Source organism: Pseudopipra pipra, chromosome 22 (genome assembly GCF_036250125.1).
Source record: "Pseudopipra pipra isolate bDixPip1 chromosome 22, bDixPip1.hap1, whole genome shotgun sequence".
NCBI lineage: Eukaryota > Metazoa > Chordata > Aves > Passeriformes > Pipridae > Pseudopipra > Pseudopipra pipra.
This window is the reverse complement of record NC_087570.1, coordinates 39,427-100,036: the sequence shown is the minus strand read 5'-3', so window position 1 is coordinate 100,036 and position 60,610 is coordinate 39,427. Positions and strand designations below refer to the sequence as shown.

The 60,610-nt window shown below is 55.9% G+C and overlaps 14 long non-coding RNA genes across 24 annotated transcripts; all 14 read left to right on the top strand.

Annotated features, from left to right (window-relative positions):
* The first annotated feature begins 2,232 nt into the window (after positions 1-2,232).
* LOC135425751 (uncharacterized) lies at positions 2,233-3,726 on the top strand. Its single transcript, XR_010435738.1, has 2 exons — positions 2,233-2,368; positions 3,194-3,726. It is a non-coding gene; the product is annotated as an uncharacterized LOC135425751 (long non-coding RNA).
* A 3,977-nt stretch (positions 3,727-7,703) lies between these two features.
* Positions 7,704-9,204, top strand: LOC135425724 (uncharacterized). Of its 2 annotated transcripts, none has more exons than XR_010435729.1 (2): positions 7,704-7,846; positions 8,672-9,204. It is a non-coding gene; the product is annotated as an uncharacterized LOC135425724 (long non-coding RNA). The 2 variants fall into 2 exon arrangements; XR_010435730.1 differs by lacking the exon at positions 7,704-7,846 and adding an exon at positions 7,896-8,140.
* A 1,244-nt stretch (positions 9,205-10,448) lies between these two features.
* On the top strand, positions 10,449-13,318 carry LOC135425723 (uncharacterized). 4 transcript variants are annotated; one of them, XR_010435726.1, is made up of 3 exons: positions 10,449-10,653; positions 11,396-12,044; positions 13,228-13,318. It is a non-coding gene; the product is annotated as an uncharacterized LOC135425723 (long non-coding RNA). The 4 variants fall into 4 exon arrangements; XR_010435725.1 differs by having other exon boundaries at positions 11,396-12,048; XR_010435727.1 differs by lacking the exon at positions 13,228-13,318 and adding an exon at positions 12,153-12,371.
* Positions 13,319-14,083: 765 nt separating this feature from the next.
* On the top strand, positions 14,084-19,438 carry LOC135425752 (uncharacterized). The gene is made up of 3 exons (XR_010435739.1): positions 14,084-14,198; positions 14,280-14,404; positions 19,265-19,438. It is a non-coding gene; the product is annotated as an uncharacterized LOC135425752 (long non-coding RNA).
* Positions 14,454-15,762, top strand: LOC135425753 (uncharacterized). The gene is made up of 2 exons (XR_010435740.1): positions 14,454-14,698; positions 15,230-15,762. It is a non-coding gene; the product is annotated as an uncharacterized LOC135425753 (long non-coding RNA).
* Positions 19,439-20,639: 1,201 nt separating the features above from the next.
* LOC135425779 (uncharacterized) lies at positions 20,640-26,004 on the top strand. Its single transcript, XR_010435754.1, has 3 exons — positions 20,640-20,745; positions 20,827-20,951; positions 25,821-26,004. It is a non-coding gene; the product is annotated as an uncharacterized LOC135425779 (long non-coding RNA).
* On the top strand, positions 21,145-22,309 carry LOC135425780 (uncharacterized). The gene is made up of 2 exons (XR_010435755.1): positions 21,145-21,245; positions 21,777-22,309. It is a non-coding gene; the product is annotated as an uncharacterized LOC135425780 (long non-coding RNA).
* Positions 26,005-26,289: 285 nt separating the features above from the next.
* On the top strand, positions 26,290-27,790 carry LOC135425722 (uncharacterized). 2 transcript variants are annotated; one of them, XR_010435723.1, is made up of 2 exons: positions 26,290-26,432; positions 27,258-27,790. It is a non-coding gene; the product is annotated as an uncharacterized LOC135425722 (long non-coding RNA). The 2 variants fall into 2 exon arrangements; XR_010435724.1 differs by lacking the exon at positions 26,290-26,432 and adding an exon at positions 26,482-26,726.
* A 1,246-nt stretch (positions 27,791-29,036) lies between these two features.
* On the top strand, positions 29,037-31,906 carry LOC135425721 (uncharacterized). 4 transcript variants are annotated; one of them, XR_010435720.1, is made up of 3 exons: positions 29,037-29,241; positions 29,984-30,632; positions 31,816-31,906. It is a non-coding gene; the product is annotated as an uncharacterized LOC135425721 (long non-coding RNA). The 4 variants fall into 4 exon arrangements; XR_010435719.1 differs by having other exon boundaries at positions 29,984-30,636; XR_010435721.1 differs by lacking the exon at positions 31,816-31,906 and adding an exon at positions 30,741-30,959.
* A 765-nt stretch (positions 31,907-32,671) lies between these two features.
* On the top strand, positions 32,672-38,050 carry LOC135425708 (uncharacterized). Its single transcript, XR_010435712.1, has 3 exons — positions 32,672-32,786; positions 32,868-32,992; positions 37,864-38,050. It is a non-coding gene; the product is annotated as an uncharacterized LOC135425708 (long non-coding RNA).
* Positions 33,042-34,350, top strand: LOC135425710 (uncharacterized). The gene is made up of 2 exons (XR_010435714.1): positions 33,042-33,286; positions 33,818-34,350. It is a non-coding gene; the product is annotated as an uncharacterized LOC135425710 (long non-coding RNA).
* Positions 38,051-38,332: 282 nt separating the features above from the next.
* Positions 38,333-39,637, top strand: LOC135425709 (uncharacterized). The gene is made up of 2 exons (XR_010435713.1): positions 38,333-38,475; positions 39,311-39,637. It is a non-coding gene; the product is annotated as an uncharacterized LOC135425709 (long non-coding RNA).
* A 3,236-nt stretch (positions 39,638-42,873) lies between these two features.
* LOC135425977 (uncharacterized) lies at positions 42,874-44,574 on the top strand. 2 transcript variants are annotated; one of them, XR_010435813.1, is made up of 6 exons: positions 42,874-43,065; positions 43,556-43,627; positions 43,717-43,790; positions 43,875-43,942; positions 44,128-44,205; positions 44,281-44,574. It is a non-coding gene; the product is annotated as an uncharacterized LOC135425977 (long non-coding RNA). The 2 variants fall into 2 exon arrangements; XR_010435814.1 differs by lacking the exon at positions 42,874-43,065 and adding an exon at positions 43,374-43,450.
* Positions 44,575-45,603: 1,029 nt separating this feature from the next.
* On the top strand, positions 45,604-45,995 carry LOC135425978 (uncharacterized). Of its 2 annotated transcripts, none has more exons than XR_010435816.1 (3): positions 45,604-45,668; positions 45,762-45,811; positions 45,916-45,995. It is a non-coding gene; the product is annotated as an uncharacterized LOC135425978 (long non-coding RNA). The 2 variants fall into 2 exon arrangements; XR_010435815.1 differs by having other exon boundaries at positions 45,762-45,818.
* The last annotated feature ends 14,615 nt before the right edge of the window (positions 45,996-60,610 follow it).

Below are 60,610 nucleotides of genomic sequence, written 5' to 3'. Positions count from 1 at the left end.
CTAACTGAGGCCCTGGTAGGTAAGTGCTTTTTGTGTGACTGGACAGTGAAGCTGTCTGTGTGAATGACCTGGCTGTTGCTCAGTGTACTCCTAATTAAAGTGTCTTTTACTCCGTGTTCCCAGGCTCCCTCTTTCCCTTCGGTTGCCGTGGATGTGCCGGACACCTCTGGCAGGACTAACCCTGTGGCTTTTATGTCCAACGTGCTGTGTGCCTGCAGGTAAGAAAAGCTGGGAGTGCAGTCCCTCTGCTTTGCTTGCTGTGTCTCTTGGGTAGTGATTTTGGAGGGGAATCCCAGAGCGATTTGGTTTGAAGGGGACCTTCAAAGGCCACCCTGCCTTCCGTGGGCAGGGACGCCTTCCACTCTCATCCCCGGTTGGATGCTCCAAGTCCCATCCAGCCCGGCCTGGAACACTTGCAGGGATCCAGGGGCAGCCTCAGGTTCCCTGTGCAGTGTGCATTTAATAGCTCTCCACTGTCATCATGAAAAATTTTGTCAGCACGTTTTGTTGGACGATGGCAAGCAGGACCTGGGTGAAAATTTGGGTTCTCTGAGGTGCAGAGGGAAATAATTCTCCTTTGAAGTCCAGTGTAATTCAGTTTTGCACGAGTCTTGTCTGCCTTATGTTTGAATTGCTTTCTCTTCCAGGAAGTTTTAAATTAAACTTTTATTTTGTGTCTCCCCCCCAGTATCCTGTCCAAGACCAAGCTACCTTTCCTTGTGGGAATGGACTGGCCGGGCTTTGGCAGTCTGGCCCCTCGAAAGACTAAAGTGACCTCTTCCAGCAGGGGAAGACTTTCTGGCAAGCGGTGCCAGAAAGAACTGGAGTTTCTGGAGAATGAAAGCTGGAGGCGTGCCCCCGATAATCCTCGCCCCGGGTGGTGAGTGGTCTGACTTGCAGGGACCGGTGGCCTTGGCCAGGAGCGGTCCTGCCGGACTGTAATTTTAATTTCCTGCCCAGGCTGTAATTTTAATTTCCCTTGGACGCTTGGCAAAGCCCCTCTGGGGGAGCCCCGGTGCCTGGCAGGAGCAGAGCGGGCTTCCAGGGAGGCATTCACCCGGTCAGCGTCAGGAACCATCCTAACTGAGGCCTCGGTGAGTGCTTTTTGTATGACTGGACAGTGAAGCTGTCTGTGTGAATGACCTGGCTGTTGCTCAGTGTACTCCTAATTAAAGTGTCTTTTACTCCGTGTTCCCAGGCTCCCTCTTTCCCTTCGGTCGACGTGGGTGTGCCGGACGCCTCTGGCAGGACTAACCCTGTGGCTTTTATGTCCAACGTGCTGTGTGCCTGCAGGTAAGAAAAGCTGGGAGTGCAGTCCCTCTGCTTTGCTTGCTGTGTCTCTTGGGTAGTGATTTTGGAGGGGAATCCCAGAGCGATTTGGTTTGAAGGGGACCTTCAAAGGCCACCCTGCCTTCCGTGGGCAGGGGCACCTTCCACTCTCATCCCCGGTTGGATGCTCCAAGTCCCATCCAGCCCGGCCTGGAACACTTGCAGGGATCCAGGGGCAGCCTCAGGTTCCCTGTGCAGTGTGCATTTAATAGCTCTCCACTGTCATCATGAAAAATTTTGTCAGCACGTTTTGTTGGACGATGGCAAGCAGGACCTGGGTGAAAATTGGGGTTCTCTGAGGTGCAGAGGGAAATAATTCTCCTTTGAAGTCCAGTGTAATTCAGTTTTGCACGAGTCTTGTCTGCCTTATGTTTGAATTGCTTTCTCTTCCAGGAAGTTTTAAATTAAACTTTTATTTTGTGTCTCCCCCCCAGTATCCTGTCCAAGACCAAGCTACCTTTCCTTGTGGGAATGGACTGGCCGGGCTTTGGCAGTCTGGCCCCTCGAAAGACTAAAGTGACCTCTTCCAGCAGGGGAAGACTTTCTGGCAAGCGGTGCCAGAAAGAACTGGAGTTTCTGGAGAATGAAAGCTGGAGGCGTGCCCCCGATAATCCTCGCCCCGGGTGGTGAGTGGTCTGACTTGCAGGGACCGGTGGCCTTGGCCAGGAGCGGTCCTGCCGGACTGTAATTTTAATTTCCTGCCCAGGCTGTAATTTTAATTTCCCTTGGACGCTTGGCAAAGCCCTTCTGGGGGAGCCCTAGTGCCTGGCATGAGCGGAGCGGGCTTCCAGGGAGGCATTCACCCGGTCAGCGTCAGGAACCATCCTAACTGAGGCCTCGGTGAGTGCTTTTTGTATGACTGGACAGTGAAGCTGTCTGTGTGAATGACCTGGCTGTTGCTCAGTGTACTCCTAATTAAAGTGTCTTTTACTCCGTGTTCCCAGGCTCCCTCTTTCCCTTCGGTCGACGTGGGTGTGCCGGACGCCTCTGGCAGGACTAACCCCGTGGCTTTTATGTCCAACGTGCTGTGTGCCTGCAGGTAAGAAAAGCTGGGAGTGCGGTCCCTCTGCTTTGATTACTGTGTCTCTTTGGTAGTGATTTTGGAGGGGAATCCCAGAGCGATTTGGTTTGAAGGGGACCTTCAAAGGCCACCCTGTCTTCCGTGGGCAGGGGCACCTTCCCCTCTCATCCCCGGTTGCTCCAAGTCCCGTCCAGCCTGGCCTGGAACACTTGCAGGGATCCAGGGGCAGGCTCAGCTTCCCTGTGCAGTGTGCTCTAATATCTCTCCCCTGGCATCCTGAAAAATGTTGTCAGCGTGTTTTGTTGGACGCCGGTAAGCGGGACCCGGGTGAAAAGGACATTCTCTGAGGTGCTGGGAGAAGGAGGACTCGTGCGGAGACAGCGGGAACGGGAGCGTGCTGCGGAGAAGGAAAATTCCAGGGGGTGGGTGCCGAGAAATTTGTCCTTCCCTTGCCCTGTGCTCTGCACTCAGCAATGGGTCAAGTGCAGAAGTTTCCTGGGGACCCTGGAAAATGAGGCCGGGTCTGCCAAGAAAAGTGGGGCCAAAGGAGCAGGACCTGGGTCTGCGAGCGTGGGAGAAACAAGGGCCGGGTCATCCTCTGCCTCCGGGAGGGAGGGCAGCAGGAAAGGCCACGGACTAAAGCACTGAAGTGCCGTTCCCCAGGGAGCCCCTGCCCAGCACTGAACTTGCTTGTGCACTTGCTGTCCCTTTGCCAGCGGAGCCGAAGCGTCGGGTGCGGGTGCCGGGGGGATGGAGCAGCCAAGGACAAACTGGGAGGGTGTTTGCGAAGGAAGGGGGTAGAAGGAGCTCTTGACGTGCTTTTTTTACTTCTTCATCCCACAGAATTGCCACGAGAGGAAATACTTCAGAGGGGCTTCCCTCCAGATAAGCCCTGAATGTGCCAGGAGGTTTCAGCTGGGAGAAAGGAGCTGTGGAAGAAAAGCAGCCTAAAAATAGCCAGCGGGGATCATCAGGTTTTCCAGCCAAGAAAAACCAGGAGGGAGATGAGGGAATCGGGTTCCAATTCCTAAAGATTTGGTGGGTGTAGGAATGATTTCTGTGTGTTTTCCAGTCCCTTTTGATTCCTGGGATGATTTTAAAATGATGGCTAAATTGGAGATGTTGTTTTTGAGAGGAAATGATGCCAAATAAATGCAGAGTTTGGGGTCAGTTTTTTGGATGATTTGGGTCAGGTTTTGGGGTCAGTTTTGGGTCATTGTTTGGGGTGATTTGGGTCAGTTTTGGGTCAGGTTTTGGGGTCAGTTTTGGGTCAGCTTTTGGGGTGATTTGGGTCGGTTTTGGGTCAATTTTTGGGGAGCACTGGGTGTTACTGGGGGTTGTTGGGGAGCACTGGGTGTTTACTGGGGAGCACTGGGTGTTACTGGGGGTTGTTGGGGAGCACTGGGTGTTACTGGGGAGCACTGGGAGAGAAAATGAAAAATAAAGAGAATAAAAACTAAACGAAATAAAAAAGGAAATATAAAAAACAAAAGAAAATTAAAAAAAAAAAAAAAAGGCAAAAAACCTAAAAAGGAAATAAAATGAAAATGAAATAAAAGAGAAAAAGAAAAAAAAAAAAAAGAAACCCCTTCTTGGGCACCCCGTTTCCTCTCCTCCCCCCCCCCCCGAACCGTAAATTGCGGGGTCATCACCCCAAAAATGTGAGAAGGGGACCCCAAAATGTGGGTGAGGGAAGCCCAGGGAGCCGAAAAAGTGGAGGGGGAGCCGCAGTAAGAAAGCGAAGCCGGGCGGTCGGGCGGCGGGGTGGGGGGGGGAGCCGAGGTGGCGACGCCGGCGCATGCGCAGTCGTTGGCAAGACGCCGGCGATCACGTGGTAAGCAAGGGCAGGCAGGAGCGGGACCGGCGACGCATGCGCAGTGGCTCTCGTGCCGGCGCAGCGCTCCCTGCTCGAGTTAAGGGCCGGTTCCGGCGGCAGGGCGGGACTGGCGGTCTCCCGTCTCTCCCGGGGTGTGTGTGGGGGGAATAACATGAAGATTTTTTGGGGTGAAAGCGCAGAAATTAGCCAGGAGGGACGCTAATTTGGGTAAACTCGGTCACCGGAAGTAGAGAGCGACCGGAAGTCCTCCAGGCCCCGGCGCGGAAGTCCGCCAAGCCCACAGTAAAGATGGCGCCGCCAGGACCGGAACGACCACACTAAAGATGGCGGCCCCGGCCCGGAAGTCCGCCAAGCCCACAGTAAAGATGGCGCCGCCAGGACCGGAACGACCACACTAAAGATGGCGGCCCCGGCCCGGAAGTTCGCCCGGACGCCACACTCAAGATGGCGCCTCCAGGACCGGAACTTAGCCGACGCCACACTCAAGACGGCGGTGAGAGGCCCCCCCCCCCGCCCCCCCTTCCCGCCTCAGAGAGGCGTTTAACCTGGTGCCTGACCTCCGCCCCGACCCGGACCCCCGCCCCGCGCCAGCAGCGCCGTCTCGCCGCGCCGCTTCCCGCTGTGGGGACAGGGCGGGGCGCTCGGCGGCGCCGGGCGCGGGCGGCAGGTTCGTGGGCGGCGGCGGGCACCGGCGCGGGCAGCCCCCCTCGGCGCCGCGCGCGCGGCGCTCCGCCCGCCCGCCTCGTTCCGCTCCGCTCCCCTCCTCTCCCGTCCCCGCTCCCCCCCCCCCCGCTCCCCTCCGCTCCCGCTCCCGCCGTGCCCTGGAGATGCTGTCGGAGCTGCGCCGCCGCCTTCCCCCCCCCTCCCCAGGAAGCGACCCACGGCGCCAGATCCCACGGAGATCGTCCCCGGGGTAAGCTGGGCGCGGCCGCTCTTCTGCCTCTCCCGCGGCCATCGGCGACTGCAGGCAGGGGAAGCGACAGGCAAGTTTCTCGCCTCTGCGGAGAAACTTGCACCTGCGTGCCGCCGCAGGGCTGGGTTCGGATGTGCCCTGGCATTGCGCCCCCCCACCCCCCCCGCGGGGAGGGTCTGCGCTGCCTCGGGGACCCTGTCTGCGCTGCCGGGAGAGAGAAATCCTTTGGGAAGCTGGGATAGAAACAGCAACTCTGTGAATTGCTCAGCTTTTCCTAGGCAAGGGCAGGTTTTCGGGAACAAAGGCCCGTACGCGCGAAAGGCGCCGCGGGTCTCGCCAAGGTGGGGGGGGGGGGGGGGGCGGCTGCAGTGCCGCGCGCGGCTGCAGTGCCGCTCCCGGCCGTGTCCGCCAGGCGGCGACTGTGAGGCAGGGCCCGGCGCTCGGGGGCGCTCTCGCAAGCGACGCCCCCGGGAAAGCGGCGGGGTTTGGGCACTGCCGGCCTTCCCCCGCAGTGCCCGGGCTGGCCCGGCGCCTGGCAAAACCTCTGAGGGAAAAGGCAAGCAACAACTGCGCTTCTTCTGCCGTTTCTTTAGCCAGGGACTGGAACACAGACAAAATCGAGGGGCTCTTTGACCTGGGCAGGCTCCGAGCATTTTTCAGCCTTCCTTAGCAGGGCATTCTCACCCTCTGAAAAGCTGAAAGACTTTAACGTCTGGATACACGCCTGCAGCTGTGCAAATTGATGTAGCTTCTTTTAGGAAATGAAGATGACGTTTTCCTGTTGTGAGCCTCTACTCTGCTTTTTCAATCAGGTGATGAAGCTTATGGAAAAAAGACAAAATGCCTCGGGGTGAGTACATTCTACCGAGTTTTGCTTCTCTGGGATCGGTTTGGGAAAATCCTGTGAAATTCTAAAAAGCTTCTCTCCGTGTTTTCTAGTTGTTTTTTCAGCCTTGGTCTAAGTTTCATGTAGAAAAGGGCACAGAATTAGAACAGGTAAACTAGACTTTCTCAGGAGAGATGGAAGAAAAGTCTGCTGATTCCGGTTCTGCTTTTCTTGTCTTCTATTAGACTGTCATTTTCTCTCCCCTGCTGTTCAAATAGGCAGCAATTAATTGCTCTGCTGAAGAGTTTGCTGTACTAAGTGTCTGTCAAATCGATGCCTTCAACTCAAGGTAGCACCTGCTCCTTAGTTACAAAACGTTCCTCACAGGAGATTTTCAGGCGTGCCCATAAATCTCCTCGCTGTTTGTTTGGGAGAACAGGGTTTTCTCGTCTGTAACAGAATAGTCATGGCATTTGCTATGGAATGCTGGTGGCAATCTAGTCAGAAGAGGACCCCGTGCTTCACTAATTTTCCCTTTTTGTTGTTCGGGGTGACTTCTTCCCAGGGATGTTATTCTTGACCCCCCGGGGCAAACGGAGGTGTCAGCGTCAGGAGCCATCCTAACTGAGGCCCTGGTAGGTAAGTGCTTTTTGTGTGACTGGACAGTGAAGCTGTCTGTGTGAATGACCTGGCTGTTGCTCAGTGTACTCCTAATTAAAGTGTCTTTTACTCCGTGTTCCCAGGCTCCCTCTTTCCCTTCGGTTGCCGTGGATGTGCCGGACACCTCTGGCAGGACTAACCCTGTGGCTTTTATGTCCAACGTGCTGTGTGCCTGCAGGTAAGAAAAGCTGGGAGTGCAGTCCCTCTGCTTTGCTTGCTGTGTCTCTTGGGTAGTGATTTTGGAGGGGAATCCCAGAGCGATTTGGTTTGAAGGGGACCTTCAAAGGCCACCCTGCCTTCCGTGGGCAGGGACGCCTTCCACTCTCATCCCCGGTTGGATGCTCCAAGTCCCATCCAGCCCGGCCTGGAACACTTGCAGGGATCCAGGGGCAGCCTCAGGTTCCCTGTGCAGTGTGCATTTAATAGCTCTCCACTGTCATCATGAAAAATTTTGTCAGCACGTTTTGTTGGACGATGGCAAGCAGGACCTGGGTGAAAATTTGGGTTCTCTGAGGTGCAGAGGGAAATAATTCTCCTTTGAAGTCCAGTGTAATTCAGTTTTGCACGAGTCTTGTCTGCCTTATGTTTGAATTGCTTTCTCTTCCAGGAAGTTTTAAATTAAACTTTTATTTTGTGTCTCCCCCCCAGTATCCTGTCCAAGACCAAGCTACCTTTCCTTGTGGGAATGGACTGGCCGGGCTTTGGCAGTCTGGCCCCTCGAAAGACTAAAGTGACCTCTTCCAGCAGGGGAAGACTTTCTGGCAAGCGGTGCCAGAAAGAACTGGAGTTTCTGGAGAATGAAAGCTGGAGGCGTGCCCCCGATAATCCTCGCCCCGGGTGGTGAGTGGTCTGACTTGCAGGGACCGGTGGCCTTGGCCAGGAGCGGTCCTGCCGGACTGTAATTTTAATTTCCTGCCCAGGCTGTAATTTTAATTTCCCTTGGACGCTTGGCAAAGCCCTTCTGGGGGAGCCCTAGTGCCTGGCATGAGCGGAGCGGGCTTCCAGGGAGGCATTCACCCGGTCAGCGTCAGGAACCATCCTAACTGAGGCCTCGGTGAGTGCTTTTTGTATGACTGGACAGTGAAGCTGTCTGTGTGAATGACCTGGCTGTTGCTCAGTGTACTCCTAATTAAAGTGTCTTTTACTCCGTGTTCCCAGGCTCCCTCTTTCCCTTCGGTCGACGTGGGTGTGCCGGACGCCTCTGGCAGGACTAACCCCGTGGCTTTTATGTCCAACGTGCTGTGCTGCGTGTGCCTGCAGGTAAGAAAAGCTGGGAGTGCGGTCCCTCTGCTTTGATTACTGTGTCTCTTTGGTAGTGATTTTGGAGGGGAATCCCAGAGCGATTTGGTTTGAAGGGGACCTTCAAAGGCCACCCTGTCTTCCGTGGGCAGGGACACCTTCCCCTCTCATCCCCGGTTGCTCCAAGTCCCGTCCAGCCTGGCCTGGAACACTTGCAGGGATCCAGGGGCAGGCTCAGCTTCCCTGTGCAGTGTGCTCTAATATCTCTCCCCTGGCATCCTGAAAAATGTTGTCAGCGTGTTTTGTTGGACGCCGGTAAGCGGGACCCGGGTGAAAAGGACATTCTCTGAGGTGCTGGGAGAAGGAGGACTCGTGCGGAGACAGCGGGAACGGGAGCGTGCTGCGGAGAAGGAAAATTCCAGGGGGTGGGTGCCGAGAAATTTGTCCTTCCCTTGCCCTGTGCTCTGCACTCAGCAATGGGTCAAGTGCAGAAGTTTCCTGGGGACCCTGGAAAATGAGGCCGGGTCTGCCAAGAAAAGTGGGGCCAAAGGAGCAGGACCTGGGTCTGCGAGCGTGGGAGAAACAAGGGCCGGGTCATCCTCTGCCTCCGGGAGGGAGGGCAGCAGGAAAGGCCACGGACTAAAGCACTGAAGTGCCGTTCCCCAGGGAGCCCCTGCCCAGCACTGAACTTGCTTGTGCACTTGCTGTCCCTTTGCCAGCGGAGCCGAAGCGTCGGGTGCGGGTGCCGGGGGGATGGAGCAGCCAAGGACAAACTGGGAGGGTGTTTGCGAAGGAAGGGGGTAGAAGGAGCTCTTGACGTGCTTTTTTTACTTCTTCATCCCACAGAATTGCCACGAGAGGAAATACTTCAGAGGGGCTTCCCTCCAGATAAGCCCTGAATGTGCCAGGAGGTTTCAGCTGGGAGAAAGGAGCTGTGGAAGAAAAGCAGCCTAAAAATAGCCAGCGGGGATCATCAGGTTTTCCAGCCAAGAAAAACCAGGAGGGAGATGAGGGAATCGGGTTCCAATTCCTAAAGATTTGGTGGGTGTAGGAATGATTTCTGTGTGTTTTCCAGTCCCTTTTGATTCCTGGGATGATTTTAAAATGATGGCTAAATTGGAGATGTTGTTTTTGAGAGGAAATGATGCCAAATAAATGCAGAGTTTGGGGTCAGTTTTTTGGATGATTTGGGTCAGGTTTTGGGGTCAGTTTTGGGTCATTGTTTGGGGTGATTTGGGTCAGTTTTGGGTCAGGTTTTGGGGTCAGTTTTGGGTCAGCTTTTGGGGTGATTTGGGTCGGTTTTGGGTCAATTTTTGGGGAGCACTGGGTGTTACTGGGGGTTGTTGGGGAGCACTGGGTGTTTACTGGGGAGCACTGGGTGTTACTGGGGGTTGTTGGGGAGCACTGGGTGTTACTGGGGAGCACTGGGAGAGAAAATGAAAAATAAAGAGAATAAAAACTAAACGAAATAAAAAAGGAAATATAAAAAACAAAAGAAAATTTAAAAAAAAAAAGGCAAAAAACCTAAAAAGGAAATAAAATGAAAATGAAATAAAAGAGAAAAAGAAAAAAAAAAAAAAGAAACCCCTTCTTGGGCACCCCGTTTCCTCTCCTCCCCCCCCCCCCGAACCGTAAATTGCGGGGTCATCACCCCAAAAATGTGAGAAGGGGACCCCAAAATGTGGGTGAGGGAAGCCCAGGGAGCCGAAAAAGTGGAGGGGGAGCCGCAGTAAGAAAGCGAAGCCGGGCGGTCGGGCGGCGGGGTAGGGGGGGGGAGCCGAGGTGGCGACGCCGGCGCATGCGCAGTCGTTGGCAAGACGCCGGCGATCACGTGGTAAGCAAGGGCAGGCAGGAGCGGGACCGGCGACGCATGCGCAGTGGCTCTCGTGCCGGCGCAGCGCTCCCTGCTCGAGTTAAGGGCCGGTTCCGGCGGCAGGGCGGGACTGGCGGTCTCCCGTCTCTCCCGGGGTGTGTGTGGGGGGAATAACATGAAGATTTTTTGGGGTGAAAGCGCAGAAATTAGCCAGGAGGGACGCTAATTTGGGTAAACTCGGTCACCGGAAGTAGAGAGCGACCGGAAGTCCTCCAGGCCCCGGCGCGGAAGTCCGCCAAGCCCACAGTAAAGATGGCGCCGCCAGGACCGGAACGACCACACTAAAGATGGCGGCCCCGGCCCGGAAGTCCGCCAAGCCCACAGTAAAGATGGCGCCGCCAGGACCGGAACGACCACACTAAAGATGGCGGCCCCGGCCCGGAAGTTCGCCCGGACGCCACACTCAAGATGGCGCCTCCAGGACCGGAACTTAGCCGACGCCACACTCAAGACGGCGGTGAGAGGCTCCCCCCCCCCCCCCCCCCCCCTCCCCTCCCGCCTCAGAGAGGCGTTTAACCTGGTGCCTGACCTCCGCCCCGACCCGGACCCCCGCCCCGCGCCCGCAGCGCCGTCTCGCCGCGCCGCTTCCCGCTGTGGGGACAGGGCGGGGCGCTCGGCGGCGCCGGGCGCGGGCGGCAGGTTCGTGGGCGGCGGCGGGCACCGGCGCGGGCAGCCCCCCTCGGCGCCGCGCGCGCGGCGCTCCGCCCGCCCGCCTCGTTCCGCTCCGCTCCCCTCCTCTCCCGTCCCCGCTCCCCCCCCCCCCGCTCCCCTCCGCTCCCGCTCCCGCCGTGCCCTGGAGATGCTGTCGGAGCTGCGCCGCCGCCTTCCCCCCCCCTCCCCAGGAAGCGACCCACGGCGCCAGATCCCACGGAGATCGTCCCCGGGGTAAGCTGGGCGCGGCCGCTCTTCTGCCTCTCCCGCGGCCATCGGCGACTGCAGGCAGGGGAAGCGACAGGCAAGTTTCTCGCCTCTGCGGAGAAACTTGCACCTGCGTGCCGCCGCAGGGCTGGGTTCGGATGTGCCCTGGCATTGCGCCCCCCCACCCCCCCCGCGGGGAGGGTCTGCGCTGCCTCGGGGACCCTGTCTGCGCTGCCGGGAGAGAGAAATCCTTTGGGAAGCTGGGATAGAAACAGCAACTCTGTGAATTGCTCAGCTTTTCCTAGGCAAGGGCAGGTTTTCGGGAACAAAGGCCCGTACGCGCGAAAGGCGCCGCGGGTCTCGCCAAGGTGGGGGGGGGGGGGGGGGCGGCTGCAGTGCCGCGCGCGGCTGCAGTGCCGCTCCCGGCCGTGTCCGCCAGGCGGCGACTGTGAGGCAGGGCCCGGCGCTCGGGGGCGCTCTCGCAAGCGACGCCCCCGGGAAAGCGGCGGGGTTTGGGCACTGCCGGCCTTCCCCCGCAGTGCCCGGGCTGGCCCGGCGCCTGGCAAAACCTCTGAGGGAAAAGGCAAGCAACAACTGCGCTTCTTCTGCCGTTTCTTTAGCCAGGGACTGGAACACAGACAAAATCGAGGGGCTCTTTGACCTGGGCAGGCTCCGAGCATTTTTCAGCCTTCCTTAGCAGGGCATTCTCACCCTCTGAAAAGCTGAAAGACTTTAACGTCTGGATACACGCCTGCAGCTGTGCAAATTGATGTAGCTTCTTTTAGGAAATGAAGATGACGTTTTCCTGTTGTGAGCCTCTACTCTGCTTTTTCAATCAGGTGATGAAGCTTATGGAAAAAAGACAAAATGCCTCGGGGTGAGTACATTCTACCGAGTTTTGCTTCTCTGGGATCGGTTTGGGAAAATCCTGTGAAATTCTAAAAAGCTTCTCTCCGTGTTTTCTAGTTGTTTTTTCAGCCTTGGTCTAAGTTTCATGTAGAAAAGGGCACAGAATTAGAACAGGTAAACTAGACTTTCTCGGGAGAGATGGAAGAAAAGTCTGCTGATTCCGGTTCTGCTTTTCTTGTCTTCTATTAGACTGTCATTTTCTCTCCCCTGCTGTTCAAATAGGCAGCAATTAATTGCTCTGCTGAAGAGTTTGCTGTACTAAGTGTCTGTCAAATCGATGCCTTCAACTCAAGGTAGCACCTGCTCCTTAGTTACAAAACGTTCCTCACAGGAGATTTTCAGGCGTGCCCATAAATCTCCTCGCTGTTTGTTTGGGAGAACAGGGTTTTCTCGTCTGTAACAGAATAGTCATGGCATTTGCTATGGAATGCTGGTGGCAATCTAGTCAGAAGAGGACCCCGTGCTTCACTAATTTTCCCTTTTTGTTGTTCGGGGTGACTTCTTCCCAGGGATGTTATTCTTGACCCCCCGGGGCAAACGGAGGTGTCAGCGTCAGGAGCCATCCTAACTGAGGCCCTGGTAGGTAAGTGCTTTTTGTGTGACTGGACGCTGAAGCTGTCTGTGTGAATGACCTGGCCAGTGCTCGGTGTACTCCTAATTAAAGTGTCTTTTACTCTGTGTTCCCAGGCTCCCTCTTTCCCTTCGGTTGCCGTGGATGTGCCGGACACCTCTGGCAGGACTAACCCTGTGGCTTTTATGTCCAACGTGCTGTGTGCCTGCAGGTAAGAAAAGCTGGGAGTGCAGTCCCTCTGCTTTGCTTGCTGTGTCTCTTGGGTAGTGATTTTGGAGGGGAATCCCAGAGCGATTTGGTTTGAAGGGGACCTTCAAAGGCCACCCTGCCTTCCGTGGGCAGGGACGCCTTCCACTCTCATCCCCGGTTGGATGCTCCAAGTCCCATCCAGCCCGGCCTGGAACACTTGCAGGGATCCAGGGGCAGCCTCAGGTTCCCTGTGCAGTGTGCATTTAATAGCTCTCCACTGTCATCATGAAAAATTTTGTCAGCACGTTTTGTTGGACGATGGCAAGCAGGACCTGGGTGAAAATTGGGGTTCTCTGAGGTGCAGAGGGAAATAATTCTCCTTTGAAGTCCAGTGTAATTCAGTTTTGCACGAGTCTTGTCTGCCTTATGTTTGAATTGCTTTCTCTTCCAGGAAGTTTTAAATTAAACTTTTATTTTGTGTCTCCCCCCCAGTATCCTGTCCAAGACCAAGCTACCTTTCCTTGTGGGAATGGACTGGCCGGGCTTTGGCAGTCTGGCCCCTCGAAAGACTAAAGTGACCTCTTCCAGCAGGGGAAGACTTTCTGGCAAGCGGTGCCAGAAAGAACTGGAGTTTCTGGAGAATGAAAGCTGGAGGCGTGCCCCCGATAATCCTCGCCCCGGGTGGTGAGTGGTCTGACTTGCAGGGACCGGTGGCCTTGGCCAGGAGCGGTCCTGCCGGACTGTAATTTTAATTTCCTGCCCAGGCTGTAATTTTAATTTCCCTTGGACGCTTGGCAAAGCCCCTCTGGGGGAGCCCCGGTGCCTGGCAGGAGCGGAGCGGGCTTCCAGGGAGGCATTCACCCGGTCAGCGTCAGGAACCATCCTAACTGAGGCCTCGGTGAGTGCTTTTTGTATGACTGGACAGTGAAGCTGTCTGTGTGAATGACCTGGCTGTTGCTCAGTGTACTCCTAATTAAAGTGTCTTTTACTCCGTGTTCCCAGGCTCCCTCTTTCCCTTCGGCCGACGTGGGTGTGCCGGACGCCTCTGGCAGGACTAACCCCGTGGCTTTTATGTCCAACGTGCTGTGTGCCTGCAGGTAAGAAAAGCTGGGAGTGCAGTCCCTCTGCTTTGCTTGCTGTGTCTCTTGGGTAGTGATTTTGGAGGGGAATCCCAGAGCGATTTGGTTTGAAGGGGACCTTCAAAGGCCACCCTGCCTTCCGTGGGCAGGGGCACCTTCCACTCTCATCCCCGGTTGGATGCTCCAAGTCCCATCCAGCCCGGCCTGGAACACTTGCAGGGATCCAGGGGCAGCCTCAGGTTCCCTGTGCAGTGTGCATTTAATAGCTCTCCACTGTCATCATGAAAAATTTTGTCAGCACGTTTTGTTGGACGATGGCAAGCAGGACCTGGGTGAAAATTGGGGTTCTCTGAGGTGCAGAGGGAAATAATTCTCCTTTGAAGTCCAGTGTAATTCAGTTTTGCACGAGTCTTGTCTGCCTTATGTTTGAATTGCTTTCTCTTCCAGGAAGTTTTAAATTAAACTTTTATTTTGTGTCTCCCCCCCAGTATCCTGTCCAAGACCAAGCTACCTTTCCTTGTGGGAATGGACTGGCCGGGCTTTGGCAGTCTGGCCCCTCGAAAGACTAAAGTGACCTCTTCCAGCAGGGGAAGACTTTCTGGCAAGCGGTGCCAGAAAGAACTGGAGTTTCTGGAGAATGAAAGCTGGAGGCGTGCCCCCGATAATCCTCGCCCCGGGTGGTGAGTGGTCTGACTTGCAGGGACCGGTGGCCTTGGCCAGGAGCGGTCCTGCCGGACTGTAATTTTAATTTCCTGCCCAGGCTGTAATTTTAATTTCCCTTGGACGCTTGGCAAAGCCCTTCTGGGGGAGCCCTAGTGCCTGGCATGAGCGGAGCGGGCTTCCAGGGAGGCATTCACCCGGTCAGCGTCAGGAACCATCCTAACTGAGGCCTCGGTGAGTGCTTTTTGTATGACTGGACAGTGAAGCTGTCTGTGTGAATGACCTGGCTGTTGCTCAGTGTACTCCTAATTAAAGTGTCTTTTACTCCGTGTTCCCAGGCTCCCTCTTTCCCTTCGGTCGACGTGGGTGTGCCGGACGCCTCTGGCAGGACTAACCCCGTGGCTTTTATGTCCAACGTGCTGTGCTGCGTGTGCCTGCAGGTAAGAAAAGCTGGGAGTGCGGTCCCTCTGCTTTGATTACTGTGTCTCTTTGGTAGTGATTTTGGAGGGGAATCCCAGAGCGATTTGGTTTGAAGGGGACCTTCAAAGGCCACCCTGTCTTCCGTGGGCAGGGACACCTTCCCCTCTCATCCCCGGTTGCTCCAAGTCCCGTCCAGCCTGGCCTGGAACACTTGCAGGGATCCAGGGGCAGGCTCAGCTTCCCTGTGCAGTGTGCTCTAATATCTCTCCCCTGGCATCCTGAAAAATGTTGTCAGCGTGTTTTGTTGGACGCCGGTAAGCGGGACCCGGGTGAAAAGGACATTCTCTGAGGTGCTGGGAGAAGGAGGACTCGTGCGGAGACAGCGGGAACGGGAGCGTGCTGCGGAGAAGGAAAATTCCAGGGGGTGGGTGCCGAGAAATTTGTCCTTCCCTTGCCCTGTGCTCTGCACTCAGCAATGGGTCAAGTGCAGAAGTTTCCTGGGGACCCTGGAAAATGAGGCCGGGTCTGCCAAGAAAAGTGGGGCCAAAGGAGCAGGACCTGGGTCTGCGAGCGTGGGAGAAACAAGGGCCGGGTCATCCTCTGCCTCCGGGAGGGAGGGCAGCAGGAAAGGCCACGGACTAAAGCACTGAAGTGCCGTTCCCCAGGGAGCCCCTGCCCAGCACTGAACTTGCTTGTGCACTTGCTGTCCCTTTGCCAGCGGAGCCGAAGCGTCGGGTGCGGGTGCCGGGGGGATGGAGCAGCCAAGGACAAACTGGGAGGGTGTTTGCGAAGGAAGGGGGTAGAAGGAGCTCTTGACGTGCTTTTTTTACTTCTTCATCCCACAGAATTGCCACGAGAGGAAATACTTCAGAGGGGCTTCCCTCCAGATAAGCCCTGAATGTGCCAGGAGGTTTCAGCTGGGAGAAAGGAGCTGTGGAAGAAAAGCAGCCTAAAAATAGCCAGCGGGGATCATCAGGTTTTCCAGCCAAGAAAAACCAGGAGGGAGATGAGGGAATCGGGTTCCAATTCCTAAAGATTTGGTGGGTGTAGGAATGATTTCTGTGTGTTTTCCAGTCCCTTTTGATTCCTGGGATGATTTTAAAATGATGGCTAAATTGGAGATGTTGTTTTTGAGAGGAAATGATGCCAAATAAATGCAGAGTTTGGGGTCAGTTTTTTGGATGATTTGGGTCAGGTTTTGGGGTCAGTTTTGGGTCATTGTTTGGGGTGATTTGGGTCAGTTTTGGGTCAGGTTTTGGGGTCAGTTTTGGGTCAGCTTTTGGGGTGATTTGGGTCGGTTTTGGGTCAATTTTTGGGGAGCACTGGGTGTTACTGGGGGTTGTTGGGGAGCACTGGGTGTTTACTGGGGAGCACTGGGTGTTACTGGGGGTTGTTGGGGAGCACTGGGTGTTACTGGGGAGCACTGGGAGAGAAAATGAAAAATAAAGAGAATAAAAACTAAACGAAATAAAAAAAAGGAAATATAAAAAACAAAAGAAAATTTTAAAAAAAAAAGGCAAAAAACCTAAAAAGGAAATAAAATGAAAATGAAATAAAAGAGAAAAAGAAAAAAAAAAAAAAGAAACCCCTTCTTGGGCACCCCGTTTCCTCTCCTCCCCCCCCCCCGAACCGTAAATTGCGGGGTCATCACCCCAAAAATGTGAGAAGGGGACCCCAAAATGTGGGTGAGGGAAGCCCAGGGAGCCGAAAAAGTGGAGGGGGAGCCGCAGTAAGAAAGCGAAGCCGGGAGGTCGGGCGGCGGGGTGGGGGGGGGAGCCGAGGTGGCGACGCCGGCGCATGCGCAGTCGTTGGCAAGACGCCGGCGATCACGTGGTAAGCAAGGGCAGGCAGGAGCGGGACCGGCGACGCATGCGCAGTGGCTCTCGTGCCGGCGCAGCGCTCCCTGCTCGAGTTAAGGGCCGGTTCCGGCGGCAGGGCGGGACTGGCGGTCTCCCGTCTCTCCCGGGGTGTGTGTGGGGGGAATAACATGAAGATTTTTTGGGGTGAAAGCGCAGAAATTAGCCAGGAGGGACGCTAATTTGGGTAAACTCGGTCACCGGAAGTAGAGAGCGACCGGAAGTCCTCCAGGCCCCGGCGCGGAAGTCCGCCAAGCCCACAGTAAAGATGGCGCCGCCAGGACCGGAACGACCACACTAAAGATGGCGGCCCCGGCCCGGAAGTCCGCCAAGCCCACAGTAAAGATGGCGCCGCCAGGACCGGAACGACCACACTAAAGATGGCGGCCCCGGCCCGGAAGTTCGCCCGGACGCCACACTCAAGATGGCGCCTCCAGGACCGGAACTTAGCCGACGCCACACTCAAGACGGCGGTGAGAGGCCCCCCCCCCCCCCCCCCTTCCCGCCTCAGAGAGGCGTTTAACCTGGTGCCTGACCTCCGCCCCGACCCGGACCCCCGCCCCGCGCCAGCAGCGCCGTCTCGCCGCGCCGCTTCCCGCTGTGGGGACAGGGCGGGGCGCTCGGCGGCGCCGGGCGCGGGCGGCAGGTTCGTGGGCGGCGGCGGGCACCGGCGCGGGCAGCCCCCCTCGGCGCCGCGCGCGCGGCGCTCCGCCCGCCCGCCTCGTTCCGCTCCGCTCCCCTCCTCTCCCGTCCCCGCTCCCCCCCCCCCCGCTCCCCTCCGCTCCCGCTCCCGCCGTGCCCTGGAGATGCTGTCGGAGCTGCGCCGCCGCCTTCCCCCCCCCTCCCCAGGAAGCGACCCACGGCGCCAGATCCCACGGAGATCGTCCCCGGGGTAAGCTGGGCGCGGCCGCTCTTCTGCCTCTCCCGCGGCCATCGGCGACTGCAGGCAGGGGAAGCGACAGGCAAGTTTCTCGCCTCTGCGGAGAAACTTGCACCTGCGTGCCGCCGCAGGGCTGGGTTCGGATGTGCCCTGGCATTGCGCCCCCCCACCCCCCCCGCGGGGAGGGTCTGCGCTGCCTCGGGGACCCTGTCTGCGCTGCCGGGAGAGAGAAATCCTTTGGGAAGCTGGGATAGAAACAGCAACTCTGTGAATTGCTCAGCTTTTCCTAGGCAAGGGCAGGTTTTCGGGAACAAAGGCCCGTACGCGCGAAAGGCGCCGCGGGTCTCGCCAAGGTGGGGGGGGGGGGGGGCGGCTGCAGTGCCGCGCGCGGCTGCAGTGCCGCTCCCGGCCGTGTCCGCCAGGCGGCGACTGTGAGGCAGGGCCCGGCGCTCGGGGGCGCTCTCGCAAGCGACGCCCCCGGGAAAGCGGCGGGGTTTGGGCACTGCCGGCCTTCCCCCGCAGTGCCCGGGCTGGCCCGGCGCCTGGCAAAACCTCTGAGGGAAAAGGCAAGCAACAACTGCGCTTCTTCTGCCGTTTCTTTAGCCAGGGACTGGAACACAGACAAAATCGAGGGGCTCTTTGACCTGGGCAGGCTCCGAGCATTTTTCAGCCTTCCTTAGCAGGGCATTCTCACCCTCTGAAAAGCTGAAAGACTTTAACGTCTGGATACACGCCTGCAGCTGTGCAAATTGATGTAGCTTCTTTTAGGAAATGAAGATGACGTTTTCCTGTTGTGAGCCTCTACTCTGCTTTTTCAATCAGGTGATGAAGCTTATGGAAAAAAGACAAAATGCCTCGGGGTGAGTACATTCTACCGAGTTTTGCTTCTCTGGGATCGGTTTGGGAAAATCCTGTGAAATTCTAAAAAGCTTCTCTCCGTGTTTTCTAGTTGTTTTTTCAGCCTTGGTCTAAGTTTCATGTAGAAAAGGGCACAGAATTAGAACAGGTAAACTAGACTTTCTCAGGAGAGATGGAAGAAAAGTCTGCTGATTCCGGTTCTGCTTTTCTTGTCTTCTATTAGACTGTCATTTTCTCTCCCCTGCTGTTCAAATAGGCAGCAATTAATTGCTCTGCTGAAGAGTTTGCTGTACTAAGTGTCTGTCAAATCGATGCCTTCAACTCAAGGTAGCACCTGCTCCTTAGTTACAAAACGTTCCTCACAGGAGATTTTCAGGCGTGCCCATAAATCTCCTCGCTGTTTGTTTGGGAGAACAGGGTTTTCTCGTCTGTAACAGAATAGTCATGGCATTTGCTATGGAATGCTGGTGGCAATCTAGTCAGAAGAGGACCCCGTGCTTCACTAATTTTCCCTTTTTGTTGTTCGGGGTGACTTCTTCCCAGGGATGTTATTCTTGACCCCCCGGGGCAAACGGAGGTGTCAGCGTCAGGAGCCATCCTAACTGAGGCCCTGGTAGGTAAGTGCTTTTTGTGTGACTGGACAGTGAAGCTGTCTGTGTGAATGACCTGGCTGTTGCTCAGTGTACTCCTAATTAAAGTGTCTTTTACTCCGTGTTCCCAGGCTCCCTCTTTCCCTTCGGTTGCCGTGGATGTGCCGGACACCTCTGGCAGGACTAACCCTGTGGCTTTTATGTCCAACGTGCTGTGTGCCTGCAGGTAAGAAAAGCTGGGAGTGCAGTCCCTCTGCTTTGCTTGCTGTGTCTCTTGGGTAGTGATTTTGGAGGGGAATCCCAGAGCGATTTGGTTTGAAGGGGACCTTCAAAGGCCACCCTGCCTTCCGTGGGCAGGGACGCCTTCCACTCTCATCCCCGGTTGGATGCTCCAAGTCCCATCCAGCCCGGCCTGGAACACTTGCAGGGATCCAGGGGCAGCCTCAGGTTCCCTGTGCAGTGTGCATTTAATAGCTCTCCACTGTCATCATGAAAAATTTTGTCAGCACGTTTTGTTGGACGATGGCAAGCAGGACCTGGGTGAAAATTTGGGTTCTCTGAGGTGCAGAGGGAAATAATTCTCCTTTGAAGTCCAGTGTAATTCAGTTTTGCACGAGTCTTGTCTGCCTTATGTTTGAATTGCTTTCTCTTCCAGGAAGTTTTAAATTAAACTTTTATTTTGTGTCTCCCCCCCAGTATCCTGTCCAAGACCAAGCTACCTTTCCTTGTGGGAATGGACTGGCCGGGCTTTGGCAGTCTGGCCCCTCGAAAGACTAAAGTGACCTCTTCCAGCAGGGGAAGACTTTCTGGCAAGCGGTGCCAGAAAGAACTGGAGTTTCTGGAGAATGAAAGCTGGAGGCGTGCCCCCGATAATCCTCGCCCCGGGTGGTGAGTGGTCTGACTTGCAGGGACCGGTGGCCTTGGCCAGGAGCGGTCCTGCCGGACTGTAATTTTAATTTCCTGCCCAGGCTGTAATTTTAATTTCCCTTGGACGCTTGGCAAAGCCCCTCTGGGGGAGCCCCGGTGCCTGGCAGGAGCAGAGCGGGCTTCCAGGGAGGCATTCACCCGGTCAGCGTCAGGAACCATCCTAACTGAGGCCTCGGTGAGTGCTTTTTGTATGACTGGACAGTGAAGCTGTCTGTGTGAATGACCTGGCTGTTGCTCAGTGTACTCCTAATTAAAGTGTCTTTTACTCCGTGTTCCCAGGCTCCCTCTTTCCCTTCGGTCGACGTGGGTGTGCCGGACGCCTCTGGCAGGACTAACCCTGTGGCTTTTATGTCCAACGTGCTGTGTGCCTGCAGGTAAGAAAAGCTGGGAGTGCAGTCCCTCTGCTTTGCTTGCTGTGTCTCTTGGGTAGTGATTTTGGAGGGGAATCCCAGAGCGATTTGGTTTGAAGGGGACCTTCAAAGGCCACCCTGCCTTCCGTGGGCAGGGGCACCTTCCACTCTCATCCCCGGTTGGATGCTCCAAGTCCCATCCAGCCCGGCCTGGAACACTTGCAGGGATCCAGGGGCAGCCTCAGGTTCCCTGTGCAGTGTGCATTTAATAGCTCTCCACTGTCATCATGAAAAATTTTGTCAGCACGTTTTGTTGGACGATGGCAAGCAGGACCTGGGTGAAAATTGGGGTTCTCTGAGGTGCAGAGGGAAATAATTCTCCTTTGAAGTCCAGTGTAATTCAGTTTTGCACGAGTCTTGTCTGCCTTATGTTTGAATTGCTTTCTCTTCCAGGAAGTTTTAAATTAAACTTTTATTTTGTGTCTCCCCCCCAGTATCCTGTCCAAGACCAAGCTACCTTTCCTTGTGGGAATGGACTGGCCGGGCTTTGGCAGTCTGGCCCCTCGAAAGACTAAAGTGACCTCTTCCAGCAGGGGAAGACTTTCTGGCAAGCGGTGCCAGAAAGAACTGGAGTTTCTGGAGAATGAAAGCTGGAGGCGTGCCCCCGATAATCCTCGCCCCGGGTGGTGAGTGGTCTGACTTGCAGGGACCGGTGGCCTTGGCCAGGAGCGGTCCTGCCGGACTGTAATTTTAATTTCCTGCCCAGGCTGTAATTTTAATTTCCCTTGGACGCTTGGCAAAGCCCTTCTGGGGGAGCCCTAGTGCCTGGCAGGAGCAGAGCGGGCTTCCAGGGAGGCATTCACCCGGTCAGCGTCAGGAACCATCCTAACTGAGGCCTCGGTGAGTGCTTTTTGTATGACTGGACAGTGAAGCTGTCTGTGTGAATGACCTGGCTGTTGCTCAGTGTACTCCTAATTAAAGTGTCTTTTACTCCGTGTTCCCAGGCTCCCTCTTTCCCTTCGGTCGACGTGGGTGTGCCGGACGCCTCTGGCAGGACTAACCCCGTGGCTTTTATGTCCAACGTGCTGTGCTGCGTGTGCCTGCAGGTAAGAAAAGCTGGGAGTGCGGTCCCTCTGCTTTGATTACTGTGTCTCTTTGGTAGTGATTTTGGAGGGGAATCCCAGAGCGATTTGGTTTGAAGGGGACCTTCAAAGGCCACCCTGTCTTCCGTGGGCAGGGGCACCTTCCCCTCTCATCCCCGGTTGCTCCAAGTCCCGTCCAGCCTGGCCTGGAACACTTGCAGGGATCCAGGGGCAGGCTCAGCTTCCCTGTGCAGTGTGCTCTAATATCTCTCCCCTGGCATCCTGAAAAATGTTGTCAGCGTGTTTTGTTGGACGCCGGTAAGCGGGACCCGGGTGAAAAGGACATTCTCTGAGGTGCTGGGAGAAGGAGGACTCGTGCGGAGACAGCGGGAACGGGAGCGTGCTGCGGAGAAGGAAAATTCCAGGGGGTGGGTGCCGAGAAATTTGTCCTTCCCTTGCCCTGTGCTCTGCACTCAGCAATGGGTCAAGTGCAGAAGTTTCCTGGGGACCCTGGAAAATGAGGCCGGGTCTGCCAAGAAAAGTGGGGCCAAAGGAGCAGGACCTGGGTCTGCGAGCGTGGGAGAAACAAGGGCCGGGTCATCCTCTGCCTCCGGGAGGGAGGGCAGCAGGAAAGGCCACGGACTAAAGCACTGAAGTGCCGTTCCCCAGGGAGCCCCTGCCCAGCACTGAACTTGCTTGTGCACTTGCTGTCCCTTTGCCAGCGGAGCCGAAGCGTCGGGTGCGGGTGCCGGGGGGATGGAGCAGCCAAGGACAAACTGGGAGGGTGTTTGCGAAGGAAGGGGGTAGAAGGAGCTCTTGACGTGCTTTTTTTACTTCTTCATCCCACAGAATTGCCACGAGAGGAAATACTTCAGAGGGGCTTCCCTCCAGATAAGCCCTGAATGTGCCAGGAGGTTTCAGCTGGGAGAAAGGAGCTGTGGAAGAAAAGCAGCCTAAAAATAGCCAGCGGGGATCATCAGGTTTTCCAGCCAAGAAAAACCAGGAGGGAGATGAGGGAATCGGGTTCCAATTCCTAAAGATTTGGTGGGTGTAGGAATGATTTCTGTGTGTTTTCCAGTCCCTTTTGATTCCTGGGATGATTTTAAAATGATGGCTAAATTGGAGATGTTGTTTTTGAGAGGAAATGATGCCAAATAAATGCAGAGTTTGGGGTCAGTTTTTTGGATGATTTGGGTCAGGTTTTGGGGTCAGTTTTGGGTCATTGTTTGGGGTGATTTGGGTCAGTTTTGGGTCAGGTTTTGGGGTCAGTTTTGGGTCAGCTTTTGGGGTGATTTGGGTCGGTTTTGGGTCAATTTTTGGGGAGCACTGGGTGTTACTGGGGGTTGTTGGGGAGCACTGGGTGTTTACTGGGGAGCACTGGGTGTTACTGGGGGTTGTTGGGGAGCACTGGGTGTTACTGGGGAGCACTGGGAGAGAAAATGAAAAATAAAGAGAATAAAAACTAAACGAAATAAAAAAGGAAATATAAAAAACAAAAGAAAATTTAAAAAAAAAAAAGGCAAAAAACCTAAAAAGGAAATAAAATGAAAATGAAATAAAAGAGAAAAAGAAAAAAAAAAAAAAAGAAACCCCTTCTTGGGCACCCCGTTTCCTCTCCTCCCCCCTCCCCCGAACCGTAAATTGCGGGGTCATCACCCCAAAAATGTGAGAAGGGGACCCCAAAATGTGGGTGAGGGAAGCCCAGGGAGCCGAAAAAGTGGAGGGGGAGCCGCAGTAAGAAAGCGAAGCCGGGCGGTCGGGCGGCGGGGTGGGGGGGGGAGCCGAGGTGGCGACGCCGGCGCATGCGCAGTCGTTGGCAAGACGCCGGCGATCACGTGGTAAGCAAGGGCAGGCAGGAGCGGGACCGGCGACGCATGCGCAGTGGCTCTCGTGCCGGCGCAGCGCTCCCTGCTCGAGTTAAGGGCCGGTTCCGGCGGCAGGGCGGGACTGGCGGTCTCCCGTCTCTCCCGGGGTGTGTGTGGGGGGAATAACATGAAGATTTTTTGGGGTGAAAGCGCAGAAATTAGCCAGGAGGGACGCTAATTTGGGTAAACTCGGTCACCGGAAGTAGAGAGCGACCGGAAGTCCTCCAGGCCCCGGCGCGGAAGTCCGCCAAGCCCACAGTAAAGATGGCGCCGCCAGGACCGGAACGACCACACTAAAGATGGCGGCCCCGGCCCGGAAGTCCGCCAAGCCCACAGTAAAGATGGCGCCGCCAGGACCGGAACGACCACACTAAAGATGGCGGCCCCGGCCCGGAAGTTCGCCCGGACGCCACACTCAAGATGGCGCCTCCAGGACCGGAACTTAGCCGACGCCACACTCAAGACGGCGGTGAGAGGCCCCCCCCCCCGCCCCCCCTTCCCGCCTCAGAGAGGCGTTTAACCTGGTGCCTGACCTCCGCCCCGACCCGGACCCCCGCCCCGCGCCAGCAGCGCTGTCTCGCCGCGCCGCTTCCCGCTGTGGGGACAGGGCGGGGCGCTCGGCGGCGCCGGGCGCGGGCGGCAGGTTCGTGGGCGGCGGCGGGCACCGGCGCGGGCAGCCCCCCTCGGCGCCGCGCGCGCGGCGCTCCGCCCGCCCGCCTCGTTCCGCTCCGCTCCCCTCCTCTCCCGTCCCCGCTCCCCCCCCCCCCGCTCCCCTCCGCTCCCGCTCCGCCGCCGTGCCCTGGAGATGCTGTCGGAGCTGCGCCGCCGCCTTCCCCCCCCCCTCCCCAGGAAGCGACCCACGGCGCCAGATCCCACGGAGATCGTCCCCGGGGTAAGCTGGGCGCGGCCGCTCTTCTGCCTCTCCCGCGGCCATCGGCGACTGCAGGCAGGGGAAGCGACAGGCAAGTTTCTCGCCTCTGCGGAGAAACTTGCACCTGCGTGCCGCCGCAGGGCTGGGTTCGGATGTGCCCTGGCATTGCGCCCCCCCACCCCCCCCCGCGGGGAGGGTCTGCGCTGCCTCGGGGACCCTGTCTGCGCTGCCGGGAGAGAGAAATCCTTTGGGAAGCTGGGATAGAAACAGCAACTCTGTGAATTGCTCAGCTTTTCCTAGGCAAGGGCAGGTTTTCGGGAACAAAGGCCCGTACGCGCGAAAGGCGCCGCGGGTCTCGCCAAGGTGGGGGGGGGGGGGGGGGGCGGCTGCAGTGCCGCGCGCGGCTGCAGTGCCGCTCCCGGCCGTGTCCGCCAGGCGGCGACTGTGAGGCAGGGCCCGGCGCTCGGGGGCGCTCTCGCAAGCGACGCCCCCGGGAAAGCGGCGGGGTTTGGGCACTGCCGGCCTTCCCCCGCAGTGCCCGGGCTGGCCCGGCGCCTGGCAAAACCTCTGAGGGAAAAGGCAAGCAACAACTGCGCTTCTTCTGCCGTTTCTTTAGCCAGGGACTGGAACACAGACAAAATCGAGGGGCTCTTTGACCTGGGCAGGCTCCGAGCATTTTTCAGCCTTCCTTAGCAGGGCATTCTCACCCTCTGAAAAGCTGAAAGACTTTAACGTCTGGATACACGCCTGCAGCTGTGCAAATTGATGTAGCTTCTTTTAGGAAATGAAGATGACGTTTTCCTGTTGTGAGCCTCTACTCTGCTTTTTCAATCAGGTGATGAAGCTTATGGAAAAAAGACAAAATGCCTCGGGGTGAGTACATTCTACCGAGTTTTGCTTCTCTGGGATCGGTTTGGGAAAATCCTGTGAAATTCTAAAAAGCTTCTCTCCGTGTTTTCTAGTTGTTTTTTCAGCCTTGGTCTAAGTTTCATGTAGAAAAGGGCACAGAATTAGAACAGGTAAACTAGACTTTCTCGGGAGAGATGGAAGAAAAGTCTGCTGATTCCGGTTCTGCTTTTCTTGTCTTCTATTAGACTGTCATTTTCTCTCCCCTGCTGTTCAAATAGGCAGCAATTAATTGCTCTGCTGAAGAGTTTGCTGTACTAAGTGTCTGTCAAATCGATGCCTTCAACTCAAGGTAGCACCTGCTCCTTAGTTACAAAACGTTCCTCACAGGAGATTTTCAGGCGTGCCCATAAATCTCCTCGCTGTTTGTTTGGGAGAACAGGGTTTTCTCGTCTGTAACAGAATAGTCATGGCATTTGCTATGGAATGCTGGTGGCAATCTAGTCAGAAGAGGACCCCGTGCTTCACTAATTTTCCCTTTTTGTTGTTCGGGGTGACTTCTTCCCAGGGATGTTATTCTTGACCCCCCGGGGCAAACGGAGGTGTCAGCGTCAGGAGCCATCCTAACTGAGGCCCTGGTAGGTAAGTGCTTTTTGTGTGACTGGACAGTGAAGCTGTCTGTGTGAATGACCTGGCTGTTGCTCAGTGTACTCCTAATTAAAGTGTCTTTTACTCCGTGTTCCCAGGCTCCCTCTTTCCCTTCGGTTGCCGTGGATGTGCCGGACACCTCTGGCAGGACTAACCCTGTGGCTTTTATGTCCAACGTGCTGTGTGCCTGCAGGTAAGAAAAGCTGGGAGTGCAGTCCCTCTGCTTTGCTTGCTGTGTCTCTTGGGTAGTGATTTTGGAGGGGAATCCCAGAGCGATTTGGTTTGAAGGGGACCTTCAAAGGCCACCCTGCCTTCCGTGGGCAGGGACGCCTTCCACTCTCATCCCCGGTTGGATGCTCCAAGTCCCATCCAGCCCGGCCTGGAACACTTGCAGGGATCCAGGGGCAGCCTCAGGTTCCCTGTGCAGTGTGCATTTAATAGCTCTCCACTGTCATCATGAAAAATTTTGTCAGCACGTTTTGTTGGACGATGGCAAGCAGGACCTGGGTGAAAATTGGGGTTCTCTGAGGTGCAGAGGGAAATAATTCTCCTTTGAAGTCCAGTGTAATTCAGTTTTGCACGAGTCTTGTCTGCCTTATGTTTGAATTGCTTTCTCTTCCAGGAAGTTTTAAATTAAACTTTTATTTTGTGTCTCCCCCCCAGTATCCTGTCCAAGACCAAGCTACCTTTCCTTGTGGGAATGGACTGGCCGGGCTTTGGCAGTCTGGCCCCTCGAAAGACTAAAGTGACCTCTTCCAGCAGGGGAAGACTTTCTGGCAAGCGGTGCCAGAAAGAACTGGAGTTTCTGGAGAATGAAAGCTGGAGGCGTGCCCCCGATAATCCTCGCCCCGGGTGGTGAGTGGTCTGACTTGCAGGGACCGGTGGCCTTGGCCAGGAGCGGTCCTGCCGGACTGTAATTTTAATTTCCTGCCCAGGCTGTAATTTTAATTTCCCTTGGACGCTTGGCAAAGCCCTTCTGGGGGAGCCCTAGTGCCTGGCATGAGCGGAGCGGGCTTCCAGGGAGGCATTCACCCGGTCAGCGTCAGGAACCATCCTAACTGAGGCCTCGGTGAGTGCTTTTTGTATGACTGGACAGTGAAGCTGTCTGTGTGAATGACCTGGCTGTTGCTCAGTGTACTCCTAATTAAAGTGTCTTTTACTCCGTGTTCCCAGGCTCCCTCTTTCCCTTCGGTCGACGTGGGTGTGCCGGACGCCTCTGGCAGGACTAACCCCGTGGCTTTTATGTCCAACGTGCTGTGCTGCGTGTGCCTGCAGGTAAGAAAAGCTGGGAGTGCGGTCCCTCTGCTTTGATTACTGTGTCTCTTTGGTAGTGATTTTGGAGGGGAATCCCAGAGCGATTTGGTTTGAAGGGGACCTTCAAAGGCCACCCTGTCTTCCGTGGGCAGGGACACCTTCCCCTCTCATCCCCGGTTGCTCCAAGTCCCGTCCAGCCTGGCCTGGAACACTTGCAGGGATCCAGGGGCAGGCTCAGCTTCCCTGTGCAGTGTGCTCTAATATCTCTCCCCTGGCATCCTGAAAAATGTTGTCAGCGTGTTTTGTTGGACGCCGGTAAGCGGGACCCGGGTGAAAAGGACATTCTCTGAGGTGCTGGGAGAAGGAGGACTCGTGCGGAGACAGCGGGAACGGGAGCGTGCTGCGGAGAAGGAAAATTCCAGGGGGTGGGTGCCGAGAAATTTGTCCTTCCCTTGCCCTGTGCTCTGCACTCAGCAATGGGTCAAGTGCAGAAGTTTCCTGGGGACCCTGGAAAATGAGGCCGGGTCTGCCAAGAAAAGTGGGGCCAAAGGAGCAGGACCTGGGTCTGCGAGCGTGGGAGAAACAAGGGCCGGGTCATCCTCTGCCTCCGGGAGGGAGGGCAGCAGGAAAGGCCACGGACTAAAGCACTGAAGTGCCGTTCCCCAGGGAGCCCCTGCCCAGCACTGAACTTGCTTGTGCACTTGCTGTCCCTTTGCCAGCGGAGCCGAAGCGTCGGGTGCGGGTGCCGGGGGGATGGAGCAGCCAAGGACAAACTGGGAGGGTGTTTGCGAAGGAAGGGGGTAGAAGGAGCTCTTGACGTGCTTTTTTTACTTCTTCATCCCACAGAATTGCCACGAGAGGAAATACTTCAGAGGGGCTTCCCTCCAGATAAGCCCTGAATGTGCCAGGAGGTTTCAGCTGGGAGAAAGGAGCTGTGGAAGAAAAGCAGCCTAAAAATAGCCAGCGGGGATCATCAGGTTTTCCAGCCAAGAAAAACCAGGAGGGAGATGAGGGAATCGGGTTCCAATTCCTAAAGATTTGGTGGGTGTAGGAATGATTTCTGTGTGTTTTCCAGTCCCTTTTGATTCCTGGGATGATTTTAAAATGATGGCTAAATTGGAGATGTTGTTTTTGAGAGGAAATGATGCCAAATAAATGCAGAGTTTGGGGTCAGTTTTTTGGATGATTTGGGTCAGGTTTTGGGGTCAGTTTTGGGTCATTGTTTGGGGTGATTTGGGTCAGTTTTGGGTCAGGTTTTGGGGTCAGTTTTGGGTCAGCTTTTGGGGTGATTTGGGTCGGTTTTGGGTCAATTTTTGGGGAGCACTGGGTGTTACTGGGGGTTGTTGGGGAGCACTGGGTGTTTACTGGGGAGCACTGGGTGTTACTGGGGGTTGTTGGGGAGCACTGGGTGTTACTGGGGAGCACTGGGAGAGAAAATGAAAAATAAAGAGAATAAAAACTAAACGAAATAAAAAAGGAAATATAAAAAACAAAAGAAAATTTAAAAAAAAAAAGGCAAAAAACCTAAAAAGGAAATAAAATGAAAATGAAATAAAAGAGAAAAAGAAAAAAAAAAAAAAAGAAACCCCTTCTTGGGCACCCCGTTTCCTCTCCTCCCCCCCCCCCCCGAACCGTAAATTGCGGGGTCATCACCCCAAAAATGTGAGAAGGGGACCCCAAAATGTGGGTGAGGGAAGCCCAGGGAGCCGAAAAAGTGGAGGGGGAGCCGCAGTAAGAAAGCGAAGCCGGGCGGTCGGGCGGCGGGGTAGGGGGGGGGAGCCGAGGTGGCGACGCCGGCGCATGCGCAGTCGTTGGCAAGACGCCGGCGATCACGTGGTAAGCAAGGGCAGGCAGGAGCGGGACCGGCGACGCATGCGCAGTGGCTCTCGTGCCGGCGCAGCGCTCCCTGCTCGAGTTAAGGGCCGGTTCCGGCGGCAGGGCGGGACTGGCGGTCTCCCGTCTCTCCCGGGGTGTGTGTGGGGGGAATAACATGAAGATTTTTTGGGGTGAAAGCGCAGAAATTAGCCAGGAGGGACGCTAATTTGGGTAAACTCGGTCACCGGAAGTAGAGAGCGACCGGAAGTCCTCCAGGCCCCGGCGCGGAAGTCCGCCAAGCCCACAGTAAAGATGGCGCCGCCAGGACCGGAACGACCACACTAAAGATGGCGGCCCCGGCCCGGAAGTCCGCCAAGCCCACAGTAAAGATGGCGCCGCCAGGACCGGAACGACCACACTAAAGATGGCGGCCCCGGCCCGGAAGTTCGCCCGGACGCCACACTCAAGATGGCGCCTCCAGGACCGGAACTTAGCCGACGCCACACTCAAGACGGCGGTGAGAGGCTCCCCCCCCCCCCCCCCCCCCCCCCCCTCCCGCCTCAGAGAGGCGTTTAACCTGGTGCCTGACCTCCGCCCCGACCCGGACCCCCGCCCCGCGCCCGCAGCGCCGTCTCGCCGCGCCGCTTCCCGCTGTGGGGACAGGGCGGGGCGCTCGGCGGCGCCGGGCGCGGGCGGCAGGTTCGTGGGCGGCGGCGGGCACCGGCGCGGGCAGCCCCCCTCGGCGCCGCGCGCGCGGCGCTCCGCCCGCCCGCCTCGTTCCGCTCCGCTCCCCTCCTCTCCCGTCCCCGCTCCCCCCCCCCCCGCTCCCCTCCGCTCCCGCTCCCGCCGTGCCCTGGAGATGCTGTCGGAGCTGCGCCGCCGCCTTCCCCCCCCCTCCCCAGGAAGCGACCCACGGCGCCAGATCCCACGGAGATCGTCCCCGGGGTAAGCTGGGCGCGGCCGCTCTTCTGCCTCTCCCGCGGCCATCGGCGACTGCAGGCAGGGGAAGCGACAGGCAAGTTTCTCGCCTCTGCGGAGAAACTTGCACCTGCGTGCCGCCGCAGGGCTGGGTTCGGATGTGCCCTGGCATTGCGCCCCCCCACCCCCCCCGCGGGGAGGGTCTGCGCTGCCTCGGGGACCCTGTCTGCGCTGCCGGGAGAGAGAAATCCTTTGGGAAGCTGGGATAGAAACAGCAACTCTGTGAATTGCTCAGCTTTTCCTAGGCAAGGGCAGGTTTTCGGGAACAAAGGCCCGTACGCGCGAAAGGCGCCGCGGGTCTCGCCAAGGTGGGGGGGGGGGGGGGGGCGGCTGCAGTGCCGCGCGCGGCTGCAGTGCCGCTCCCGGCCGTGTCCGCCAGGCGGCGACTGTGAGGCAGGGCCCGGCGCTCGGGGGCGCTCTCGCAAGCGACGCCCCCGGGAAAGCGGCGGGGTTTGGGCACTGCCGGCCTTCCCCCGCAGTGCCCGGGCTGGCCCGGCGCCTGGCAAAACCTCTGAGGGAAAAGGCAAGCAACAACTGCGCTTCTTCTGCCGTTTCTTTAGCCAGGGACTGGAACACAGACAAAATCGAGGGGCTCTTTGACCTGGGCAGGCTCCGAGCATTTTTCAGCCTTCCTTAGCAGGGCATTCTCACCCTCTGAAAAGCTGAAAGACTTTAACGTCTGGATACACGCCTGCAGCTGTGCAAATTGATGTAGCTTCTTTTAGGAAATGAAGATGACGTTTTCCTGTTGTGAGCCTCTACTCTGCTTTTTCAATCAGGTGATGAAGCTTATGGAAAAAAGACAAAATGCCTCGGGGTGAGTACATTCTACCGAGTTTTGCTTCTCTGGGATCGGTTTGGGAAAATCCTGTGAAATTCTAAAAAGCTTCTCTCCGTGTTTTCTAGTTGTTTTTTCAGCCTTGGTCTAAGTTTCATGTAGAAAAGGGCACAGAATTAGAACAGGTAAACTAGACTTTCTCGGGAGAGATGGAAGAAAAGTCTGCTGATTCCGGTTCTGCTTTTCTTGTCTTCTATTAGACTGTCATTTTCTCTCCCCTGCTGTTCAAATAGGCAGCAATTAATTGCTCTGCTGAAGAGTTTGCTGTACTAAGTGTCTGTCAAATCGATGCCTTCAACTCAAGGTAGCACCTGCTCCTTAGTTACAAAACGTTCCTCACAGGAGATTTTCAGGCGTGCCCATAAATCTCCTCGCTGTTTGTTTGGGAGAACAGGGTTTTCTCGTCTGTAACAGAATAGTCATGGCATTTGCTATGGAATGCTGGTGGCAATCTAGTCAGAAGAGGACCCCGTGCTTCACTAATTTTCCCTTTTTGTTGTTCGGGGTGACTTCTTCCCAGGGATGTTATTCTTGACCCCCCGGGGCAAACGGAGGTGTCAGCGTCAGGAGCCATCCTAACTGAGGCCCTGGTAGGTAAGTGCTTTTTGTGTGACTGGACGCTGAAGCTGTCTGTGTGAATGACCTGGCCAGTGCTCGGTGTACTCCTAATTAAAGTGTCTTTTACTCTGTGTTCCCAGGCTCCCTCTTTCCCTTCGGTTGCCGTGGATGTGCCGGACACCTCTGGCAGGACTAACCCTGTGGCTTTTATGTCCAACGTGCTGTGTGCCTGCAGGTAAGAAAAGCTGGGAGTGCAGTCCCTCTGCTTTGCTTGCTGTGTCTCTTGGGTAGTGATTTTGGAGGGGAATCCCAGAGCGATTTGGTTTGAAGGGGACCTTCAAAGGCCACCCTGCCTTCCGTGGGCAGGGACGCCTTCCACTCTCATCCCCGGTTGGATGCTCCAAGTCCCATCCAGCCCGGCCTGGAACACTTGCAGGGATCCAGGGGCAGCCTCAGGTTCCCTGTGCAGTGTGCATTTAATAGCTCTCCACTGTCATCATGAAAAATTTTGTCAGCACGTTTTGTTGGACGATGGCAAGCAGGACCTGGGTGAAAATTGGGGTTCTCTGAGGTGCAGAGGGAAATAATTCTCCTTTGAAGTCCAGTGTAATTCAGTTTTGCACGAGTCTTGTCTGCCTTATGTTTGAATTGCTTTCTCTTCCAGGAAGTTTTAAATTAAACTTTTATTTTGTGTCTCCCCCCCAGTATCCTGTCCAAGACCAAGCTACCTTTCCTTGTGGGAATGGACTGGCCGGGCTTTGGCAGTCTGGCCCCTCGAAAGACTAAAGTGACCTCTTCCAGCAGGGGAAGACTTTCTGGCAAGCGGTGCCAGAAAGAACTGGAGTTTCTGGAGAATGAAAGCTGGAGGCGTGCCCCCGATAATCCTCGCCCCGGGTGGTGAGTGGTCTGACTTGCAGGGACCGGTGGCCTTGGCCAGGAGCGGTCCTGCCGGACTGTAATTTTAATTTCCTGCCCAGGCTGTAATTTTAATTTCCCTTGGACGCTTGGCAAAGCCCCTCTGGGGGAGCCCCGGTGCCTGGCAGGAGCGGAGCGGGCTTCCAGGGAGGCATTCACCCGGTCAGCGTCAGGAACCATCCTAACTGAGGCCTCGGTGAGTGCTTTTTGTATGACTGGACAGTGAAGCTGTCTGTGTGAATGACCTGGCTGTTGCTCAGTGTACTCCTAATTAAAGTGTCTTTTACTCCGTGTTCCCAGGCTCCCTCTTTCCCTTCGGCCGACGTGGGTGTGCCGGACGCCTCTGGCAGGACTAACCCCGTGGCTTTTATGTCCAACGTGCTGTGTGCCTGCAGGTAAGAAAAGCTGGGAGTGCAGTCCCTCTGCTTTGCTTGCTGTGTCTCTTGGGTAGTGATTTTGGAGGGGAATCCCAGAGCGATTTGGTTTGAAGGGGACCTTCAAAGGCCACCCTGCCTTCCGTGGGCAGGGGCACCTTCCACTCTCATCCCCGGTTGGATGCTCCAAGTCCCATCCAGCCCGGCCTGGAACACTTGCAGGGATCCAGGGGCAGCCTCAGGTTCCCTGTGCAGTGTGCATTTAATAGCTCTCCACTGTCATCATGAAAAATTTTGTCAGCACGTTTTGTTGGACGATGGCAAGCAGGACCTGGGTGAAAATTGGGGTTCTCTGAGGTGCAGAGGGAAATAATTCTCCTTTGAAGTCCAGTGTAATTCAGTTTTGCACGAGTCTTGTCTGCCTTATGTTTGAATTGCTTTCTCTTCCAGGAAGTTTTAAATTAAACTTTTATTTTGTGTCTCCCCCCCAGTATCCTGTCCAAGACCAAGCTACCTTTCCTTGTGGGAATGGACTGGCCGGGCTTTGGCAGTCTGGCCCCTCGAAAGACTAAAGTGACCTCTTCCAGCAGGGGAAGACTTTCTGGCAAGCGGTGCCAGAAAGAACTGGAGTTTCTGGAGAATGAAAGCTGGAGGCGTGCCCCCGATAATCCTCGCCCCGGGTGGTGAGTGGTCTGACTTGCAGGGACCGGTGGCCTTGGCCAGGAGCGGTCCTGCCGGACTGTAATTTTAATTTCCTGCCCAGGCTGTAATTTTAATTTCCCTTGGACGCTTGGCAAAGCCCTTCTGGGGGAGCCCTAGTGCCTGGCATGAGCGGAGCGGGCTTCCAGGGAGGCATTCACCCGGTCAGCGTCAGGAACCATCCTAACTGAGGCCTCGGTGAGTGCTTTTTGTATGACTGGACAGTGAAGCTGTCTGTGTGAATGACCTGGCTGTTGCTCAGTGTACTCCTAATTAAAGTGTCTTTTACTCCGTGTTCCCAGGCTCCCTCTTTCCCTTCGGTCGACGTGGGTGTGCCGGACGCCTCTGGCAGGACTAACCCCGTGGCTTTTATGTCCAACGTGCTGTGCTGCGTGTGCCTGCAGGTAAGAAAAGCTGGGAGTGCGGTCCCTCTGCTTTGATTACTGTGTCTCTTTGGTAGTGATTTTGGAGGGGAATCCCAGAGCGATTTGGTTTGAAGGGGACCTTCAAAGGCCACCCTGTCTTCCGTGGGCAGGGACACCTTCCCCTCTCATCCCCGGTTGCTCCAAGTCCCGTCCAGCCTGGCCTGGAACACTTGCAGGGATCCAGGGGCAGGCTCAGCTTCCCTGTGCAGTGTGCTCTAATATCTCTCCCCTGGCATCCTGAAAAATGTTGTCAGCGTGTTTTGTTGGACGCCGGTAAGCGGGACCCGGGTGAAAAGGACATTCTCTGAGGTGCTGGGAGAAGGAGGACTCGTGCGGAGACAGCGGGAACGGGAGCGTGCTGCGGAGAAGGAAAATTCCAGGGGGTGGGTGCCGAGAAATTTGTCCTTCCCTTGCCCTGTGCTCTGCACTCAGCAATGGGTCAAGTGCAGAAGTTTCCTGGGGACCCTGGAAAATGAGGCCGGGTCTGCCAAGAAAAGTGGGGCCAAAGGAGCAGGACCTGGGTCTGCGAGCGTGGGAGAAACAAGGGCCGGGTCATCCTCTGCCTCCGGGAGGGAGGGCAGCAGGAAAGGCCACGGACTAAAGCACTGAAGTGCCGTTCCCCAGGGAGCCCCTGCCCAGCACTGAACTTGCTTGTGCACTTGCTGTCCCTTTGCCAGCGGAGCCGAAGCGTCGGGTGCGGGTGCCGGGGGGATGGAGCAGCCAAGGACAAACTGGGAGGGTGTTTGCGAAGGAAGGGGGTAGAAGGAGCTCTTGACGTGCTTTTTTTACTTCTTCATCCCACAGAATTGCCACGAGAGGAAATACTTCAGAGGGGCTTCCCTCCAGATAAGCCCTGAATGTGCCAGGAGGTTTCAGCTGGGAGAAAGGAGCTGTGGAAGAAAAGCAGCCTAAAAATAGCCAGCGGGGATCATCAGGTTTTCCAGCCAAGAAAAACCAGGAGGGAGATGAGGGAATCGGGTTCCAATTCCTAAAGATTTGGTGGGTGTAGGAATGATTTCTGTGTGTTTTCCAGTCCCTTTTGATTCCTGGGATGATTTTAAAATGATGGCTAAATTGGAGATGTTGTTTTTGAGAGGAAATGATGCCAAATAAATGCAGAGTTTGGGGTCAGTTTTTTGGATGATTTGGGTCAGGTTTTGGGGTCAGTTTTGGGTCATTGTTTGGGGTGATTTGGGTCAGTTTTGGGTCAGGTTTTGGGGTCAGTTTTGGGTCAGCTTTTGGGGTGATTTGGGTCGGTTTTGGGTCAATTTTTGGGGAGCACTGGGTGTTACTGGGGGTTGTTGGGGAGCACTGGGTGTTTACTGGGGAGCACTGGGTGTTACTGGGGGTTGTTGGGGAGCACTGGGTGTTACTGGGGAGCACTGGGAGAGAAAATGAAAAATAAAGAGAATAAAAACTAAACGAAATAAAAAAAAGGAAATATAAAAAACAAAAGAAAATTTTAAAAAAAAAAGGCAAAAAACCTAAAAAGGAAATAAAATGAAAATGAAATAAAAGAGAAAAAGAAAAAAAAAAAAAAGAAACCCCTTCTTGGGCACCCCGTTTCCTCTCCTCCCCCCCCCCCGAACCGTAAATTGCGGGGTCATCACCCCAAAAATGTGAGAAGGGGACCCCAAAATGTGGGTGAGGGAAGCCCAGGGAGCCGAAAAAGTGGAGGGGGAGCCGCAGTAAGAAAGCGAAGCCGGGAGGTCGGGCGGCGGGGTGGGGGGGGGAGCCGAGGTGGCGACGCCGGCGCATGCGCAGTCGTTGGCAAGACGCCGGCGATCACGTGGTAAGCAAGGGCAGGCAGGAGCGGGACCGGCGACGCATGCGCAGTGGCTCTCGTGCCGGCGCAGCGCTCCCTGCTCGAGTTAAGGGCCGGTTCCGGCGGCAGGGCGGGACTGGCGGTCTCCCGTCTCTCCCGGGGTGTGTGTGGGGGGAATAACATGAAGATTTTTTGGGGTGAAAGCGCAGAAATTAGCCAGGAGGGACGCTAATTTGGGTAAACTCGGTCACCGGAAGTAGAGAGCGACCGGAAGTCCTCCAGGCCCCGGCGCGGAAGTCCGCCAAGCCCACAGTAAAGATGGCGCCGCCAGGACCGGAACGACCACACTAAAGATGGCGGCCCCGGCCCGGAAGTCCGCCAAGCCCACAGTAAAGATGGCGCCGCCAGGACCGGAACGACCACACTAAAGATGGCGGCCCCGGCCCGGAAGTTCGCCCGGACGCCACACTCAAGATGGCGCCTCCAGGACCGGAACTTAGCCGACGCCACACTCAAGACGGCGGTGAGAGGCTCCCCCCCCCCCCCCCCCCCCCCCCCCCTCCCGCCTCAGAGAGGCGTTTAAACCTGGTGCCTGACCTCCGCCCCGACCCGGACCCCCGCCCCGCGCCCGCAGCGCCGTCTCGCCGCGCCGCTTCCCGCTGTGGGGACAGGGCGGGGCGCTCGGCGGCGCCGGGCGCGGGCGGCAGGTTCGTGGGCGGCGGCGGGCACCGGCGCGGGCAGCCCCCCTCGGCGCCGCGCGCGCGGCGCTCCGCCCGCCCGCCTCGTTCCGCTCCGCTCCCCTCCTCTCCCGTCCCCGCTCCCCCCCCCCCCGCTCCCCTCCGCTCCCGCTCCCGCCGTGCCCTGGAGATGCTGTCGGAGCTGCGCCGCCGCCTTCCCCCCCCCTCCCCAGGAAGCGACCCACGGCGCCAGATCCCACGGAGATCGTCCCCGGGGTAAGCTGGGCGCGGCCGCTCTTCTGCCTCTCCCGCGGCCATCGGCGACTGCAGGCAGGGGAAGCGACAGGCAAGTTTCTCGCCTCTGCGGAGAAACTTGCACCTGCGTGCCGCCGCAGGGCTGGGTTCGGATGTGCCCTGGCATTGCGCCCCCCCACCCCCCCCGCGGGGAGGGTCTGCGCTGCCTCGGGGACCCTGTCTGCGCTGCCGGGAGAGAGAAATCCTTTGGGAAGCTGGGATAGAAACAGCAACTCTGTGAATTGCTCAGCTTTTCCTAGGCAAGGGCAGGTTTTCGGGAACAAAGGCCCGTACGCGCGAAAGGCGCCGCGGGTCTCGCCAAGGTGGGGGGGGGGGGGGGCGGCTGCAGTGCCGCGCGCGGCTGCAGTGCCGCTCCCGGCCGTGTCCGCCAGGCGGCGACTGTGAGGCAGGGCCCGGCGCTCGGGGGCGCTCTCGCAAGCGACGCCCCCGGGAAAGCGGCGGGGTTTGGGCACTGCCGGCCTTCCCCCGCAGTGCCCGGGCTGGCCCGGCGCCTGGCAAAACCTCTGAGGGAAAAGGCAAGCAACAACTGCGCTTCTTCTGCCGTTTCTTTAGCCAGGGACTGGAACACAGACAAAATCGAGGGGCTCTTTGACCTGGGCAGGCTCCGAGCATTTTTCAGCCTTCCTTAGCAGGGCATTCTCACCCTCTGAAAAGCTGAAAGACTTTAACGTCTGGATACACGCCTGCAGCTGTGCAAATTGATGTAGCTTCTTTTAGGAAATGAAGATGACGTTTTCCTGTTGTGAGCCTCTACTCTGCTTTTTCAATCAGGTGATGAAGCTTATGGAAAAAAGACAAAATGCCTCGGGGTGAGTACATTCTACCGAGTTTTGCTTCTCTGGGATCGGTTTGGGAAAATCCTGTGAAATTCTAAAAAGCTTCTCTCCGTGTTTTCTAGTTGTTTTTTCAGCCTTGGTCTAAGTTTCATGTAGAAAAGGGCACAGAATTAGAACAGGTAAACTAGACTTTCTCGGGAGAGATGGAAGAAAAGTCTGCTGATTCCGGTTCTGCTTTTCTTGTCTTCTATTAGACTGTCATTTTCTCTCCCCTGCTGTTCAAATAGGCAGCAATTAATTGCTCTGCTGAAGAGTTTGCTGTACTAAGTGTCTGTCAAATCGATGCCTTCAACTCAAGGTAGCACCTGCTCCTTAGTTACAAAACGTTCCTCACAGGAGATTTTCAGGCGTGCCCATAAATCTCCTCGCTGTTTGTTTGGGAGAACAGGGTTTTCTCGTCTGTAACAGAATAGTCATGGCATTTGCTATGGAATGCTGGTGGCAATCTAGTCAGAAGAGGACCCCGTGCTTCACTAATTTTCCCTTTTTGTTGTTCGGGGTGACTTCTTCCCAGGGATGTTATTCTTGACCCCCCGGGGCAAACGGAGGTGTCAGCGTCAGGAGCCATCCTAACTGAGGCCCTGGTAGGTAAGTGCTTTTTGTGTGACTGGACGCTGAAGCTGTCTGTGTGAATGACCTGGCCAGTGCTCGGTGTACTCCTAATTAAAGTGTCTTTTACTCTGTGTTCCCAGGCTCCCTCTTTCCCTTCGGTTGCCGTGGATGTGCCGGACACCTCTGGCAGGACTAACCCTGTGGCTTTTATGTCCAACGTGCTGTGTGCCTGCAGGTAAGAAAAGCTGGGAGTGCAGTCCCTCTGCTTTGCTTGCTGTGTCTCTTGGGTAGTGATTTTGGAGGGGAATCCCAGAGCGATTTGGTTTGAAGGGGACCTTCAAAGGCCACCCTGCCTTCCGTGGGCAGGGACGCCTTCCACTCTCATCCCCGGTTGGATGCTCCAAGTCCCATCCAGCCTGGCCTGGAACACTTGCAGGGATCCAGGGGCAGGCTCAGCTTCCCTGTGCAGTGTGCATTTAATAGCTCTCCACTGTCATCATGAAAAATTTTGTCAGCACGTTTTGTTGGACGATGGCAAGCAGGACCTGGGTGAAAATTGGGGTTCTCTGAGGTGCAGAGGGAAATAATTCTCCTTTGAAGTCCAGTGTAATTCAGTTTTGCACGAGTCTTGTCTGCCTTATGTTTGAATTGCTTTCTCTTCCAGGAAGTTTTAAATTAAACTTTTATTTTGTGTCTCCCTCCCAGTATCCTGTCCAAGACCAAGCTACCTTTCCTTGTGGGAATGGACTGGCCGGGCTTTGGCAGTCTGGCCCCTCGAAAGACTAAAGTGACCTCTTCCAGCAGGGGAAGACTTTCTGGCAAGCGGTGCCAGAAAGAACTGGAGTTTCTGGAGAATGAAAGCTGGAGGCGTGCCCCCGATAATCCTCGCCCCGGGTGGTGAGTGGTCTGACTTGCAGGGACCGGTGGCCTTGGCCAGGAGCGGTCCTGCCGGACTGTAATTTTAATTTCCTGCCCAGGCTGTAATTTTAATTTCCCTTGGATGCTTGGCAAAGCCCCTCTGGGGGAGCCCCGGTGCCTGGCAGGAGCAGAGCGGGCTTCCAGGGAGGCATTCACCCGGTCAGCGTCAGGAACCATCCTAACTGAGGCCTCGGTGAGTGCTTTTTGTATGACTGGACAGTGAAGCTGTCTGTGTGAATGACCTGGCTGTTGCTCAGTGTACTCCTAATTAAAGTGTCTTTTACTCCGTGTTCCCAGGCTCCCTCTTTCCCTTCGGTCGACGTGGGTGTGCCGGACGCCTCTGGCAGGACTAACCCCGTGGCTTTTATGTCCAACGTGCTGTGCTGCGTGTGCCTGCAGGTAAGAAAAGCTGGGAGTGCGGTCCCTCTGCTTTGATTACTGTGTCTCTTTGGTAGTGATTTTGGAGGGGAATCCCAGAGCGATTTGGTTTGAAGGGGACCTTCAAAGGCCACCCTGTCTTCCGTGGGCAGGGACACCTTCCCCTCTCATCCCCGGTTGCTCCAAGTCCCGTCCAGCCTGGCCTGGAACACTTGCAGGGATCCAGGGGCAGGCTCAGCTTCCCTGTGCAGTGTGCTCTAATATCTCTCCACTGGCATCCTGAAAAATGTTGTCAGCGTGTTTTGTTGGATGCCGGTAAGCGGGACCCGGGTGAAAAGGACATTCTCTGAGGTGCTGGGAGAAGGAGGACTTGTGCGGGCACCTCCAGAGACAGCGGGAACGGGAGCGTGCTGCGGAGAAGGAAAATTCCAGGGGGTGGGTGCCGAGAAATTTGTCCTTCCCTTGCCCTGTGCTCTGCACTCAGCAATGGGTCAAGTGCAGAAGTTTCCTGGGGACCCTGGAAAATGAGGCCGGGTCTGCCAAGAAAAGTGGGGCCAAAGGAGCAGGACCTGGGTCTGCGAGCGTGGGAGAAACAAGGGCCGGGTCATCCTCTGCCTCCGGGAGGGAGGGCAGCAGGAAAGGCCACGGACTAAAGCACTGAAGTGCCGTTCCCCAGGGAGCCCCTGCCCAGCACTGAACTTGCTTGTGCACTTGCTGTCCCTTTGCCAGCGGAGCCGAAGCGTCGGGTGCGGGTGCCGGGGGGATGGAGCTGCCAAGGACAAACTGGGAGGGTGTTTGCGAAGGAAGGGGGTAGAAGGAGCTCTTGACGTGCTTTTTTTACTTCTTCATCCCACAGAATTGCCACGAGAGGAAATACTTCAGAGGGGCTTCCCTCCAGATAAGCCCTGAATGTGCCAGGAGGTTTCAGCCGGGAGAAAGGAGCTGTGGAAGAAAAGCAGCCTAAAAATAGCCAGTGGGGATCATCAGGTTTTCCAGCCAAGAAAAACCGGGAGGGAGATGAGGGAATCGGGTTCCAATTCCTAAAGATTTGGTGGGTGTAGGAATGATTTCTGTGTGTTTTCCAGTCCCTTTTGATTCCTGGGATGATTTTAAAATGATGGCTAAATTGGAGATGTTGTTTTTGAGAGGAAATGATGCCAAATAAATGCAGAGTTTGGGGTCAGTTTTTTGGATGATTTGGATCAGGTTTTGGGGTCAGTTTTGGGTCATTGTTTGGGGTGATTTGGGTCAGTTTTGGGTCAGGTTTTGGGGTCAGTTTTGGGTCAGCTTTTGGGGTGATTTGGGTCGGTTTTGGGTCAATTTTTGGGGAGCACTGGGTGTTACTGGGGGTTGTTGGGGAGCACTGGGTGTTTACTGGGGAGCACTGGGTGTTACTGGGGGTTGTTGGGGAGCACTGGGTGTTACTGGGGAGCACTGGGAGAGAAATTGAAAAATAAAGAGAATAAAAAATAAACGAAATAAAAAAGGAAATATAAAAAACAAAAGAAAATTTAAAAAAAAAAGGCAAAAAACCTAAAAAGGAAATAAAATGAAAATGAAATAAAAGAGAAAAAGAAAAAAAAAAAAAAAAGAAACCCCTTCTTGGGCACCCCGTTTCCTCTCCTCCCCCCCCCCCGAACCGTAAATTGCGGGGTCATCACCCCAAAAATGTGAGAAGGGGACCCCAAAATGTGGGTGAGGGAAGCCCAGGGAGCCGAAAAAGTGGAGGGGGAGCCGCAGTAAGAAAGCGAAGCCGGGAGGTCGGGCGGCGGGGTGGGGGGGGGAGCCGAGGTGGCGACGCCGGCGCATGCGCAGTCGTTGGCAAGACGCCGGCGATCACGTGGTAAGCAAGGGCAGGCAGGAGCGGGACCGGCGACGCATGCGCAGTGGCTCTCGTGCCGGCGCAGCGCTCCCTGCTCGAGTTAAGGGCCGGTTCCGGCGGCAGGGCGGGACTGGCGGTCTCCCGTCTCTCCCGGGGTGTGTGTGGGGGGAATAACATGAAGATTTTTTGGGGTGAAAGCGCAGAAATTAGCCAGGAGGGACGCTAATTTGGGTAAACTCGGTCACCGGAAGTAGAGAGCGACCGGAAGTCCTCCAGGCCCCGGCGCGGAAGTCCGCCAAGCCCACAGTAAAGATGGCGCCGCCAGGACCGGAACGACCACACTAAAGATGGCGGCCCCGGCCCGGAAGTCCGCCAAGCCCACAGTAAAGATGGCGCCGCCAGGACCGGAACGACCACACTAAAGATGGCGGCCCCGGCCCGGAAGTTCGCCCCGACGCCACACTCAAGATGGCGCCTCCAGGACCGGAACTTAGCCGACGCCACACTCAAGACGGCGGCGAGAGGCCCCCCCCCCCCCCCCCCCCTCCCGCCTCAGAGAGGCGTTTAACCTGGTGCCTGACCTCCGCCCCGACCCGGACCCCCGCCCCGCGCCCGCAGCGCCGTCTCGCCGCCCCGCTTCCCGCTGTGGGGACAGGGCGGGGCGCTCGGCGGCGCCGGGCGCGGGCGGCAGGTTCGTGGGCGGCGGTGGGCACTTGCGCGGACAGCCCCCCTCGGCGCCGCGCGCGCGAGGACCCTCAGGCGCTCACGCCGCGCCGCCCGCTCGCCCCGCTCCCCGCCCCGCTCCCCGCCCCGCTCCCGCTCCCGCCCTCGCCCCCGCCGTGCCCTGGAGATGCTATCGGGGCTGCGCCGCCGCCTTCCCCCCCGGGAGCGACCCACGGCGGCAGATCTGACGGAGATCGTCCCCGGGGTAAACTGGGCGCGGCGGGGGGGGGCGCGGCCGTTCTTCTGCCTCTCCCCGCGCGCCCGCCTGTGGCTCCACCCGTCCTTCTCTCCCCTCCCATGCGGGACAGCCCCAGGTGTGGGCAGTTAGGCTGACAAAGAGGCGGGACAGCCCCAGGTGTGGGCAGTGAGGCTGACAAAGAGGCGGGACAGCCCCAGGTGTGGGCAGTGAGGGTGACAAGGGGCGGGCCGTGCTCGGTGGGGCCCTTTTTATAGGGAGCTTCTGCAGGGGAGTAGTCGATCCCAGGGAATCTCTCAAGCAGTGATGGTGAGAGCATCTCGCAGGGGCTGGGGGAAGCACCTGTTGTACCCGGATTATCGCTCGAGGAAGGTGCCGAGGGATGAGCCCTGTTCCAGGAAGCAGCGCAGGAGAGGGGAGCAGCGCACGTGAACAGGTGGGAGAGTGTGGGGGTGCAGAGAAGATGCAGCTCAGACTGGAGCTCAGCCCAGCACCGCGGGAGGGTCCCGCAGGTAGGACGCGGCCACGCCGCGCCGCCCCGCTCCCCTTCCCGGCGCCGCAGCCCGCGCCGCCCCGCTCCCCTTCCCGGCGCCGCAGCCCGCGCCGCCCCGCTCCCCTTCCCGGCGCCGCAGCCCGCGCCGCCCCGCTCCCCTTCCCGGCGCCGCAGCCCGCGCCGCCCCGCTCCCCTTCCCGGCGCCGCAGCCCGCGCCGCCCCGCTCCCCTTCCCGGCGCCGCAGCCCGCGCCGCCCCGCTCCCCTTCCCGGCGCCGCAGCCCGCGCCGCCCCGCTCCCCTTCCCGGCGCCGCAGCCCGCGCCGCCCCGCTCCCCTTCCCGGCGCCGCAGCCCGCGCCGCCCCGCTCCCCTTCCCGGCGCCGCAGCCCGCGCCGCCCCGCTCCCCTTCCCGGCGCCGCAGCCCGCGCCGCCCCGCTCCCCTTCCCGGCGCCGCAGCCCGCGCCGCCCCGCTCCCCTTCCCGGCGCCGCAGCCCGCGCCGCCCCGCTCCCCTTCCCGGCGCCGCAGCCCGCGCCGCCCCGCTCCCCTTCCCGGCGCCGCAGCCCGCGCCGCCCCGCTCCCCTTCCCGGCGCCGCAGCCCGCGCCGCCCCGCTCCCCTTCCCGGCGCCGCAGCCCGCGCCGCCCCGCTCCCCTTCCCGGCGCCGCAGCCCGCGCCGCCCCGCTCCCCTTCCCGGCGCCGCAGCCCGCGCCGCCCCGCTCCCCTTCCCGGCGCCGCAGCCCCCGCCGCTCCAACTCCCGCTATTCTGCTCCAGTCCCTCCACTCCAGCCCCTGCCCGAATCCAATACCAACCCTAAATCCAATACCAACTATAATACCTGCTCACGTTAGGAGTTCTTTTCTCTGTCAGGCTCTTTACCTATCCTGATTTTAAGTCAGACGTGCAAACCAGGTGCTGCTGCTCCCAGAGCCTTTATACCGTCTTGGATTGGGCTACTCTTTTTCCCCCGGGGGCCTCACGGGAAGGGAGGTGGGCACGGCCAGGGCTATATTAACCCCAGCCTTTGGTCAGGGAAGTCATTCAGCAGGCAGGCTTCAATGGGATAAGAGCTCTCCCTTTCTTTCATTTAATGGGACTTCTCAGGCTATTCCTGCTTTATTAAAGCATCAGCTTTGGTATCCAAAGAAGCAGAGCTGTATATGGCAATGAAGAGGATTACACTCACATGCAGGGTTTTTAAATTTCATAACTTGGTGTTGGTAAGCTGCTTTTATAATTGGTTATCTGTTTCTCTTTTCCTTAGGAGCCTTGCATCTTTTGGGATTTCCTGATCATCTCAACTGCAGTTTGGCATTTTTTCACTAGTGTTATCCAGTCCTCAGGTGAAGCTGCTCTGTGTTGAAGATGCTACAGACACCCAGGTTTGCAAGTAGTCAGTGGGGGGTTACAGCCCACAGATGGAGGGAGGGCTGGGGTGCCAGCTTAGGAATTGCCAGGGTTTTTTTGAAGGTAGTATGGGTGGAAAGCAGTGTCCAGGAGCCCCCTAAATGCCTGTGAAGGCACCACTGACTTTTCAGATGTGCCACTTAAGATTTCTTCTCCTTCACCCAGGTATTCTGCGTGATTATAGCTGCAGTCTTTGGCTGCAGGCAGTGACCCTGGGTGGTTTGCCTAAAGAGAAGGGAGACTCTTTGTGCTCTCCCCATCTATCTGGGTGACTTTGGTTAGAGTTTCTTTACCATGTCAGAGGGGCAGGGTGTAAAGCAGAGTTGAACAGAACAGAGGCCAGAGGAGCAGAGCAAGAAGGTGGGTCATCACCTGACATCAGCACAAAGATGTGGCTTTTAGCTCCACGTTTACTTAATGTGTTAAGGATTTTGTTGTTTGGGTTTGTTTTTTCTTTGTTTTCAGCTGCAGAGCCCTGGGCCCAGGAGGCTCTAGGCACCGGAGGGGAGGTGATCCAGGTGAGTCCCAGTGAGCAAGGTGAGCATTGACTCCAGGACAGAACTAGATGGTCTTTTACAGGTGTTGTGGTGAATCTGTGCACAGGCTTTGTTTCTTGTGTTTTCCAGGGGTTCTGCCACCTTCTAACAGACAGTCCAGTGCTTCGGGGCCCCTGTTGGTAAGAGGTCACTGTGGAGGAGAGGTAGGTAGGAGCTCCCACAGGAAAGCCATCCTTTCAGGCAGTATCTCAGTCTGTGCTTTTGCCTTTGGCTTTTTTACTTTGCAGAGAATGTGTGCAGCCTCAGAGGGCTGGAGCCACCTGCCAATTAGGTTTGATGGTCTTCATCTGTCCTTGTGAGTAATCTCCTAGTACTGCGAGGGTCATCAATTAAGGCTGGACCTTTCCCAGTTGCAGGTGCCATCCAGCCTGCCTTTGGCCAAGGAGGAGCATTGAGGTTGAGTTGGGGAGGTAGGGAGGAGGTCCTGGGGTCTCCCTTACTTTCAGAAACACCCCATAACTTTTTTTCTCACTCCCCCAGGTACGGCACACGGTGATGGCAGCAGCCTCCGACTGGGGTCGGAGCCAGTGGCCCGAGAACCTCTCAGCTCAGGGGAGGGTGAGTAGCCAATTGCGGGGTTATCTCCCACGTGCTGCCCAACTCTTGTGTCAGTTTCTGTTTTCTTTCTCATAGCGACCGAGTCAGTGATCACAGGACCCTCTGAGCCAGCCGGGCGTCCTTCCTTCACATCGAAGATGGATTCACATCCCCAGCTGTGGGAAAGATAAGTGGGGGACTCCCACCTGGAGAGGGGATGAGAGCTGGGTCCAGTTTTATGTTTAGGAGGGAGGGATTGTCAAATGAGCACAGGGGAAAGGGTCTGCCCTAACAGGCCCTTGGCACACATAGGAGGAGCAGTTTACTTTTCATCATGGAGTAGGATGTGCAGGGCAGAGCTGTTCAGGTCTGTGTCATGTCCTTTGTCTGGTCTGTGTTTCGTGTCTTACACTTCAGTCACTGTGTCTTTGCTTCCTGCCCTCAAAGATCTTATCTGAGATGTCAAAGCATCATTCCTAGAGTCTTGAACCTCTGCACTGCCCAGCCCAGTGCCCATACCATCCGTTCTTTGGTTCACAAGCTTGGACGTGCATCGGAATCGCATCTGAGAAGTGTCAGGTCAGGTGTCTTTTACAGCCTCCTTACAGGTTGTATCGGTGGCTGTGCCGTGCAGTCATCCCTTGTCATCCCACCTAGGACTTGTGAGAACCTAAGAAGATTCTGAACATAGCATTGTCTCCCATCCATCTTAGCCTTTTTGTAGGCAGTTCTTGTCCCAGGCCATTCTGTTAGAGTGTGTTTTCAGGCTCCTCAGAGCCTCCTCCGTTCAGTCTCGCCGTATCCTCCGTCTTCCCGTGCGGCAGCACATCCATTTTGGCGTCGTTCCTCTCTGAGTTCTCTCTCCTGGTTGCACCACAGCACTTGTCTGGAGATGTGTCCTTGGAGTTTGTGTTGGGCCTGGAACTGCTCTGCCCTGCAGTGTAGACTTGGGGGTAGGTGGAGTAGGAAGGAGACTTTCCATTTACCCTGTGATAGGCTCAGCCACTCAGGGCAGCAGTTCTCTGGTCCTCCTGGAGGCAGCCCCTGCCTGCAGCGTGTGTGCAGTCACGAGAGCGGGCTTGTCCAGGGCCAATGGGAGCGGTACAGCAGGGCCCTTAAAGTTAGGTCAGTGTTTGTTTGTGCAGGCTGTCTTTGGACCCCAGAGGGCTTGTCTAAGGAGAAATTAGAATTGCACAGCAGTTAATGTTGCCCTGTGTATATGGCTGACTTTGGTAACTCATTTCTTTGCAGCATCAGAGAGGCTTGATGTAAAGCAGAGATGAACAGAGGAGGCTGGAGGAGCACAGTTAGAAGGTGGGTCCTCATGTGAGGTCAGAGCCAAGACATGACTTTTGGCCCTAGGTTTACTTGATCATTTGGATGGTTTGGTGGTTTAGTTTTGGTTTTTTGGGTTTTTTTAAGATGCAGAGCCCTCAGCCCAGCAGAGGACAGGCACCAGAGGGAAGGTGAGCCTGGTGAGCAAGGTGAGCAGTGACTGCAGGACAAAACTAGCTGCTCTTTTGCAGGTGGTGTACTTGGGGTGAATCTGTGTACATACTTGTTTTTTTGTTTTACAGGCAGTGCACAGACTTCTAACGTGCAGTCCAACGTGACAGGGACCCTGCCTGTAAGAGGTCACAGTCAAGGGGTGTCAGACAGAAGCTGCCATGGGAGCAGCAAACTCTTGGGCAGTATCTCAGTAGTCACACTTGCCTCTGGGTTTTTTTACAGGAGATGTAGGCAGCCTCAGATGGCCGAAGCCAACTCACAGTGAGGTGACGGACACAGTTTGGTCCTCTGGAGCTGTCCTTGAAAGGATAAGCAATGAAGCACTGAGCTTTTTGGATTGCAGGTGCCACCCAGGTAAACTTTAGGAGCCGATGAGCATTGGAGGTGAGTCGGGGAGGCAGCAGGAGGAGCAGGAATCCACTGCAGCTTTAGAGATGCCCTCTAATTTTGTCTCTCTCTCTCACTCAGGTATCCCAGGAGATGACAGCATGTTGTCCAAGTCTGGTCAGAGTCAGTGACACGAGGACCTGCCTCGGTGACAGTGAGTAGAGGGATCCTGGTGGCTGGGGCCACGTGCCACACTCCTCAGATCCGGTGTCTTGTTTTCTTTCTCGCAGTTGACTCCTAGTGGTCAGACGATGGCAGGAACCTCTGAGGCAGCCCAGGTGCTCCTCCTCTGCATCAAAGCTGGATTGGCATCCCCTGCTCTTGGAAAGATAAGTGCAAGGCAAAGATCTAGAGAGGGGTTGGGAGTGGGTGCAAGTCTGTGCCTCGCCTGGAGGGACTTTTGCAATTACTCCGGTGCAGGGGGTGTCCTGTGACAGGTTATTTGGAAGCATCAAAGGAAGGGCTTACTTTTTATCATAGGATTCACGTGTGCCGGGCAGAGCAGTTCTGGTATGTGTCACGTCCTTTCTCTTGTGCGTGTTTTGTGTCACATGGTGTGTGTGGTGACAGGTGTGGGGTGTCTCACTTGGGGTCAGCCTGGACCTGCTCTGCCCTGCTCCGTGGATCAGTGTGTAGATGGAATATGGCTCGGAGTCTCAGGTGAACATGGCAGTTCCCTTAGACAGTGGAGCCGATGGCTGTCCAGTGTGTGAGCAGGATGGTCTTGCGATGCCCTGCTTGGGTGTTTAGAGTCCCGGCTAGGTAGAGTAGGAACCAGTGTCTAGGGTTTAGAGGTTTTTGGCTTTCCTTGTGAGCAATCCCTACGTGTTTGAGAGCTGAGTGTTTGAGCATTTGCCCATTTCATTTGCAGGGGCGGTTTTGGGAGCAGCTGAAGAGAGAGGAGCCTTGTAGGTGAGTTGGGGAGGCAACAGGAGGAGCGGGGGTCCACTGCAGCTTTAGAGATGCCCTCTAATTTTGTCTCTCGCTCACTCAGGTATCCCAGAAGATGACAGCACGTTGTCCAAGTCTGGTCAGAGCCAGTGACCCCGAGGACCTGCCTCGGTGACAGTGAGTAGAGGGATCCTGGTGGCTGGGGCCACGTGCCACACTCCTCAGATCCGGTGTCTTGTTTTTTTTCTCGCAGTTGACTCCGAGTAGTGTGACGATGACAGGAACCTCTGAGGCAGCCCAGGTGCCCCTCCTCTGCATTAAAGCTGGATTGGCATCCCCTGCTCTCGGAAAGATAAGTGCAGGGCAAAGATCTAGAGAGGGGTTGGGAGTGGGTGCAAGTCTGTGCCTCGCCTGGAGGGATTTTTGCAATTATTCCGGTGCAGGGGGTATCCTGTGACAGGTTATTTGGATGCATCAAAGGAAGGGCTTACTTTTTATCATTGGATTCCTGTGTGCAGGGCAGAGCAGTTCCGGTCTGTGTCACGTCCTTTGTCTCGTCCATGTTTTGTGTCCTTTGTCTCTTAATTGTGTCACGTGGTGTGTGTGGTGACAGGTGTGGGGTGTCTCACTTGGGGTCAGCCTGGAAGTGCTCTGCCCTGCTCCGTGGATCAGTGGGTAGACAGAATATTGCTCAGGGTCTCACATCACCGTGTCAGTTCCCTTAGACAGTGGAGCCGATGGCTGTCCAGTGTGTGAGCAGGATGGTCTTGCGATGCCCTGCTTGGGTGTTTAGAGTCCTGGCTAGGTAGAGTAGGAACCAGTGTCTAGGGTTTAGAGGTTTTTGGCTTTCGTTGTGAGCAATCCCTACGTGTTTGAGAGCTGAGTGTTTGAGCATTTGCCCATTTCATTTGCAGGGGCGGTTTTGGGAGCAGCTGAAGAGAGAGGAGCCTTGTAGGTGAGTTGGGGAGGCAGCAGGAGGAGCGGGGGTCCACTGCAGCTTTAGAGATGCCCTCTAATTTTGTCTCTCGCTCACTCAGGTATCCCAGAAGATGACAGCACGTTGTCCAAGTCTGGTCAGAGCCAGTGACCCGAGGACCTGCCTCGGTGACAGTGAGTAGAGGGATCCTGGGGGCTGGGGCCACGTGCCACACTCCTCAGATCCGGTGTCTTGTTTTTTTTCTCGCAGTTGACTCCGAGTAGTGTGACGATGACAGGAACCTCTGAGGCAGCCCAGGTGCCCCTCCTCTGCATCAAAGCTGGATTGGCATCCCCTGCTCTCGGAAAGATAAGTGCAGGGCAAAGACCTAGAGAGGGGTTGGGAGTGGGTGCAAGTCTGTGCCTCGCCTGGAGGGATTTTTGCAATTATTCCGGTGCAGGGGGTATCCTGTGACAGGTTATTTGGATGCATCAAAGGAAGGGCTTACTTTTTATCATTGGATTCCTGTGTGCAGGGCAGAGCAGTTCTGGTCTGTGTCACGTCCCTTGTCTCGTCCATGTTTTGTGTCCTTTGTCTCTTAATTGTGTCACGTGGTGTGTGTGGTGACAGGTGTGGGGTGTCTCACTTGGGGTCAGCCTGGAAGTGCTCTGCCCTGCTCCGTGGATCAGTGGGTAGATAGAATATTGCTCAGGGTCTCACATCACCATGTCAGTTCCCTTAGACAGTGGAGCCGATGGCTGTCCAGTGTGTGAGCAGGATGGTCTTGCGATGCCCTGCTTGGGTGTTTAGAGTCCGGCTAGGTAGAGTAGGAACCAGTGTCTAGGGTTTAGAGGTTTTTGGCTTTCGTTGTGAGCAATCCCTACATGTTTGAGAGCTGAGTGTTTGAGCATTTGCCCATTTCATTTGCAGGGGCGGTTTTGGGAGCAGCTGAAGAGAGAGGAGCCTTGTAGGTGAGTTGGGGAGGCAGCAGGAGGAGCGGGGATCCACTGCAGCCTTAGAGATGCCTTCTAAGTTTGTGTCTCACTCAATCAGGTATCTCGGAACGTGACATCCACAGTGTCCTACTCCGGTCAGGGCCTGGGTGCTGGTGAGTAGGGGGATCACTGGGGTTTGAACCCCATGCCACACAACTCACGTATTGCTTGTGGTTTTCTTTCTCGCAGTTGACTCCGAGTAGTGTGACGATGGCAGGAACCTCTGAGGCAGCCCAGGTGCCCCTCCTCTGCATGAAAGCTGGATTGGCATCCCCTGCTCTCGGAAAGATAAGTGCAGGGCAAAGACCTAGAGAGGGGTTGGGAGTGGGTGCAAGTCTGTGCCTCGCCTGGAGGGATTTTTGCAATTATTCCGGTGCAGGGGGTATCCTGTGACAGGTTATTTGGATGCATCAAAGGAAGGGCTTACTTTTTATCATTGGATTCCTGTGTGCAGGGCAGAGCAGTTCCGGTCTGTGTCACGTCCTTTGTCTCGTCCATGTTTTGTGTCCTTTGTCTCTTAATTGTGTCACGTGGTGTGTGTGGTGACAGGTGTGGGGTGTCTCACTTGGGGTCAGCCTGGAAGTGCTCTGCCCTGCTCCGTGGATCAGTGGGTAGATAGAATATTGCTCAGGGTCTCACATCACCGTGTCAGTTCCCTTAGACAGTGGAGCCGATGGCTGTCCAGTGTGTGAGCAGGATGGTCTTGCGATGCCCTGCTTGGGTGTTTAGAGTCCCGGCTAGGTAGAGTAGGAACCAGTGTCTAGGGTTTAGAGGTTTTTGGCTTTCGTTGTGAGCAATCTCTACATGTTTGAGAGCTGAGTGTTTGAGCATTTGCCCATTTCATTTGCAGGGGCGGTTTTGGGAGCAGCTGAAGAGAGAGGAGCCTTGTAGGTGAGTTGGGGAGGCAGCAGGAGGAGCGGGGATCCACTGCAGCTTTAGAGATGCCCTCTAATTTTGTCTCTCGCTCACTCAGGTATCCCAGAAGATGACAGCACATTGTCCAAGTCTGGTCAGAGCCAGTGACCCGGGGACCTGCCTCGGTGACAGTGAGTAGAGGGATCCTGGGGGCTGGGGCCACGTGCCACAGTCCTCAGATCCGGTGTCTTGTTTTTTTTCTCGCAGTTGACTCCGAGTAGTGTGACGATGGCAGGAACCTCTGAGGCAGCCCAGGTGCCCCTCCTCTGCATCAAAGCTGTATTGGCATCCCCTGCTCTCGGAAAGATAAGTGCAGGGCAAAGACCTAGAGAGGGGTTGGGAGTGGGTGCAAGTCTGTGCCTCGCCTGGAGGGATTTTTGCAATTATTCCGGTGCAGGGGGTATCCTGTGACAGGTTATTTGGATGCCTCAAAGGAAGGGCTTACTTTTTATCATTGGATTCCTGTGTGCAGGGCAGAGCAGTTCCGGTCTGTGTCACGTCCTTTGTCTCGTCCATGTTTTGTGTCCTTTGTCTCTTAATTGTGTCACGTGGTGTGTGTGGTGACAGGTGTGGGGTGTCTCACTTGGGGTCAGCCTGGAAGTGCTCTGCCCTGCTCCGTGGATCAGTGGGTAGATAGAATATTGCTCAGGGTCTCACATCACCGTGTCAGTTCCCTTAGACAGTGGAGCCGATGGCTGTCCAGTGTGTGAGCAGGATGGTCTTGCGATGCCCTGCTTGGGTGTTTAGAGTCCCGGCTAGGTAGAGTAGGAACCAGTGTCTAGGGTTTAGAGGTTTTTGGCTTTCCTTGTGAGCAATCCCTACATGTTTGAGAGCTGAGTGTTTGAGCATTTGCCCATTTCATTTGCAGGGGCGGTTTTGGGAGCAGCTGAAGAGAGAGGAGCCTTGTAGGTGAGTTGGGGAGGCAGCAGGAGGAGCGGGGATCCACTGCAGCCTTAGAGATGCCTTCTAAGTTTGTGTCTCACTCAATCAGGTATCTCGGAACGTGACATCCACAGTGTCCGACTCCGGTCAGGGCCTGGGTGCTGGTGAGTAGGGGGATCACTGGGGTTTGAACCCCATGCCACACAACTCACGTATTGCTTGTGGTTTTCTTTCTCGCAGTTGACTCCGAGTAGTGTGACGATGACAGGAACCTCTGAGGCAGCCCAGGTGCCCCTCCTCTGCATCAAAGCTGGATTGGCATCCCCTGCTCTCGGAAAGATAAGTGCAGGGCAAAGACCTAGAGAGGGGTTGGGAGTGGGTGCAAGTCTGTGCCTCGCCTGGAGGGATTTTTGCAATTATTCCGGTGCCGGGGGTATCCTGTGACAGGTTATTTGGATGCATCAAAGGAAGGGCTTACTTTTTATCATTGGATTCCTGTGTGCAGGGCAGAGCAGTTCCGGTCTGTGTCACGTCCTTTGTCTCGTCCATGTTTTGTGTCCTTTGTCTCTTAATTGTGTCACGTGGTGTGTGTGGTGACAGGTGTGGGGTGTCTCACTTGGGGTCAGCCTGGAAGTGCTCTGCCCTGCTCCGTGGATCAGTGGGTAGATAGAAGATTGCTCAGGGTCTCACATCACCGTGTCAGTTCCCTTAGACAGTGGAGCCGATGGCTGTCCAGTGTGTGAGCAGGATGGTCTTGTGATGCCCTGCTTGGGTGTTTAGAGTCCTGGCTAGGTAGAGTAGGAACCAGTGTCTAGGGTTTAGAGGTTTTTGGCTTTCCTTGTGAGCAATCCCTACGTGTTTGAGAGCTGAGTGTTTGAGCATTTGCCCATTTCATTTGCAGGGGCGGTTTTGGGAGCAGCTGAAGAGAGAGGAGCCTTGTAGGTGAGTTGGGGAGGCAGCAGGAGGAGCGGGGGTCCACTGCAGCTTTAGAGATGCCCTCTAATTTTGTCTCTCGCTCATTCAGGTATCCCAGAAGATGACAGCACGTTGTCCAAGTCTGGTCAGAGCCAGTGACCCGAGGACCTGCCTCGGTGACAGTGAGTAGAGGGATCCTGGGGGCTGGGGCCACGTGCCACACTCCTCAGATCCGGTGTCTTGTTGTTTTTCTCGCAGTTGACTCCGAGTAGTGTGACGATGACAGGAACCTCTGAGGCAGCCCAGGTGCCCCTCCTCTGCATCAAAGCTGGATTGGCATCCCCTGCTCTCGGAAAGATAAGTGCAGGGCAAAGACCTAGAGAGGGGTTGGGAGTGGGTGCAAGTCTGTGCCTCGCCTGGAGGGATTTTTGCAATTATTCCGGTGCCGGGGGTATCCTGTGACAGGTTATTTGGATGCATCAAAGGAAGGGCTTACTTTTTATCATTGGATTCCTGTGTGCAGGGCAGAGCAGTTCCGGTCTGTGTCACGTCCTTTGTCTCGTCCATGTTTTGTGTCCTTTGTCTCTTAATTGTGTCACGTGGTGTGTGTGGTGACAGGTGTGGGGTGTCTCACTTGGGGTCAGCCTGGAAGTGCTCTGCCCTGCTCCGTGGATCAGTGGGTAGATAGAATATTGCTCAGGGTCTCACTTCACCGTGTCAGTTCCCTTAGACAGTGGAGCCGATGGCTGTCCAGTGTGTGAGCAGGATGGTCTTGCGATGCCCTGCTTGGGTGTTTAGAGTCCTGGCTAGGTAGAGTAGGAACCAGTGTCTAGGGTTTAGAGGTTTTTGGCTTTCCTTGTGAGCAATCCCTACGTGTTTGAGAGCTGAGTGTTTGAGCATGTGCCCATTTCATTTGCAGGGGCGGTTTTGGGAGCAGCTGAAGAGAGAGGAGCCTTGTAGGTGAGTTGGGGAGGCAGCAGGAGGAGCGGGGGTCCACTGCAGCTTTAGAGATGCCCTCTAATTTTGTCTCTCGCTCACTCAGGTATCCCAGAAGATGACAGCACGTTGTCCAAGTCTGGTCAGAGCCAGTGACCCCGAGGACCTGCCTCGGTGACAGTGAGTAGAGGGATCCTGGTGGCTGGGGCCACGTGCCACACTCCTCAGATCCGGTGTCTTGTTTTTTTTCTCGCAGTTGACTCCGAGTAGTGTGACGATGACAGGAACCTCTGAGGCAGCCCAGGTGCCCCTCCTCTGCATCAAAGCTGGATTGGCATCCCCTGCTCTCGGAAAGATAAGTGCAGGGCAAAGATCTAGAGAGGGGTTGGGAGTGGGTGCAAGTCTGTGCCTCGCCTGGAGGGATTTTTGCAATTATTCCGGTGCAGGGGGTATCCTGTGACAGGTTATTTGGATGCATCAAAGGAAGGGCTTACTTTTTATCATTGGATTCCTGTGTGCAGGGCAGAGCAGTTCCGGTCTGTGTCACGTCCTTTGTCTCGTCCATGTTTTGTGTCCTTTGTCTCTTAATTGTGTCACGTGGTGTGTGTGGTGACAGGTGTGGGGTGTCTCACTTGGGGTCAGCCTGGAAGTGCTCTGCCCTGCTCCGTGGATCAGTGGGTAGACAGAATATTGCTCAGGGTCTCACATCACCGTGTCAGTTCCCTTAGACAGTGGAGCCGATGGCTGTCCAGTGTGTGAGCAGGATGGTCTTGCGATGCCCTGCTTGGGTGTTTAGAGTCCCGGCTAGGTAGAGTAGGAACCAGTGTCTAGGGTTTAGAGGTTTTTGGCTTTCCTTGTGAGCAATCCCTACGTGTTTGAGAGCTGAGTGTTTGAGCATTTGCCCATTTCATTTGCAGGGGCGGTTTTGGGAGCAGCTGAAGAGAGAGGAGCCTTGTAGGTGAGTTGGGGAGGCAGCAGGAGGAGCGGGGGTCCACTGCAGCTTTAGAGATGCCCTCTAATTTTGTCTCTCGCTCACTCAGGTATCCCAGAAGATGACAGCACGTTGTCCAAGTCTGGTCAGAGCCAGTGACCCGAGGACCTGCCTCGGTGACAGTGAGTAGAGGGATCCTGGGGGCTGGGGCCACGTGCCACACTCCTCAGATCCGGTGTCTTGTTTTTTTTCTCGCAGTTGACTCCGAGTAGTGTGATGATGACAGGAACCTCTGAGGCAGCCCAGGTGCCCCTCCTCTGCATCAAAGCTGGATTGGCATCCCCTGCTCTCGGAAAGATAAGTGCAGGGCAAAGACCTAGAGAGGGGTTGGGAGTGGGTGCAAGTCTGTGCCTCGCCTGGAGGGATTTTTGCAATTATTCCGGTGCAGGGGGTATCCTGTGACAGGTTATTTGGATGCCTCAAAGGAAGGGCTTACTTTTTATCATTGGATTCCTGTGTGCAGGGCAGAGCAGTTCCGGTCTGTGTCACGTCCTTTGTCTCGTCCATGTTTTGTGTCCTTTGTCTCTTAATTGTGTCACGTGGTGTGTGTGGTGACAGGTGTGGGGTGTCTCACTTGGGGTCAGCCTGGAAGTGCTCTGCCCTGCTCCGTGGATCAGTGGGTAGATAGAATATTGCTCAGGGTCTCACATCACCGTGTCAGTTCCCTTAGACAGTGGAGCCGATGGCTGTCCAGTGTGTGAGCAGGATGGTCTTGCGATGCCCTGCTTGGGTGTTTAGAGTCCTGGCTAGGTAGAGTAGGAACCAGTGTCTAGGGTTTAGAGGTTTTTGGCTTTCCTTGTGAGCAATCCCTACATGTTTGAGAGCTGAGTGTTTGAGCATTTGCCCATTTCATTTGCAGGGGCGGTTTTGGGAGCAGCTGAAGAGAGAGGAGCCTTGTAGGTGAGTTGGGGAGGCAGCAGGAGGAGCGGGGATCCACTGCAGCTTTAGAGATGCCCTCTAATTTTGTCTCTCGCTCACTCAGGTATCCCAGAAGATGACAGCACGTTGTCCAAGTCTGGTCAGAGCCAGTGACCCGGGGACCTGCCTCGGTGACAGTGAGTAGAGGGATCCTGGGGGCTGGGGCCACGTGCCACACTCCTCAGATCCGGTGTCTTGTTTTTTTTTCTCGCAGTTGACTCCGAGTAGTGTGACGATGACAGGAACCTCTGAGGCAGCCCAGGTGCCCCTCCTCTGCATCAAAGCTGGATTGGCATCCCCTGCTCTCGGAAAGATAAGTGCAGGGCAAAGACCTAGAGAGGGGTTGGGAGTGGGTGCAAGTCTGTGCCTCGCCTGGAGGGATTTTTGCAATTATTCCGGTGCAGGGGGTATCCTGTGACAGGTTATTTGGATGCATCAAAGGAAGGGCTTACTTTTTATCATTGGATTCCTGTGTGCAGGGCAGAGCAGTTCTGGTCTGTGTCACGTCCCTTGTCTCGTCCATGTTTTGTGTCCTTTGTCTCTTAATTGTGTCACGTGGTGTGTGTGGTGACAGGTGTGGGGTGTCTCACTTGGGGTCAGCCTGGAAGTGCTCTGCCCTGCTCCGTGGATCAGTGGGTAGATAGAATATTGCTCAGGGTCTCACATCACCGTGTCAGTTCCCTTAGACAGTGGAGCCGATGGCTGTCCAGTGTGTGAGCAGGATGGTCTTGCGATGCCCTGCTTGGGTGTTTAGAGTCCGGCTAGGTAGAGTAGGAACCAGTGTCTAGGGTTTAGAGGTTTTTGGCTTTCGTTGTGAGCAATCCCTACATGTTTGAGAGCTGAGTGTTTGAGCATTTGCCCATTTCATTTGCAGGGGCGGTTTTGGGAGCAGCTGAAGAGAGAGGAGCCTTGTAGGTGAGTTGGGGAGGCAGCAGGAGGAGCGGGGATCCACTGCAGCCTTAGAGATGCCTTCTAAGTTTGTGTCTCACTCAATCAGGTATCTCGGAACGTGACATCCACAGTGTCCTACTCCGGTCAGGGCCTGGGTGCTGGTGAGTAGGGGGATCACTGGGGTTTGAACCCCATGCCACACAACTCACGTATTGCTTGTGGTTTTCTTTCTCGCAGTTGACTCCGAGTAGTGTGACGATGGCAGGAACCTCTGAGGCAGCCCAGGTGCCCCTCCTCTGCATCAAAGCTGGATTGGCATCCCCTGCTCTCGGAAAGATAAGTGCAGGGCAAAGACCTAGAGAGGGGTTGGGAGTGGGTGCAAGTCTGTGCCTCGCCTGGAGGGATTTTTGCAATTATTCCGGTGCAGGGGGTATCCTGTGACAGGTTATTTGGATGCATCAAAGGAAGGGCTTACTTTTTATCATTGGATTCCTGTGTGCAGGGCAGAGCAGTTCCGGTCTGTGTCACGTCCTTTGTCTCGTCCATGTTTTGTGTCCTTTGTCTCTTAATTGTGTCACGTGGTGTGTGTGGTGACAGGTGTGGGGTGTCTCACTTGGGGTCAGCCTGGAAGTGCTCTGCCCTGCTCCGTGGATCAGTGGGTAGATAGAATATTGCTCAGGGTCTCACATCACCGTGTCAGTTCCCTTAGACAGTGGAGCCGATGGCTGTCCAGTGTGTGAGCAGGATGGTCTTGCGATGCCCTGCTTGGGTGTTTAGAGTCCGGCTAGGTAGAGTAGGAACCAGTGTCTAGGGTTTAGAGGTTTTTGGCTTTCCTTGTGAGCAATCCCTACATGTTTGAGAGCTGAGTGTTTGAGCATTTGCCCATTTCATTTGCAGGGGCGGTTTTGGGAGCAGCTGAAGAGAGAGGAGCCTTGTAGGTGAGTTGGGGAGGCAGCAGGAGGAGCGGGGATCCACTGCAGCCTTAGAGATGCCTTCTAAGTTTGTGTCTCACTCAATCAGGTATCTCGGAACGTGACATCCACAGTGTCCGACTCCGGTCAGGGCCTGGGTGCTGGTGAGTAGGGGGATCACTGGGGTTTGAACCCCATGCCACACAACTCACGTATTGCTTGTGGTTTTCTTTCTCGCAGTTGACTCCGAGTAGTGTGACGATGACAGGAACCTCTGAGGCAGCCCAGGTGCCCCTCCTCTGCATCAAAGCTGGATTGGCATCCCCTGCTCTCGGAAAGATAAGTGCAGGGCAAAGACCTAGAGAGGGGTTGGGAGTGGGTGCAAGTCTGTGCCTCGCCTGGAGGGATTTTTGCAATTATTCCGGTGCCGGGGGTATCCTGTGACAGGTTATTTGGATGCATCAAAGGAAGGGCTTACTTTTTATCATTGGATTCCTGTGTGCAGGGCAGAGCAGTTCCGGTCTGTGTCACGTCCTTTGTCTCGTCCATGTTTTGTGTCCTTTGTCTCTTAATTGTGTCACGTGGTGTGTGTGGTGACAGGTGTGGGGTGTCTCACTTGGGGTCAGCCTGGAAGTGCTCTGCCCTGCTCCGTGGATCAGTGGGTAGATAGAATATTGCTCAGGGTCTCACATCACCGTGTCAGTTCCCTTAGACAGTGGAGCCGATGGCTGTCCAGTGTGTGAGCAGGATGGTCTTGTGATGCCCTGCTTGGGTGTTTAGAGTCCCGGCTAGGTAGAGTAGGAACCAGTGTCTAGGGTTTAGAGGTTTTTGGCTTTCCTTGTGAGCAATCCCTACGTGTTTGAGAGCTGAGTGTTTGAGCATTTGCCCATTTCATTTGCAGGGGCGGTTTTGGGAGCAGCTGAAGAGAGAGGAGCCTTGTAGGTGAGTTGGGGAGGCAGCAGGAGGAGCGGGGGTCCACTGCAGCTTTAGAGATGCCCTCTAATTTTGTCTCTCGCTCACTCAGGTATCCCAGAAGATGACAGCACATTGTCCAAGTCTGGTCAGAGCCAGTGACCCGGGGACCTGCCTCGGTGACAGTGAGTAGAGGGATCCTGGGGGCTGGGGCCACGTGCCACAGTCCTCAGATCCGGTGTCTTGTTTTTTTTCTCGCAGTTGACTCCGAGTAGTGTGACGATGGCAGGAACCTCTGAGGCAGCCCAGGTGCCCCTCCTCTGCATCAAAGCTGGATTGGCATCCCCTGCTCTCGGAAAGATAAGTGCAGGGCAAAGACCTAGAGAGGGGTTGGGAGTGGGTGCAAGTCTGTGCCTCGCCTGGAGGGATTTTTGCAATTATTCCGGTGCAGGGGGTATCCTGTGACAGGTTATTTGGATGCATCAATGGAAGGGCTTACTTTTTATCATTGGATTCCTGTGTGCAGGGCAGAGCAGTTCTGGTCTGTGTCACGTCCCTTGTCTCGTCCATGTTTTGTGTCCTTTGTCTCTTAATTGTGTCACGTGGTGTGTGTGGTGACAGGTGTGGGGTGTCTCACTTGGGGTCAGCCTGGAAGTGCTCTGCCCTGCTCCGTGGATCAGTGGGTAGATAGAATATTGCTCAGGGTCTCGCATCACCGTGTCAGTTCCCTTAGACAGTGGAGCCGATGGCTGTCCAGTGTGTGAGCAGGATGGTCTTGCGATGCCCTGCTTGGGTGTTTAGAGTCCGGCTAGGTAGAGTAGGAACCAGTGTCTAGGGTTTAGAGGTTTTTGGCTTTCGTTGTGAGCAATCCCTACATGTTTGAGAGCTGAGTGTTTGAGCATTTGCCCATTTCATTTGCAGGGGCGGTTTTGGGAGCAGCTGAAGAGAGAGGAGCCTTGTAGGTGAGTTGGGGAGGCAGCAGGAGGAGCGGGGATCCACTGCAGCCTTAGAGATGCCTTCTAAGTTTGTGTCTCACTCAATCAGGTATCTCGGAACGTGACATCCACAGTGTCCTACTCCGGTCAGGGCCTGGGTGCTGGTGAGTAGGGGGATCACTGGGGTTTGAACCCCATGCCACACAACTCACGTATTGCTTGTGGTTTTCTTTCTCGCAGTTGACTCCGAGTAGTGTGACGATGACAGGAACCTCTGAGGCAGCCCAGGTGCCCCTCCTCTGCATCAAAGCTGGATTGGCATCCCCTGCTCTCGGAAAGATAAGTGCAGGGCAAAGACCTAGAGAGGGGTTGGGAGTGGGTGCAAGTCTGTGCCTCGCCTGGAGGGATTTTTGCAATTATTCAGGTGCAGGGGGTATCCTGTGACAGGTTATTTGGATGCATCAAAGGAAGGGCTTACTTTTTATCATTGGATTCCTGTGTGCAGGGCAGAGCAGTTCCGGTCTGTGTCACGTCCTTTGTCTCGTCCATGTTTTGTGTCCTTTGTCTCTTAATTGTGTCACGTGGTGTGTGTGGTGACAGGTGTGGGGTGTCTCACTTGGGGTCAGCCTGGAAGTGCTCTGCCCTGCTCCGTGGATCAGTGGGTAGATAGAATATTGCTCAGGGTCTCACATCACCGTGTCAGTTCCCTTAGACAGTGGAGCCGATGGCTGTCCAGTGTGTGAGCAGGATGGTCTTGCGATGCCCTGCTTGGGTGTTTAGAGTCCCGGCTAGGTAGAGTAGGAACCAGTGTCTAGGGTTTAGAGGTTTTTGGCTTTCGTTGTGAGCAATCTCTACATGTTTGAGAGCTGAGTGTTTGAGCATTTGCCCATTTCATTTGCAGGGGCGGTTTTGGGAGCAGCTGAAGAGAGAGGAGCCTTGTAGGTGAGTTGGGGAGGCAGCAGGAGGAGCGGGGATCCACTGCAGCTTTAGAGATGCCCTCTAATTTTGTCTCTCGCTCACTCAGGTATCCCAGAAGATGACAGCACGTTGTCCAAGTCTGGTCAGAGCCAGTGACCCGGGGACCTGCCTCGGTGACAGTGAGTAGAGGGATCCTGGGGGCTGGGGCCACGTGCCACAGTCCTCAGATCCGGTGTCTTGTTTTTTTTCTCGCAGTTGACTCCGAGTAGTGTGACGATGGCAGGAACCTCTGAGGCAGCCCAGGTGCCCCTCCTCTGCATCAAAGCTGGATTGGCATCCCCTGCTCTCGGAAAGATAAGTGCAGGGCAAAGACCTAGAGAGGGGTTGGGAGTGGGTGCAAGTCTGTGCCTCGCCTGGAGGGATTTTTGCAATTATTCCGGTGCAGGGGGTATCCTGTGACAGGTTATTTGGATGCATCAAAGGAAGGGCTTACTTTTTATCATTGGATTCCTGTGTGCAGGGCAGAGCAGTTCAGGTCTGTGTCACGTCCTTTGTCTCGTCCATGTTTTGTGTCCTTTGTCTCTTAATTGTGTCACGTGGTGTGTGTGGTGACAGGTGTGGGGTGTCTCACTTGGGGTCAGCCTGGAAGTGCTCTGCCCTGCTCCGTGGATCAGTGGGTAGATAGAATATTGCTCAGGGTCTCACTTCACCGTGTCAGTTCCCTTAGACAGTGGAGCCGATGGCTGTCCAGTGTGTGAGCAGGATGGTCTTGCGATGCCCTGCTTGGGTGTTTAGAGTCCTGGCTAGGTAGAGTAGGAACCAGTGTCTAGGGTTTAGAGGTTTTTGGCTTTCGTTGTGAGCAATCCCTACGTGTTTGAGAGCTGAGTGTTTGAGCATGTGCCCATTTCATTTGCAGGGGCGGTTTTGGGAGCAGCTGAAGAGAGAGGAGCCTTGTAGGTGAGTTGGGGAGGCAGCAGGAGGAGCGGGGGTCCACTGCAGCTTTAGAGATGCCCTCTAATTTTGTCTCTCGCTCACTCAGGTATCCCAGAAGATGACAGCACGTTGTCCAAGTCTGGTCAGAGCCAGTGACCGGAGGACCTGCCTCGGTGACAGTGAGTAGAGGGATCCTGGGGGCTGGGGCCACGTGCCACACTCCTCAGATCCGGTGTCTTGTTTTTTTTCTCGCAGTTGACTCCGAGTAGTGTGACGATGACAGGAACCTCTGAGGCAGCCCAGGTGCCCCTCCTCTGCATCAAAGCTGGATTGGCATCCCCTGCTCTCGGAAAGATAAGTGCAGGGCAAAGACCTAGAGAGGGGTTGGGAGTGGGTGCAAGTCTGTGCCTCGCCTGGAGGGATTTTTGCAATTATTCCGGTGCAGGGGGTATCCTGTGACAGGTTATTTGGATGCCTCAAAGGAAGGGCTTACTTTTTATCATTGGATTCCTGTGTGCAGGGCAGAGCAGTTCCGGTCTGTGTCACGTCCTTTGTCTCGTCCATGTTTTGTGTCCTTTGTCTCTTAATTGTGTCACGTGGTGTGTGTGGTGACAGGTGTGGGGTGTCTCACTTGGGGTCAGCCTGGAAGTGCTCTGCCCTGCTCCGTGGAT